Source organism: Anabas testudineus, chromosome 12 (genome assembly GCF_900324465.2).
Source record: "Anabas testudineus chromosome 12, fAnaTes1.2, whole genome shotgun sequence".
In the NCBI taxonomy this organism is placed as follows: domain Eukaryota; kingdom Metazoa; phylum Chordata; class Actinopteri; order Anabantiformes; family Anabantidae; genus Anabas; species Anabas testudineus.
This window is the reverse complement of record NC_046621.1, coordinates 13,941,655-14,013,302: the sequence shown is the minus strand read 5'-3', so window position 1 is coordinate 14,013,302 and position 71,648 is coordinate 13,941,655. Positions and strand designations below refer to the sequence as shown.

General features: G+C 40.4%; 5 protein-coding genes across 7 annotated transcripts in view; 1 reads left to right on the top strand and 4 right to left on the bottom strand.

Annotated features, from left to right (window-relative positions):
* The window catches only part of syt14a (synaptotagmin XIVa), a gene marked incomplete at its 5' end in the record, with an annotated part of 18,722 nt that extends 17,904 nt beyond the window's left edge, over positions 1-818 (bottom strand). The window contains one exon of the mRNA XM_026353909.1: positions 764-818. Within this exon, the coding sequence (XP_026209694.1) occupies positions 764-818 (55 nt within the window). The remainder of the gene's footprint in view (positions 1-763) is intronic.
* Positions 819-19,256: 18,438 nt separating this feature from the next.
* sdsl (serine dehydratase-like) lies at positions 19,257-22,185 on the bottom strand. Its single transcript, XM_026355780.1, has 9 exons — positions 22,156-22,185; positions 21,084-21,246; positions 20,886-20,922; positions 20,653-20,792; positions 20,430-20,518; positions 20,086-20,319; positions 19,851-19,981; positions 19,641-19,727; positions 19,257-19,384 (listed from the first exon to the last, which is right to left on the bottom strand). Exons 2-9 carry the CDS (start codon positions 21,228-21,230, stop codon positions 19,281-19,283), a joined length of 969 nt encoding a protein of 322 aa, XP_026211565.1. The 5' UTR covers positions 21,231-21,246; positions 22,156-22,185; the 3' UTR covers positions 19,257-19,280.
* Positions 22,186-22,505: 320 nt separating this feature from the next.
* LOC113159453 (apoptosis-stimulating of p53 protein 1-like) lies at positions 22,506-58,217 on the bottom strand. Of its 3 annotated transcripts, none has more exons than XM_026356143.1 (23): positions 57,959-58,217; positions 49,844-49,991; positions 48,327-48,434; positions 46,479-46,540; positions 36,116-36,211; positions 34,683-34,739; positions 34,273-34,393; positions 34,040-34,119; positions 33,764-33,931; positions 33,510-33,650; positions 33,205-33,415; positions 29,544-29,611; positions 29,168-29,375; positions 28,856-29,083; positions 28,532-28,744; positions 28,149-28,299; positions 28,018-28,055; positions 27,562-27,929; positions 27,214-27,351; positions 25,933-26,066; positions 25,385-25,551; positions 25,006-25,205; positions 22,506-24,345 (listed from the first exon to the last, which is right to left on the bottom strand). In XM_026356143.1, the coding sequence occupies exons 1-23, from the start codon at positions 57,965-57,967 to the stop codon at positions 24,304-24,306; spliced, it is 3,156 nt and encodes a 1,051-aa protein (XP_026211928.1). In that variant the 5' UTR covers positions 57,968-58,217; the 3' UTR covers positions 22,506-24,303. The 3 variants fall into 3 exon arrangements, with proteins under 3 accessions (XP_026211928.1, XP_026211929.1, XP_026211930.1); XM_026356144.1 differs by having other exon boundaries at positions 33,220-33,415; XM_026356145.1 differs by lacking the exons at positions 46,479-46,540; positions 48,327-48,434; positions 49,844-49,991; positions 57,959-58,217 and adding an exon at positions 41,248-41,715.
* A 2,234-nt stretch (positions 58,218-60,451) lies between these two features.
* Positions 60,452-65,629, bottom strand: LOC113159740 (protein tyrosine phosphatase type IVA 2-like). The gene is made up of 8 exons (XM_026356617.1): positions 65,512-65,629; positions 64,580-64,724; positions 64,338-64,465; positions 63,342-64,035; positions 63,159-63,251; positions 62,517-62,647; positions 62,136-62,210; positions 60,452-62,004 (listed from the first exon to the last, which is right to left on the bottom strand). The coding sequence occupies exons 4-8, from the start codon at positions 63,435-63,437 to the stop codon at positions 61,893-61,895; spliced, it is 507 nt and encodes a 168-aa protein (XP_026212402.1). The 5' UTR covers positions 63,438-64,035; positions 64,338-64,465; positions 64,580-64,724; positions 65,512-65,629; the 3' UTR covers positions 60,452-61,892.
* Positions 65,630-66,225: 596 nt separating this feature from the next.
* On the top strand, positions 66,226-71,358 carry cx28.6 (connexin 28.6). Its single transcript, XM_026356770.1, has 4 exons — positions 66,226-66,535; positions 68,473-68,685; positions 69,096-69,397; positions 69,475-71,358. Exons 2-4 carry the CDS (start codon positions 68,515-68,517, stop codon positions 69,815-69,817), a joined length of 816 nt encoding a protein of 271 aa, XP_026212555.1. The 5' UTR covers positions 66,226-66,535; positions 68,473-68,514; the 3' UTR covers positions 69,818-71,358.
* The last annotated feature ends 290 nt before the right edge of the window (positions 71,359-71,648 follow it).

Genomic DNA, 71,648 nt, shown 5'->3' with positions numbered 1-71,648 from the left:
TCATGACCTTCATGTCTACTCACACTTAAGTAAAATGTGTATATCCAAATGTAGCAAATGATTACTTTGAAATTGCCCATACATGACGTAGCAGAGAGATGATACCACTCTCACATCTGTTAAATCTGAGGCTTTGGCTACTGAAGCACTAATCTAGCTTAGTTGAGCAGAAAGACTGAATGCAGGAAAAAAAAATGGCTTAGCTCTGTCGAAATGCAACGATATCTGTTTGCCAGCACATGTAGGCTATTTTATATGTTGTCTAATACATAGTTGTTTGATCTGTACATCTGTACATTTGATAGCTGTTTCAATTTAGCTTTTTGTTTAAATATTTCCATTTTATTCTACTTTATGGAAGAAAACATTGTACTTTTTACTCTACTGCACTTCTTTAACAGCTTTTCTTACATTTCAGATCAATATTTTATAGAAAGAAACATGAAGTATGTAAATAAATACCATGTTGATGCATCCTTGACAAGCCAACAAATAATTATATTATGGGTCTTATACTTGGATTTACTGACTTATTTACATATGAGAATTGACAGTCCCAATAAAACAATGTTAAACAGAACAAACAGAAGCTGGAACAAACACCACAGCTCAACGACAGTGAAGGCAGCATAACAGTGGAACAGAAGAACAAGGACAGGTTAACGGTGACAGTTTTACAGTGATATATGGTGATCGGGAAGATGGAGTGAGATGTGCAGTGTAGGGTCAAAGGTCAAACCCCCAGAGCTCTGATCTGCCCTACCTTTTCTGACGCAGACCAATTCATGTACTCCACAGTTACGCTCGCCACCTGGAAAGACAATGCAGTTTTAATGAGCCACAGTGTGATGGAGGTACACGACAGACAAAACAAACATCATGGGAAGACATTTAAATATGCTTAGACACGTTTCCAAAAAGGACAAGGACAACATAGACAGAAGACACTGACAGAGACTGGATGGTACAAGCTGGCTGCAAACATTCCCTACTTATAAACCGTCCAAAATGAATGACTGACTTAGATTTTTCTTGTCTTATGTCCCAGTATGACACTAATGAACTGTATACATGTATCTCCCCAAATGTTTTTAGAGCAGCTGATTGCAGATGTGTGTATTCTCCAGCTTGATTTGATCACATTAAGCACAACACAAACATTCAAATTATGTGTCCCTGGAACGATAAGACAAGCTATTAAAGGAACTGTTTGGTATTTTGGGAAATATAAAACACTTTCTTGCAGTGAGCCGTCATTTAGCACAGCTCAAAATCTGAAAGCAGGAGGAGACAGACACAATAACACAGCTGTTGAAAGACAATGAAAGCTGCCTAACCATACCTTCTACTAATAAATTCATTGCTTCTCATTTGTATAATCCATATAAACAAATGTAGAGCAACAAAGGACACAGTTTTGGCTAACTTTAACTACACCACTGTCATTATGTTTACCTGACCTAAAGTGCATCCAGAAAGTATTCATAGTGCTTATCTTCCACATTTTGTTATGTTACAACCTTATTCCAGAATGGATTAAATTCATTATTTTCCTCAAAATTCTGCAAAATACCCCATAATGTGAAAGTGACATTTTTTTTTTTTACATTTGTATTTGGAAACAACAAAGAAAATCACATGTACATACATATTCACGACCTTTGCTGTGGGATCTTATAGACAGGTGTATGCTTTTCCTAATTATGACCAATGAACAAACTTTGCCACAGCTGGACTATCCTAGGATGTGGGAGCAGATCGGTGGAAACAGGAAGCACCAGAGCTCAATTTTGAGTGTCATGGCAAAGACACTTGACACTGACTATGCTTTATGTACATGTTATTTTTTATTTATTTTTTTCCACTTTCATATTATGGGGTATTTTTTGTAGAATTTAGGAAATAATAAGAAGGAAAGAAGAAGGAAAATCATGAATTGAATCAATTTTGGAATAAGGCACTGTGAATACTTTCTGGATGCACTGTAAATAATTGATCACCTATGAGACTTTGGCACACATAGGACATCAGGCCTCTGATACCACCAAGTACCATCACAAACTGTCCATTATCTCACTGACCCCCTATTAAACAGTGATATTTATCTTGGCTGAATCAAATCCAGAACATTTACAGAATGTTGTGTTAATCAGTCTGCAGCTTCTCTGGCTTTTAGAAAATCCACAGCATGAAAAAACCTTGTGTTACTGTGTGTTGATTGGCTCAATAGCGTTAGCTACAAAAGAGGTAAAGGCCAGGCATATTTTACAACATCCTCAGATGACATTTTGAAAGCTCACAACTCACTGCCTTGCTTAAATGAGGATGGGAAATGGATGTCAGTGTGTGAGTAGACTCTACAAAGCATTGTTCTAAAGCCAGTTCAGCTCAGTGATCCTTATCCACGGGCACATTCTTGATGCACAGTGCCATCTCATCTCAGCACAATTCCTAGCAACATCGATGCACTGTTGTATCACAGTTTACACATAAAAATGAATTGTCAGGTGTAACTGTTCCCTATTTTACTCAAAATCACATCGTCATCATTCTCATGGCAGGACTACAAAGTGAGGGGATCATTAAAGTCAGTAGGATTGATCCACTAAGAAACATGGATGTCGGTAGAAAATTTCATGGCAACCCATCCAAGAGTTGTTGATGTTTCAGTCTGGACTAAAGTGTTTGCCATCCAATTTACCTTAGAATACCTTCTCTTTCTTTTTGTGTCTTTACTGAGGTTTATCTGTCACTCTGAATTATGTCAGCTCAGCAGGCTGGACGCAATAGGGTGGGAGCTGCAGGGTGTGAGCGTCCACCAGGGCATTAGTTTATCACAAGAGGAATATGTAGATGATGTAATTCAGACAAGGGAACTTTACAAAGAGCTCCCTGTGGCTTTCTTCACCAGAGCATGACTGTAATTCAGAACTATTATTCACAGTTGTGAAGGGCTCTAGTCTCTGGGCTCTGCTGCAGCCACTGGGATGTGCCTACAAGTTGAGGTTTCAAATAGGTCTGACTCTTTTCAACTATGACATTTGTAACATTTGTGCAGTTCTGAACTAAAGCTGAATCTTATATTTCATTATGGACTGATTCAGTCACCTCTTTTTTAAAGGTCAGGCCCAACATTCAAATCAAGCTCAGATTTGATACTGTTTTTTTCCTGAGAGCAGGTACCGTACTTTCTCTGTTGGTTTACATTATTCTGGCTGTCTTATTAGAGGGAATAATTAAAAAAGTAGAGCCCAGATAAAGTGATAATTGAATAAGTGTTCCACATGAACTTTCAAACTAAAATTAGACATTAAGCATTCACTGGTAATAGCTTCTCAAATATCACCATTTGCTGTGTTTCATCATCTTCTGTGATAGTAAAAAATAAATAAAATATAATTTGAGATGTGGACTATTAATCCAATAAAACAAGCACTTTTAATATCTAAACTGGGGCTATGGAAAATTTGAGATGTTTTTCGGGTTTTCTTCCTGTCCAGTCATCCCATCCTTGTGAGTATGATATTATCAGGAACACCTTGAGGGAATTTCTAACAATATGCACAAGCATCTAATTAGACTCACAGATGAACTGATGCAAGTTTTACTTTTGAAAGTGTAGTTGAATATTTTTGTTCGTACTGCTTGGGTTGTGTGCAAAAAGCAAGCTGTATTCATAACATTCCTACATACTTGGCCTGTGCCATCTCAACTTTCTGTCTTTAAAGTGAATAACATAGTGAATGCAGATATGATAGAAAAACTGCCTCTGCTTATCCATCCAATCTTTATCCTAACCACTTTTCCACTTAAGGGCTGCAGTACCCAGTAGTGCTAGAGCCTTTCCCAGCTGTCAACACTTGGTAATGCTAATGCTTTCAGATAAATCTAAAAAATAATTAATAAACCGTAAATAAATGCAGTTTTATTCATTTTCACAGTAAAACTGTCAAAAGATATCAAAGGTAATGTAAACATGTCCTAACCTAGTATGTATCTTGTGCAAACACAGCCACCAAGCAAGTAGAGAATCTACATGACAGCACTGTCTGAAAATCTACCCAAACTTAGAGTTGTGAGCCGACATCTTGCTGTTGTCCAGCAGATCGATGCAGCAGCTGTGTGTGGGAGGAAGCTCCCAGTGCTCTTTCACCGCTTTTTTACTTAACACACACATCACTTGTCAAAAATAACATTTTTGTGCATTTGCTCTTGAATAAACTACATGCTGCTGGTTGCTCGCATTAAAACTACAAGCAATTTATCTTACATCTCTTTAATATTTTAGGAACAGAACATTCTCAAAACAGTGCCCAGGTTTCCATTTAATTTCTGGTGATGCCATTTCATGCCACTGAATTGTACTATCTCCTCAAAATAGCAGAATATCATTACTGTTCATGCTTTTTTATTCAATTTTCATACACCCAAAAAAACAGTATCTTGCCTTAATTACTTGAATATATCAAAACATATCTGGTAATGCAAATTAGACCATGAAATAAGCAAATTAATAGGAAAACATCTGTATCAACACACATACTCAAGAACACAGGGGAAAAACTAATGTGAACAGAATTACCCTCATTATTGGTTAACGTAGGCGGCAAGTTGTTGCAAAATATATTTAACTCTGTCTTTGCACAAATCTTCTCCAATCATAGTGGGTAACAGTCAACTGATGTCTTAAATGTGTAGAGTTGTTCTGAAAAGAGAAATATAAACAGTGTGCACTATACAGTATAGACAACCAGACCTGCCTGACACTGAGAAGTTGGGTCTTGCACCAAGGCACCACAGTGTTGTTCTTTCTGTTCTTGTTCTTGTGCTGCTTTATCCACCCAGATTTTCAGTCCTGTCTGTCCAGCAACTAGTCCCAAGGTCGCTTACAACCACTGACCCATTTTGAGCATAGGACTATTAGCATCAACAATTACCACTCAGTTGCATTTGTACTTCATATGAGCACATAAGTACAAAATCATATGTCCGTGGCATTGTTTTTCAAGTTGTCAAAATGTGTTTATTCATCCATTTCTTAACTGCTTGTCCACTTGAGGGTCGCAGCAGAGCTGTAGCCTATCCCAGCTGTCATCAGGCATGAGGCAGGGTACACCCTAGACAGGTCGACAATGTGTTTATGTGATATGTAATTCTAATAATTTGAGAATTATTGAAACAAAACGGCTTGTTTTCCTTACACAAACCCGAAAAACCAATGTGTAAATGAATGAGTCATCACATTGGAGTCGTTTAGATGTTAACAAGTGATGTTAAGTGTTGAGGCCTCTTCTGAAAAACAGTGTAAGCACAACTTTTTATTTAGCTGCAAAAATAGTCTTGCTTGATAAATTATATCTGTATTTTCAGAGGTGACTTAAGGCGAGCTCATTAGAAAAAGAAAGGATCTTGGTGACTGTGGGGGAGCTAAGTTTAAAAAAGGAAACCATCAGTCTCCTTTTAAAGTAGTCAGAATGTTTCTTTTGCCTGTTAATATCTAAGTGTTGGCAGAGATGAAAAATAATTGACTAAATGTGATGGTTCCCACAGGTTGCAAGTTTTGTTTCACACATGCAAATTAAAAAAGGCACACCACTGACATTTGCTGAGATATTAAGCCAAATAAACTCTTTCTGTCCATGTTGGCTTCTTTTTCATGCTAAGTCTAAAACTAGAACTGTGAGACTAGTGCAGGTGAGAGAGGAAGAAAATATACTAACAAAGAGGACAGGAGAACTAACTTGGTCTCCAGAGCCCTTGAGTATGAGTATTTGTAAAAGAAGAGTAATCAGCTCACTTCCTTTTAATTTATGACCATATTCAAACTTGCTCAGTGCAGCTTAAATTTATTCATACATGTCTGCAACATCAGACACAATTATCAAGAAATGTTGAAGAATATATTTTTATTTGTCTACGATGAACTTTAGAGAGTGCACTAGCTCTAAAAATCTTGCCTGTACACAAGGTTGACATGATTTCTTCTGGAGTCTGACATAAATCAGTTTGAAGCACCAGTTTTAATCAATCACTTCTTCTTTCTCTTTCCCTGGCCTTATCTGGGAGAATGTCTGACTTCTGCAAACTAAACAAGGTGGCCTCGCAGTCTTCCCTCATCCAGACATATGAGGCCAGACTTGGCTACATTTTTAGGGTTTGTTCCAGTTTCTTTAAGAAGTCTCCTCTATCTGCCCCCTCTAATCGGGCTGCTGAGGCTAACATGTCTGGGTTCAGGAAAGAGGGATAGACTTGGGCTGTGACACAGAAAGTTGAGCTGATGAAATTGACCTGACAGAGATATTTGGTTGTTTGAGGTCAGTGGAGAGAACTTGCTGTGAGAGAAAAGAAGTCAAGGAAACAAACTTGTGTTGTTGCCCCCATTGTGCTTAAATAAATAGTTGGTAAGACATGAAGATTTTTTTTTATTATATGAGCATGCACATGCAGCTGTGCAGGTTAGCCTGCAAGTGGAGGGTTAGCATTATATCATTAGAATAAAAAATCGACGAAATTGACACATTATACCAAGTTTGTTCATCATGTTAGCATAAATGTAAGATTGCATTCCGATATTGTGGGCTTATGAGAGCTTTTCTGCTAATAATTGCTGCAAGCACTGAAAATATGACTGTTAACAACAGTGATAAGGTGAGTGTGTCATGGTTCCAGCCTCGTTGCTGCCAGTGCTTCCTGCCGTGCTTTTATTTTGGCAGCCTTCTGTTTCCCTTTCCCGGTATGGTCACATGCACTCACCTGATTGGTTACACCTGCTTTCCCCTGGAGTATAAATACCGGCCTGCTCACCTGTTTCCCCTGCCAGATAGTCTGTTTTCAACGCCTGAACACTATCCAGCATTTATCTTGGACTGACTCTTTTGGATTTCTTGGACTCTGCCTGATCTGGACCCCGTCTCTTGCCTGACCCCCTGGTGCTGTGAGTTCTGTCTTTTCCCCCCTGCTCACGGTACCAAACCTGTACCTGGACCTGCCTGATTCCCTTTCCCGGACCTGTCCCCTTTCTACTCTGTCTACCCTGGATTCCCCCTTATTGGACCAGCCTGACCTGACCCTGCTTCCCCTCTGGTTCAGTGAGTTCTCCCTCTGTTCTGTTTCGCTCCCTTGTTGTCCCCTTTCCTGCTCTGTCTGTTTGGACTGCTTTTGTGTTTCGACCTGGATTGTCTTCCGTTGTGGATTTTGCCTGCCGGACTTAACTTTGAACTGCCTGCCTGTGTATGACCTGGATTACCCTCGACCTCCGAGCTAGCTCTGTAGATACTGTTTGGACTATTTTCTCGTAGATACTGTTTGGACTATTTTCTCGTTGTGCTTGTGTGACTCTGGTGTCTCTGTCCATGTGCTCTCTGTCAGTCGGCCATTTTGGTTTTGACGTTGTCTTCCATTTTGCCCATGTGCTCTCTGTTGGTCGGCCATCTTGGATTTGAATTACTTCCGGTTTCCAACCAGACCACCATACGCACCCTACCTCATCTCCTCCCCCCTGGTGACTGTTCCATCGATTTACTGTGTTCTGTCACTTCTAAATAAACATTGTTCGCTCAGTTCTGTCCTGTCTGCTCTCTAACCATGGAGTCCATCCGGCAGCTCATGACAGAGTGTTTGTGCCATCAGGGTAGAAAAAATTAATTGATGGAATAACCTTATCATTCAGTACATTCAGGTAATCAGCTGACCTCATTCTCTGAACATACAACCTTGCTGAACCTAGACCAGACAAACTGCAACAACCCCAGATCAAAGCAATGCCCCCACAGGCTTATATAGTAGACACTAGACATGATGGGAGCATTACTTCACTCTCTTCTTACCCTGATGCTTCCATCACTCTGGAACAGGGTAAATGTGGACTCATCAGACCACATGACCTTCTTCCATTGGACAGTTCTTAACCCAGTTTTGGTAGTTTCATCAGTCTCCTTAGATGTTTTCTTTACTTGATTCATGTCAATGATTTGACCCTTCTGAAACAGATGAACATCTTTTCCACGACCACAGGCTGTGTCTTCTGACAAAGTTGCTTACGAAATTAGAAGCTACTCACTGCATCAGTTAGGTTTAAATTAATAAACTTGCCAGCTGAAAGATAATCATCCATGCTGTAATTATCCAATTTGAGGTTCTTACCTATTTGTTTAGGTAAATCCAGGTGGTTACTTTTTTTGTTATGAACCCCGAAACTGGGGATGGACCTAGGGAACCTTAACTAAACATACAGCAGTCTTCATCTTCATCACTAAAACAATGACAATCACTTTGTATTATTAATTTTCTCTCAGTCCTCTCAGTAGCAGTAATTGATTTATGAGACAGATTGCTTGTCAGCAGCTGTTTGCTCAAAACTGGCAGAAAAAAGGTTCCTGCTGGATCAGGTTGCTCATGAAACATGTTGGTGTTATCATAATGAAAGGCGCAAGGGAGCCACTTAAAAATAAGCTCCAACTAAGCCAATTAGCTTGTAGAGGATACAGTACATCAAAGATTAGCCAGCTTACCCGACAGCCCCACTGTACGTTTAAAACTGCAACAGTTTCCTTCAAAATACACTGTTGCACAAGCTTTTCTTGTAGGGAAAGAAATGTGTTAAGGCTCTGATAACCATTGCTCCATATTACCAGAACTGTCCATAGCCCAGAGCAATGGAAACACACTTTTAAAGTAGTGCAGTTGATATATTATTTTTAGAACCGACAAAGCCACACATGCCCGATTAGGAATCAGAATTTCCACAAAAACTGTGAAGCTGATATTGGTGTGAGCCTGCAAGCAAATGAACAGACAAATAGTTCTTCCAGCAAATCGGTTCTTCCCAAATCATACTCAAACCTCATATGCAATGCAAAATTTGTGTGTAGCTTTCTTATACAAATTCTTTAACCGCACTATAATCACTGGATTAATGCTCTATCCTGCTCAAGCAAAGGCAAAATGATTTCAGGATGTCTCTTTGTTTCTTGCAACCCAACTCTTAACCCCCTTGGCCATGTGTCAGATGTGGATCGATAAGTAAACTGCACCAAAATCCCTCACCTTGTTTCAACCAGACAACAAGCCCCAAGATGACTGAAAAATCTAATATACAGCGAAAACATTGTTGATGATGAGTCAGTGCAATGGATGTGCAATCTGTCTTTGTGTGTCTGCTTTGCCCATAGATTAATGATACAGTATGAGTCTTTGTATATGTGCATGCAGATAAAAGGTGCAGGGTGAGATCAAAAACTACTGTACTATCAATCTGTTCACAATTCAACAGGAGTCTCTTGTTCTTAACTAATCAATTCATTTAAGGTATATTTTAGCTATTTTATAGATCCCTAAGGCAATATCAATAATACTAAGGCTCTAAAAACCCTATTTATTTTACATAAAATGCTAATCTTGCCCCACATTTTGTTGGTTGCATGTCATAAAATTAATAAATGACCTCATTATAAGACAACTTTAAGCTACAGTATGTAATTCTTTATAGCAGAAATAGGCATACATAACATCCATATATAATGACTAATACCCCGGGGATTTCACAAAAAGCTAAAAAATAACGCATTGGACATATCTCCTAATTAAGTTAATATAGCTAGTATGTTAGCAAGCAGTTGCTTCTTGAGACACTACATTGCACACCGAGCATATACTGAGCAGCATCAGCATTTGTTAAGACATGTTTAGTCTGGACAGCCTCTGGCCTCCTGGCCGTGGGAGCAGGGGGTTGCCCTGATGGCTGGGCCTCTTTTTGCTGTTCCCTGGACCTGGTACAGGATGGTTGCTATGTCCCACTTGTCTCCTTGGCGGGAGTCATAAGCAGCACTTGGGGGTATGTTCAGGCGCTCACACACATGCATCACAAAAACAAATCACCATTGTGGTGGCTGCTGTCGCGTGGCTGCCTGTGATAGTGGGATGTAGTATATTTGCTCATGCTTGAACTGGTTGGTATACACTGTATGCTTTACTGTTACTATTATCTCTCACCACGGTTGTTGCTATCATTATTAATCTTATTATTGGTTGTTTTTGTTATGATGATTGTGTATTGAATTATTACTGGCTGTAGTCTTTTTAGCTAGGTGTCTCTTTGTCTCTGTCCCCTTTGTCACCTGTCCAGTCCCGAAGCTGGCAAAGTATATGCATACTGGACCAAAACATAAACAGTTTACCAATCAAGAGGAGTAAACTACACCCTATTTACACTTGGGGGAGAGGGTGGAAACAACACTCATGCCAACAAGAAGACTAAACCAGAGTCGCTGTTGTGATAGGCTACTGTACGTGTTCAGTAAAGCCGAAGGGAACTCCAGAGCGAGGTAATAATTCTCTGTGAGTTCATACACATTCAACATTATACACTACATAGTCACTGAAATCCATTGTAATAAACATATTAATTTGAGCAGCTTTAATTATAACTATAAATAATCAAGGCTGTCATTGTAAACACTAGATGCCTCTTCACTTTCCTTTAGCTGGCTCTTGTTTATGGCACACAAGAAACAGTTTACCTTCCAGGTGATGTATTGCTCTATTCCAGCTACACTCTCTCACAGCTCACATTAGTTCAAATGATCCAAAGACATATTTTTGGCTATTATCACTTTTAACACATAATATTTCCACAACTCAACACCCGCAGGTCTGCCTACTCTGTACTTGGCTCTAGCTCAGGACTCAACAAGGCTTTACATACATACCACACAGTCAGAATGCCAAGCGCATGAGCTGGGCTGCTTTCAACGTGCTGGCCAGAAAAACAGGTTTTACGAGGATATGTGAAATGCATTTGGGTTAGTCTACAGTCTGTCATAGGAACTGATGCTTGGAGCTCTGTCCTAGTGCTGAAAATCCACATATTTTTAAATTCCTCAGCATCCAACAATTACCATCCACCCTTATAGCTTTTCTGAAAGATTTTACAGCATCACTTTGATTAGCATTTTTCCTTATTTAATATGTCCTATTTAACGAAGACACCTTCATGTAAACATGCTTAGTTACGTAACTTAGTGATCTTTTCACAGAGAGCTTGCTGAGTATATCCAATTAACAAGCTTTAACAGCTCTGATATCTTTGGTATTGAAAGCAGCATGCTTGGTAATGGTTGTTCAGAGACGATGAGTCATAAATGAAGCACAACCTAAATTAGCAAAATAAACAGACTTGATCACACATCTCTTTATACTGAAATACACATATAAGTGCTGAACACAAAAGCCAAAAATACTGTGTGTCATATTAAGGTTGTTGTTGTCGAAAGATAGACCTTATGCGAGTGCGATTACATTTAAAGATGCTATACTATTGTTTAAACTGACCTGTATTTTGATCACTGATTAACGTCTCAACTGACATTTACATACAGTACTTCATTGTATATTTTACACCCTTCCTTTTCGGACTACGATTGCTTTTTTAAGATTATGTTTTGGCATTGTAGCCTTTAGTTGAGAGCTTTACAGTGGAGAGATATATGTAATATAACAACAGAGAGAGAGAGAGAGAGGGTGTGAAATGCAACAAAGGTCCCTAAGCAAATTCAAACCAAGGGCGTTGTGTTTATGTGGTATGTGCACTAATCGTTATGCTACCGAATGCAATAGCCATTTCTCTGCATTTTACACATTAAAAGATAATCAATTATAAAATGAGGTGCCAAGTTGCACTCCAAATAACAGCATCGTCTAAATTCACAGTCAGAAAAAACAACCCAACTGTTAAATTAATTCTTTGCTCAAAAATGTCAGACAGAACTCATTCCTGTTTTTTGTGACACCTCTTAGTCCTAACCTCACATCACAAGTACAGACAGAAACACCAGCCTCCCACTGGTGCTGACAGCCCAGCCTCTGGGTGCTGCAGGTGTCAGTCTGCCCCACAGCTGCTGTAAAAATCCCAGCAGAGTCTAGCAGCTAGGGCTGGGTGATATGGCCTCAAACTTTATACCATGATATTTCATGATATTTGCGTAATAATATTTATTTATTAACATTTTATCGGTAACATTTTATCGGTAATAACTAAAATAACGTAACCTTGCAACTCTTCTGGAGCATGCACGGTATTATCACCTGATAACAATGTCCTACAAACCTAAATTACAATTGCAATATATCATATTTTTTTGAATATTTTCTACCTCAAATGATCATCAGATCATTGCTCAAACGAATGCATTGCCTCTAACATCTTGTTTAAACATAATAATGTAGTAATGTTGTAATGTAATGTAATGTATAGAACAACAAGCAGTGATTTTCTCTCCTCCGACATGCCTGTCCTCTGTGTTGCTGTAGCCTTGAAAAAGCTTCTAAAGGTCTTCTTTTGTCCCTTGAAGTCACCTTGAGTCAGTTGGGTGTCTGCTGCTGTTTCAAGAAGAGGTTCAGATGCAGCTGTGTGACTTTTGTCTGATAGAAGGAATTCCACTTTGCTTGGATGGAGTTGCTCTCACTTTCACTCATGTATTCGGTGCGGAAACGTGGGTCAAGCAGAGTTGTCACATTGATTAGTTCCTCAGGTACTGCATCTCTATATTTGCAGTTCATGTAGTCCAGCATAGACTTCTCGACTGTCTTATAAGGTTTGTGTCATTCTTCTTTGCCTGTAGGATGTTATTATTAAATACCTGCAGAACAGGCTTCACATGTGAGATGGTGACATAGTCTTCAGCAAAAAATCAAGAAGAATCAAGAACCTCTACTTGTTTGCACCAAGTGTCTGGTTGACCTGTGGGCAGCCAAGACTTGCGTGATATAGTGTGATTGCCTTTTTCTTGTTCCAACAGCCTCTGGATCATCTTTTCTTTTAATTCCCATCTTGTGGGAGATTATGTGACCAGTTTGTGCTGAGGTAGGTTCACTTTCACTTAAGCATCATGGAGTGCCCGCTGCCGTTTCTTGCCGGTGAAGCGAGTGTGTTGTATATCCACCTTTAGCTGTGACACTTCAGAGCACACAAAATATTGTGCTTTGTTGGAGGTCTGACCTCTTCTAGCCAAACCACCTCCACACCATAGAAGTAGCTCCCTTTTTAGGTACAAATTCTTCATCGGGGGCTGACATTCTGCTTTTGTTCTCAGACAGTTTTGTGTGCCTTTTAACATACTCCCGCTCAGGTATTTCTCTGTGTGCTCTTCTCTTACATGTCAAATAATATTTCAAATGTGAGCGAAAATGCGGAAAAATCCAAGATCACAATATTTGGTGAAATAGAAATAAACCGTGATAGATTTTAATATATCCCACAGTCAAATGTAAGAAACACTGCCCAATTAATAAGTCCAGATGTGACCTTCTTGTATGACAGTTTATTAACAAAGAAATCCCTTCATATACGTTAACATTTCAAAAATGATGAAGTCACTGAAGGATGTATAAAATCTGACAGTAAATAACATACTTTTTAAGTTACTCAGATATGTTTGTTATGTCATCCTTTATTAACTAGAATGAACTATGATGTTCCCCTTCAGTGGATGATATTTTCCAGACCACATCTTTTCATTCAAAAGGCTCTGACTCATACGGATAATACAGTTATATACAGTAATAATGAACTGTTTCTAACTGTATTACCTGTATCCACTTACATAAGGTAATTTATTTCAAGTAGGCACTGCAGGCAGTAAACATTGTGATATTTAAACTGATAATATAGGGGAAAAAAACCCTGCTAACAAGCTGTAAAGTTACATGAGCAGAGATGGATGAGTAAAAGAAAGAGAAAAGAGACAAACATAGGAAAGTCACTGTAACTAAAACTAACATTATACAGTGAGACTGGCTTAATTTGTTATTCCAGGGATGAACCTGTGCTTTGGTCTAATAATAATAAAACATGATCCCACTCTCTCCCTTCACCAGCACCTCTCACTAAACTGTGAGGTTTGCTCTCGTTAACGCAAACTAGCAGCATGAGGAGACGCTGCACAGCGACCAGCCAACTCTGAAGGGACAGTGTTAAAGTGTTAAATGTCAGATGGACAGGAAGATCAGAGCTGTCCTTTCAGCACCACCCGTACACACAGCGAGCAGACGCCGCTTCAACATCCCCGTCACACACACACACACACACACACAGCACAGGAAACCCGCTTTAAACACATGCTAACACTTTCTGCGGCACCGGGCGAAGCAAACCACACGTTTCTGAAGCGGTTTTCACTTTTTTCCTGCACACACTTCACCCCACGGCACCTGCTGTTCGGAGTTGTTAAGTTAATTACAAGCGGAGCACAGACGTTATTGGCCTACTTACCATCAATCGCCATGATGTTTCTGTTTCGGCTTCAACCAACGCGGGCGGTGAAGAAGGGGGAGCGGCCCACTGCCAGGCTGAGGGAGGGGGGGCCGGTCGCTGTGGTACAGTCCGGGAGACCGTCTGGAACAAGTGGTTCACAGTTTACAGTGGAGACTCAGCACACAGGCAGGTTTTTAAATGAATAAAACAGGATCTGAGAGGCAGTTAACTAAATTACAAAGTCTGATTTCCATAAACCACTAAACTCTATGAGATGCTAATACATGTTGTGCTATAGCTAGATACTAAGACAGCTGTAATCAACTCTACAGTATGTTAGTGTCAGCTAAAAGACATCATTATAATAAATTAGTAGTAATATGCCTATTGGGTGCTGAAAGGGCTCATAATAATGCAGTTCAGCCGACCATCAACTTAAATGTATTAAATACATGAAGCTAATACTTAAAAGCATGATGTAGCTTAGCCAACTTAGCTCAGCCTCAGCTTTGTAATGGTATTAATCTGATTACATTTACAATATTCTGTGCTCAACAGTTACATAACCAACCCAAACGTTAATTTATGTTAGTTAACCTGCCTTATTAATGCAGAATTACATGCTAATACAGATCTGCCATTACATTACATTACAGCATCAGGTGCCACTGTAATGCACTTTGAAGGCTATGCTAGCCAGATGCTAGCCGGCTGAAGAGGTTGGCTAAGCTCAGTGCTGTGTTAGATGTTGAAATGCTTTTTAGATGCTACAGCTTTGTATCTATTGAACGTTTGTGACATATCGCCTTTAGTGGGCTTTGTTCTGCTTTAAATAAAACCCACTGCAGAAAACTAACTTCAGACACAATGACTATAAAGTACTTGACATGACTCAGCCACTACCTTAGTTGTTAATCATCTCTTGATTGCCGATGGCTGGAAAACAAACCGGCAGCACTTTGATTTCTAAGAACATGCTGCTGTTCTGAGAATCAACAGTTAAGTGTTTGTGTCGGCCCCCGAGAACTGAAGAACAAGTTCCTCCTCCTACACACAGACAGGCAGAACCCACCATAGAAGTGTCTGCTATGCATTTCATGACTGATGATAAACTAAACAGCTTGATTTTCACTGCAGAAATTGACCATGATTTTGTGTCCAAGCGTTCACAGATTACCCTCTGGTAGTTAGGCAATCTGGGAATAATAGGGCGTCACTAAGAGAAGTAAATATGCAACAGAAACATGAGGTGCGACAGGTGATCACAATATAATAGCACATTCATAATAAGCATCACAAATGGATGGAATATAAAAATGTAAAAAAAAAAATACTGGATGAAATTTTGTTTTAATGTAACACGAATCTTAAAGGTCAAGTATGACACACAGCACAGCAATTAAATATTCATGCAGCACGTAGCAGGCTGCACGTGTCCTCATTAATGACAAAGTCTTCTCAACGCTCGCTGGGCTGTTGTCCACATCTCCTGTATATTAAGCAGAGGCGAAACCCACCTCTGCTTAAAGAAGATAGAAGAACATGTTTATTACATGTTTTTAATGCACATCCATTCCTACAAGTTGCACACATATTATTATACATAAAAATACATTATTTCCACTTGTAAAAAAAAAAGGCTGTTGTAACCTCTGTGTAATTGTTTTTATCTTTGCCCTGCCAGAACCTGATCTGAGCCTTAATGGTACCAAGCAAATACAACTTGCATGTGCTATCTTGTAATTACTTTATTGCCTTCAGGACCCTGTATTTATAGTAGTCTGATCTAAATCGCTTTCTGTGCTGCTGCACTCAACCCGTTTCCTGATGGTTCATTAAACCATTCATTTCTGTCTAATCAGATTGTAATTAAGCTCATCGTGCTACTGCGGTCTTTGGAAGTTAGTCAGAAAAAACACTACAGCTTGCTTGTGTTCATCTCTCCGCTCGCTCCCTGAAATGTAAACATTCAGTCCGTGGAGTATTTCAGTGCATTCTTCCAGCCTCTGAAAACATGCAGCTGTTCTATTGTATGGATGTCAGTGGGAACCAGTTGTTACAATAGAATTATAAAAACCCATTAAGTTTCGTTTTGAGATTCAGTTTACACCATCATGCCGTCATCGGGTTGCCATGGATACAAACAGCAGCAGCTGCTGAGCTCTACCTTGTGTCGAAAACATGAGCAAATGTTACCCAATCAAGGCATTTGTGGCACTATGTCTGTATCCTCATTCCCATCCTTCTCAAGTCAAACACAGCATGAATATTTGTGTATTTGGCATGAATTTAAGTGGGGAGATACAGGACACAGGAGTTTGCACAGTGTTTGAAATGCTGAAAGACGGACATGAAAGAGGAGACAGAGAGGTATGCACACAATTTGGCATGTAGTTTAAATACAGCAGCTTAACCTCTCAACATCTAACAGAGGTGCAGACAGAAGGATGTGATGGCTGATCAGAGATGCTCATGTGAAGCAGCAGCCTCCACCATCACAGTACATGAGTGCATGACCTTAACTTCACTGTGCCCACTGTCACATTTAATGCACTACTAAAACCTTATGAAGCATGATGAACATGTCATTTTTCATGCCCACAAATATCAATTAGAAAACAAATAACATGACTGAGAAACCCAATTATAATAATAATAATAATAACAAGATCACACTGGGTCTTTTTTCTTTAAAACAATAACTGTATATTTGTCTCAGCGGTGCCAGAAGAGAGTTGCTGTTGCTGTAAATAAAACGTTGATGAGCGTCTGGCAAATTAGTTCTACATCTGGTTTTCAGGACCTGAATGCTACCTGCAAGGAGTATTAACATGCATGTTCGTGTACCTATACTGTGCACATGCAAAAGTAAACACGTAAACACAGACGTGCGCTGTTTCCCTCTTCTCCATTCATTCTTGTTTACCTTTAGCAGCTATTTTTAGCTGCATCCCTGCACAAATGCCCTCTGCTGGGCTCATCAAAGCAGTTGCTTCCTTGTTGTCATAGAAATGAGCTGGCAAGTCCATTAGCTTCATGTCTGCCGGCTGCTCCAGTCACACTTACCAGATCACCAGAGGAGGCACCGTAGCTATCATCCGTTTAGATAGATGTATCTGTACAGATCATTTCAACTAATTCGTTAATCGTGTAAGAATAGCGCTGATAATTGCACATGATCAGATCAGTCACGCTCTGACAGGGGAGAGTCACATTTACAATGCAATCATGTCTGCTCCATGTATGACCTTGTAGTGTGAATAATCCATTTCAACCAGCCTGTTACAGCGGTGGTGCTGTCGGGAAAATGGGTAATTCAGTGCAGCACATGTATCTATACATGTGTTTACAACCACACGCTGCAAGGGGATGAGAGGTGTTTCATAATTGCAATACACTGACTAACATCACCCTATTTACATTACATTTATTGACCCTAATCTAGCAGAGATGCTTCGTAATACGCGTAATAGAATATATTGTTTTAAAATGTGCTTTTAAAAATGTCAAATAAAGACCATGACACACACTGTACAGGTATATTACTTAAATATACACTGTACAAAGAAACATATTCCCTTTGTCACAATACACAATGCAAATCTTAACCCTACATGAGTATATACAATATGGCCATCTTGTTATTTGACTTTATTATTTTCCAGGTGAACCCAAATTTTACATGTATGAATAAACCAGCATAAATTGAATGATTGCAACATCTTTGTATCAAAATGAATCTTTGCAACAAATGATTTTAAAAGTGCAAAACGTATTTGCCCATCTTATTGTTATAAGGTTCAAACCATAAGCACACTGAGTAGTCAAACTGTTTTATTTCCTAAATTAATCAAATTAAAGTAAATATAAATGTAGTTTGAGCTTCATATCCCACAACTAAAAAAAGGCAAGACTGTAAATAGTAAATAGCTCTGAATAACACCTCTTGATTTAAGTTTAGCTGATGATGGAACAGGGAACATGGCTAAGGGCTCACTAATTTGTATTGATGACATAACTCATAATTGCACCATCAAAATTAATTCAGAGGTGTACAGAAACATTTTGTTTTCCAATTTGGAGTGAAGAATTAACTGAGTAAAAGCCTGGGAAATACAGAAGAAACCAACAATGATGTCAGCAAGTGACAGGATTGATGCAGAACATCTATAGTTCACCTGGTAGCACATGAGCCAGATTTTATACATGGGTCACAGTAATAATAATAAACAGCAAAGAATGTCCATCATATTTTCTTACAGCTCAATGTGACAATAATTTGCAATGTTTGCAATATTAAATGTAGAAAAACTGAAAATCACCACACTGAAGAGGCTGGAACCGTTTAGCACACTGTGATATGTCAGCATATTTCCTGCTTGGACTTTTTGTGAATGTCTTCTGCTGCTGTCTGAGAGTTAAGAAAGCAAACATCACCAACAGGTTGTGAAACTCCTTCCACTGACACAGGCTGAACTGAGAGGAGCTGTTTCCATAGCGATAGCTACCTACACGTAACACAAATTGACTGGACTACTAAATTTAACATATTGGTAAAAATCACATGGACAAATCCAGCGTCTCACTGGGAAGAAGATCCGAGGCTGCACGTGTATCCACAGAAAGACTAAGAGAAAAATTCGAACGTGCAGATATTTGGACGTCGTATCCTCAAATGATTCCACTGTCATTAAAGTCAGAGGTTGTAGGATGTGGAAAAACAGCTTTTATGGGTGCTTTTAGCTGCTCTGTGTCTCACTCAGATTCTGTGGATGGTCCATGTCTGAACAGTGAACTGTGACGCCACCATGTGGAGGATCCTTGTAACTGAATGCTGATTTCTATATTCTCTGTTATGTAGAAATTTTAAAGAGAACTAATATGCATTTCTAATAGTATTTATTACATTTATTACTAACAGTATTTATTATATATATATATATATACATCATTCACTGAATTAATGAGCTGCTGCACCCCGAAATTATTTAAGCACACAGAAACACACAGACACACTTGCAGGAACAGTAGTTCAGATTTGCAGTTTATGTTTCAAGTTGGCCAGTTGCTCCATGTTGATGCTGCTGCCACCGCACACAACCACCAGCAGGGGGCCCAGTTGAGTGGGAAGGCGACCTGGAAAGGGAGGATTGTCATTAAAAGGTAGCTACAGCTACAAAATGATTACTAAGACCTACCCTCCTACAGAGAGATGAGATGATGAGATGGAGATGCACAGCAATCCCAAACAAAAATGAATGAAACTAAGTCACTCAACTAAAAGCACAGACACAACATTTCTAAGTGAAGCTGTACAACTCAAAGTTATTTGCCTGCTTTGATGCTTAAGCACAGTGAAAGTTCAGTAAGATATTGTCTCCAGAGCTTTTACCTTCATCCTGTAATCTGCGTATAAGTCCGCTGTAGACAGCTGCTAGTGCTGCTCCACAAGCCATCTCCACCAACACACGCTCCTCATCTATGAGACAAACACACACACACACACACACACATAGTGAATGTTAATGAGAGCAAGAAAAGGCAAAGGCCTAACTGTTTTGAGAACATTTGAAAACACACACACACACACACACACACTAACCGAGGAAGGTTTCAATGGCACGCAGAGCCTGTTGGTCAGTCACCACTTCAGAGATGATTGTCAGCTCGCTGCACTGACTGTATTCAAAAGCTTTCCTGCAAACTGTCTTTGCTCCAAGACATTTGGCTTCACTATGGAACGACACATGGAGGGAGATGAACACGACTATGCAGGATAACTTTTATCGATCCAAGGAATTGAAGAAATAAAACATAAAGAAACTTTAAGCTCCAACCTGGTGATGTCATCCAGGGTGACTATGCTTCCTGCCTTGATAGCAGCATTAAAGCAGTCGGCCCCCACCGTCTCCAAGGCAACAATGGGCACATCCATCCAGCCTACGTCCTTCATGCCCTGTATTACTCCGCAGAGGAGCCCTCCTCCACCCACAGACACTAACACAGCTCCTGGCTTCACACTGGGCCCCAGAGAGGCCGCGACTTCTGCGATCATGGTGGCATGGCCCTTCCTGTGAGCGCACACAGGCAGACACAGGAGCGGAGTGAATAAAAGTTGTAATTCATCTGTTTACACTGAAATGCAGGAACGAGCCACTTTAACTGCAACGAATGTTCCCACCATAGCAGTGGGTGATCAAATGGGGGGACATAGGTGAGTCCTTCAGTTTCTGCCAGCCTGAGAGCTTCTGCGTTGGCATCGTCCCAAACCTATGAAGAAAGAAGAAACTTTATTTTCTCCTTAAAGCCTCTTTGTTTTGTTATAAAGGCTGTGACCAAGTCTGAACCACCATCTGTACCACAGATAGATCACTGACACACCTACACTCAATACTACACTATACCTTCCCTATAATCTTGACCGTAGCTCCCTGATGCTGGAGTCTCTGACTGACCAGCTGAGGAGATGAGGAGGGAACTATGATGGTTGCGGGTACACCCATTTTTCTGGCCACATACGCTGCAGCCATACCTGCATTACCACCTAGAAAAAAAAACACATCTCATGTTAATAACTTACAGTCGACCTGACAGTCCTACTGGTGCTGTTGTATTGTGCATTGTGCAGTGTTGTCACCTGAAGAGCAGACAACTCCTTTGGACTGTCTGGCGAGCTGCACAGTAGAGCAATTAAAACGGAAAAGGTCAAGTCAGCTTCTTGTTTCCCAGCAATCTCTGGATAATTAGTTGAAATGTATACCACAGTCTGTCACTAGTGCCCTTTAATTAAAATAACACATCAGATATTCACTATGTGAGAGATCAGGGTTTGTACCTGCTGGCACAGGTGTCCGATGCCACGGACTTTGAAGGAGCCCGAGGGCTGACAGTTCTCCATCTTTAAATAAACAGGGGTTCCCACCCGTTTGGACATGCTGGCGCTTTCCAGCAGCGGTGTGCTCAGGTGGAAATGCTCAGTCATGGTGCAACTAGTTTTCCTGAAAGGCAAAAAAATGAGTTAAGACAGCTACAAAGTTCAGTGTTTCCTTCAGTGGCTGTTAGACATATCATTACCTAAGATTACCTTGGGTATAAATTCATGTTATAAATTAGTGTCAAAGTCCTCATTATCAATCTCCTCCTATAATATATATGTATGTTATATGCTGCCTTCAGGTGCAGCTGGGAACATAGTGATACATTGATGTACAGATAAAAGTGAAATGCAATTTCTATAATATTTCTTGGAACCCGAGTTAACGTGACATCTACATCTCAATCTTTATTGGCTATTGTTGTTGAATAAGGTAAATAAAGAGTACTACAAACTGCTTCCTCTGCAAAAGCACGAGGTCACACTACAAAATAAAAGGGTTTTACTAAAGCTACGCTTGCTTCAGGGAGTAGAATCTGCAAACGAATGACGATGAATAGTTATATAGGTCAACATAAAATTTAGTTGATCACAAGGAAATTTAAAAAACAATAGTGATTTACACATGTATCAGCAGAACGTAATAACGTCATTCTGCATAGTGTCAACTTTACAGCAGAGCACCCTATTTCTACCCAGTTTTAACTATATTTCCAGACATATGTAGGTGACCACTCTGAAATATGCTATCTCACTACACAAACAACATTTTGATCAGTGGTAAATTTATTTTCTCCTCTTGGCATTACTTGTTTGGCTGTCTTGGAAACATATACTAGAGATGATATCTAATAGTGCTGAGACAACAACAACAACAAAAAAAAAAAAACAGAAACATTCACACGTGTGCGAAACCTCATCTGTCAACTTGACAGATGCATGTTTGAGTTAGCAACTTCTCCACATATCCTCAACCAAAAGCAATAATTGAACAGAGCAACAACAGTGTGAATCTCGAGCTAAAGAAACGTACCTGTTATCTCCTGCTGGTGCTGAGACTTGAATGATCTGTGAACTTTAGTTCCCCTCTAAAGTCCACAGGTTTTTAATTAACCAAAGCTTGAATGCATGCATGTGTGTTGCAGAGAGTGAGATTGAGAAATATTGCCCGACAGAGAGAGAGAGAGAGAGCGAGAGAGAGTATGTTGACTTACAGTGCTTTTCTTAATTAAACTATATTCTCTGTGCAGACTTTACTGTCTTTACTCTTCACTTGTATTTGTTGAGCTGATTTCCATGCATCACTCTAGCTGTTAGCAGCGGTTCCATCTTGAGCACTTTATTTGGAAACCTGACTGAACTATGTTACAGTCACATCTTTGATTCTCTGTAGGGATTATTTTTTCTTTATTGTTATTGTACATAAGCTGTATAGTTACAGGTTGCATATACACAAAGTAATGGTACAACACTCCTCAGAACAATGTACAATTGTTGCATCACTCAACTTATTGCTTCATATCATCCACAACAGGTATTAGAGGAAATGACGCTTCATGTTAGTCGTACTCCTTCCTGTACACTAGGTGGCAGCAGTGAGTTGCTCCAGAGCTGACTCAAAAAGAAACAAGAGCAGTGTGTCCTAATAATGGTAATAACAATAGAAAAAAAGGTTTTGCTTTAAATAAAACAAAAAAACAATCAAAAAATAGAGAGAATAATACATGGTATACAGCAGGCGTGAAAGAAAAATCATACATGAGAAAAAGTCAAGCTTTTTCATTTGCTCTGGGTTCAATCTGGCTCTTTCTCACTGGTGCAGATCAGCCAGTGTTTCCCATCTTCCAGCAGCATTTAAGAATATTTATAATAATATTTCAATGCTCCACAGATGGAAACCATTTGAGTACAGTATTGTTTAAGAGTCTGGGAGCAGAAGTTCACCTAGATGAGAACCAGTGAGAACGAGTCAGTCTAGTCAGGTCCTGTGTGGAAATATGTAAAAACAAACGCACATTTTAATCCCTTCAAAGACGACTTTTCTCCAGTTAATTTTCCTCGTCCTTTAGCTTTAAAATCCCATTTCTTCACATTCTTATTTCCCTTTCTGTTTTGCAGTTGAACAGATGTTGATATTAGAGCGTGCAGCCGTGCCAAGTCAACATGAATAGAGAACGCTACGAGGTTGAGACATCCATAATGGTTCACAGATGCTTTTAATGTCAGTTTGTGAAATCAAAACCAAAAACACTCGTCTGTTATCAGTTAAATTTTTTTTTAACCATGCCGTAATATTATAATGTGAACATCTGCTGCTAGTGGGGGGTGAAGTGCATCTTGTGGCTTAGTGGCCTCAGTCCCATTGCTCCCAACATTTTTTGAATGCAGCTCATACCTGCTCCATCAACGACAGCGCTGCTGACAAAACCCGACTTGCTTTAGCAGACACTCATCACTTCTCTCTTCTCACGTTCCTCTCTCCAGCTTCACTTTCACATTTCACTTCTCACACATGCGTTCACCCGATCTAACCTGTAAATATGGTGCATTTGAAACACTATACACCACACGGCGTGAAGAAAGTGTTTTTAGACAACATACTACGTTCGTTTGCCACTGAGAATGAGCACATCCTATTGCGATGTGGTTAATGAGCTTGGCTTCATAAAGATCCCTCAGAGTGTTTCTTTTAATTAACACTGTAGAAAAATAAAGCGGCATTCAAAGTGTGGAAGTATATCTAGACAAAGGTGAGACAGATTTCAAACACATTGTTCATGTTTTGAACTAAGTGAACTAAAGCAGAACTTGAAGCTGTACTGTTTTGTTTTTTTTCTATTTCAGCTTCTTCATGCAGCTAAACTCTTTTGAAGTTGTCAAGCTCCTGCTGTTCAAAATAAGATTCAGGCAAGTTCCTTAAGCTCTGCAGCAGCGCAGGAAAATACAGTTTTCTGTATATAGTGATTCTACCGTAAAGTGGCTCTGTGTTTCCAGCATTACATCCAAACAAAATGTGTTTTCAGGTCCATATTTGTTTCTTTCTTGCGTTTCGTCTCTCAGTCACCAAACTACCTCCTTTTCTCCCCTGTTCAGCTAATGTGCCCACATGCCACATCTGCTCCTCTTCTTCTCTGTGTGCATGCACCCTCTGAGAGCATGCACGTGGCTCCCGATCTGGGCTTTATGCCAGTGAGCGTTGTCTGGGTTTGATCCTTGGATACAGCTGGAGAAAGCGAAAGAGAGAGAGACAGAGAGACAGAGAGCGAGAGGTGGTCACTACATTATGTTTGCATTGTACTCAAGGTGTTTGAACATCATGAAGTCAGACCATAAGACACTGTGTGGGAGTAAATCTGCTACTTAATATACTCTGTCCACTAGTGAATCATGTGGCTTAATTCACTGGATGTACTGGGCCCAGTATTGATGACACATCCTGTTAAGGTAAGGTTAGAGTTGATAGGTCAGTGTAGTGTAAACCTTTGCACGTACTTGCTACTGTAAGTTTGCTGAACATGTGCTACAGCTGCATGTTCAGGCACTGTGAAGGGCCACAGGATGGACACTTTTAATAAAGCTACTGTAGTTCAGCTCTATTGGAAGTCAACTGATACAAAAACATATTTCAAGGCATTAGAGAGTGTGTGCTCTCTAAGGAAAACCTTAGAAACTAGGGATGCAAGCTTCATAGCTGGGATTCAAATCCCAGTCTACCGCATGGAGGGCACATGGAGTAACAGCGATAAGTGGCAGTAAAAGACTTTTGTTAGCCTTTATAAAACCAAAAACACAATAAAGGGATAGTTTAAAATGTGATTGGATAAATTCACAAGACACATCTGACATGTTGTCAGCATGCACGTGGCTCCGGATCAGGGCTTACCCCCAACAGGTTCCTAGGTACGTAGCCTTCCCGGTCATTAAGTCGGGCCCACCACCACTCTGTCTCAGTGTCGTCACGGCGACGCAGAATCGTGAGGGCATCACCCTCGTTGAAGGACAGCTCATCAGCCTGCTGGGCCGTGTAGTCCCACAGAGCATAGACCAGGCCTTTGTTCATCACGCCCAGTTTTTCCTGTACACCTGGGAGAGATGCAGAATAAGACTTGTCACTTTCAGTGGTGAGTTTAACTGTAACATTTTAATGCTGTTTCATCTTGAAGAAAAGCTACGTATGTGTGATTTTCCTCCATAGATTTAAAAGTTCTTCTCCCCTGCAGGCTCAAGCAAGCCTCGCCATCTGCCTCTCTGTATCCACCTACCATAGAGAAACTGAGAACACTGTGTGTAGCCCTCCTCCATTTCTTCACATTTTTCTGCTGCTGTTTCGACATCACTTATTGTTGTGGCGAAAATGGCTGCCCCGGACTCCACCAGCATCTTACAGAGGTGGACGCTGTTACACGAAGCGGCACAGTGCAGAGGAGTCCTGGGGGGAACACGTTAAAATTACTTTGCTAAATTCATTCACCTCTGATAACAAAAGACGCTCCAGTAATAGTGTATGCTACAACTAATAGGCTAAACACAATTGATGTCATCATAAAACAGACTAACATTAACTACACATTCGGTCGACTGCACCAGTGATTAACTTTCGAGTGTGGAGCCTCATTAGACTTGGTAATCTCTTCCTTTAATACAGCTGAGTCAAAAATTCATTTAGAAATGCAATTATCTCTGTCATTGTTGCCTCCGAGCTGAGCTCCAGCATGTTCATTATACCTGAACTCCCTTTAGTCACCCAGCAGCCACTGCCACCGTTATTTTAATCTGGCACATAATTTAACCACTGAATAAAAGCACTGACCACCCATCGCTGTCGGCTGCGTTGACGTTCACTCCAAAGTCCAGCAGAAATTTGACGATATGGTGATGACCAGCACAGACAGCATTGTGGAGAGGAGTTATGCCTTCATCATTAGGCATACTGGGATTTTCCACCTTAAAGACAGAGATAATTAGTTGAACATTGTACTAAATGTTGGTGACTGTATCTACAGCGACAATAAAACATATCAGTATTCATATGAGTGGTGAGAAACCCTCGTGGAGACTACAAGCGCCCAGTTGCACTCATGATAGTGAACAGCTTGGAAACTGTTGAGCTCTCAAGTCTTCGGTGCCTCGGGGTCTGATGCTATCAAACCGAGCTTGTTCAGGATGTGAGGCATCTAAATGTTTCCTTGAGAGTGTCAAACAGAGTTTGCAGTTTGAAGCGTCGGTAAGCATTTTTGTCAGTGCTCCAAGTGAGAGATGTCAGGAGAAGATGGGGATTTGCATCTAAAGATGTAAGGCTTTGTTCTCAGGAGCTCTGTGCTGAAGTAGCACACTGGGATACAGAGTGAGCGTGTCGTCAGCAATAAGTCTGCACACCTGACAACTGAGACCACCTCTCTTATGACAGTGTTCCAGAGGAGTGAGGATGAAAGATACTAAACTTAATTTGTAAGGTCCCAATAATACTGAAAGCTTCAAACTCTTCTGTTTAATGGCAAATCTGTTGAGGCAATCTGTGTGTGGGTGTACACCAATTGTTGGCATGAAAAATATTTGTCTATTGCATAAGGGAATGTGCTTCTTTTATTTAACCCAAGAAAAGTGAAAAAGCAAATCTAATTTTAGAAATGGAAACTGGAAACGTTTGATGCATGAAACAGAAGTTGTTTACGTCCAAGTAATAGTCCTGCCCTCATTCTGTATAGATTGCGTGGAATTATACAGGAAGTGGGCAGTTCGTGTGAGGAAGTCAACCAACATCCTTGTCGTAAAGAGGAAATGGCTATTATCCCTTCAGGTTGGTTTTCAGGGCCGATAAACCGTTACAGGAAACGTTTAGTTTGAAGCTATTGTTGCAAAAAGGAGGCCACATTAGTTACTACAGACATATGTTCATACACATATATTTCACTATGTATAATTAAATAATTACTTCACAGAAATCAATACCATTTAAATGGATTATAGTTGTACTTATATTAACCTATTGCTGTTTACCACCCCATAGGATTCATTACACTTTCATTCATCAACAGATAATACGGTTTGCATTATGAAAATGAGAATGTAAATGCTGTAGCTGCAACTGTACCTCATATATAATTCTTTGCACCAAATCAAATTCTCCCTCTAACGATGCATCCAGCAGCAGAGCTAGAGGGTTAAACTTGACTCGCAGACCGTGGCCAGTTCGCTCAGATGAAGGTTTCTTCAGATTGGTTCGCTTAGCCTGCAGTACAAGGGGGGGGGGGGCAGGAAAGTGTTGACCACTCAGAACAGGAACTGCCAGGTAAGTACCTACTGCTCAATCTGCACAATAGCTTTTACAAAATGATTGCTGTGTTTATGCTTGCAGTAACATTTTACAAACATAAAAAAATAGAGGAAATGGCAGAGAAACAGTTGAGATGCTGATGTCAGGTGAAATACCAATATCTACCTTAGGCATGGAAGGTGGTGCAGGGGGTGATGGAGAGGGAGAGCATTGGCCTGCAGCACTTTGAGCTGGACTAGAGCCTCTCTGGTTGTTATTGTTCTGGTCTTCTGCTCTGTCAGGTGCAGGGGATGGGCTGGGTTGTGTTGATTGGGACACATTATTGGTAGATTCCTCTGTTGCTGTTGTCTCCTTGGATGTTTCGATGGCGGCGCAAGGAGGGGACAAGCGTCGGGGATCAGAGTTCAGGTTTGAACTATTGCCCTCTACAGCTGCCATACTGACGTGCTTGTCACCAGGTTCCATATTCCCATTGGCTGTATGGATGTTGTCCATGTCACTCAAAAGGCATTCAGGCTGGTAGAAAGTGCTGCCTGGAATAAAAAAGGGAATATCATTTAGACCTACTGATGCCACAAGTGTCTTGAAACAAGACCACATCATCAGATCTCACGGTCTTACCTGAGACTCCCTCCATCCCTCCTGCCAGCGTGTTGAACCTGCACAATAGAAATCACCATCAGCTTAATTGTTAGCCTTGTTTTTCTTTTCAGTTTAGAATTAGCACTCCTGAAACACAGCACGTCACAAACCTCTGATAAAGCAGTTTTTGAATGTTTGGCCCCTGTGGACCCTCAGGTTCTGTGATGGAGCTCCGTTTTTTCAGGGGTCGTGGGGCGTTGCTGAGGCGTCGACGGAGAACCTCTAGGTCAGCATCACTCTGATAACGTAGCTGTGAGTGGGCTGAATCGGGGCACACATGGGATATAAAAATATATCAGTGGGAGTCTGTAATGATTACACCTTTACATTTTTTCCTATTGTAATTGCAATAGTTGGCAATTGTTTATTGCAATATTGATATCAGTTAATGTCACAATGTCTCCACTTCTAGACTCAACAATACCACAATGTCATAAATTAGTAGACTTATGACGGTGTGTTGGTTGAGTTTGATTCATCCACTGGTACCTACCAACTGGGGTGAGCTTAGTGGGACTAAGAGGACGAGGGATGTTGTCCACACTGGGTGGAGGGACGATTTGGGCATCACTGCTTTCTCCTCCTCCTTTTACCCCTTCTTTATCTGCAACATCCTCTCCACCTGCTCTTCCTCCTCCACCTCCAGAGAGGAAAGGGACGGGGGATGGAGAAGAGGAGGAGGTGGGGAGGATGGGTTTACCATAGACTGCGGAGAGAAAAGGGACAGATATTGACAATGTATTTCCCTTTGGACATTGTAATAAGACACATCACTGGACAACTTTAATGACTATATGCCAAACTGTTGTTTAACTACCTGCTTTGACAGTGGTCCTGTTGCTAAGAGATCCATAGTTTTTGGCCTGAGGCTGATGGAGGTACATGCTATAGATGGAGCTACTGTTCATAGTGGCAGGACCCTTCCTGGGTGACTGGGGTCTGGAGGGATGGTCGGGGACATAAGGTCGTACGGCCACTGCTGGAGGGGGATCTGTTCGCTCTGTTTGTGGGGACAACGTAGAAGACTGGGAAGAGGTGGCAGAACCTAAAGAGAGAGGATGTGTTTACAATGCTAAAACCACATATGTCACTCATCCATTAAAGAACAGCACCTGTTTTTAAAAAGTACCTTGGTTTGAATTTGGAGGGACAGAGATACGCTGCTGTATTTGCTGTGAAGAGGATGAGGAGGAGGAAGAGGATGATGTGGTGTTAGCAGCACTGGATCGAGGCCAACCCAGTGTGCCAGGGGCAGAACGGGGCAGGGAGCTGGTGGCACAGTGCTGTCCTGCAGCCTGGTGGGTAGCACTGGGATAGGTACCATAACCAGAGGGAAGCTGGTGGGGGAGGGACAATTTGAAATGATAAGAGAAACAGAGAGACAAAAAGAAAGGACTTTCCTATAGCGTGACTATTTTGGTAAGAGTAATTTTATGTCTCTAATATTAAATAATGATGACTATTGGAATAACTTGCCAGATTGGATTTTTACTATTTCTCAATACCTGTTCTGTAGTGTTGGTCCTCCAATCTGACACACTCTTACTGAGGTTAGGCCATGACGCTTCATTAGCTAAATGGAGAGAGAAAGGTGAGGTGTTGAGAAAGGGATAAAGGTTACATCAGAAAAGGACATTAAAGAAAGGAAGAGGCAAAGACATACAACAAAAGGAAAATGACAAAAGACAATGAATGTTTAAGTGGGTTAAAGTGTCTAAAAGTTAAAGTTAGACTGCAGGGTGTAGTCTAGTTGACAGTAATGATGAATGAATGACGTGAAGAGGATGAAAAGGGCCTGGTTGCTCATTTGTTGCCTGAATACTGTAAATTGTCACTTACAATGCAATCACACCACTGTAGCAGTAAACATATACAAGGCAAAGCAAAGCAAATGACTAAAAGAAGAGCATACTGTGTTATTATCCACAGACGTAGATTACTTCAAAAGGTTCACAAAAAGAGTGCAGGTCACAGCTGTGTACCCAGCAACCTGCAGTGAATTACATGGTCCATTACTCAGTGCCGCAGTCCACAGCAATTATGCTATATACTGTACAGAAGACACCCTAAATCATCAAGTTATTTTTAAATTGGCAAATGAGTGTGGCTTATAATTGGCAAGCCTTGATATGGCACATGCTATAATGTAACAAGACAAGCGCTAAATTGCCTAACAACTAGTCTGCATGTTCACATTGGTGATTTCAGTGTGCTCTCCACTGCAAACATGTGGTTAGTATCATGTAAGTGGTACAAAAGGACTAAAGTATCTGATCACGAGGTTTGCTGTAGATTTATGGCTATTGTAATTGTTGTGACAGCATCTGTGTCGGGTGAGGAAACAGGCAAACTTTTATAGTAACTGACAGCTGCAATAATATAATTGACTTCTATGATTGTCATTGTAAAAATAACATGAGAAAAACACTAAAACACAATGCATTCCAAAGACTAAAATAACAAAGCCGCTAACTTCAAATTGATTGACTGGGCTAAAACGCTAAGCTCTCAAGAAGGTCCTGGCTGTATATGTAAACTGGAAGTTTAACATAGCCGCTGTCTCCACTGTGAGGTCACCACCAAGGACACAGTACTGATCAGTCAGTAAATTCTTCCAGCAATCAAAAGGTCAGTCAATGTTTTTCAGTCTACTACTACCTCTTGTTGTGCGTCCACATAAACAGCAGAGTAGTAGGTCAAATAAACCAGCATAATAAATTAATGAAACCATGGCTGTGTTCAATATCACTCCCTATTCACTGTAAAGGGTGTGGTGGTGGTGGAATTTTGAGTGTGAATTCTCACACTCTCTTTAGTGCACTGAAAGTATCCCACAATGCAATAGTAAAAGTACTGTACGTGGCATGTACACTACACACAGGATATGTCTACAGGAATGCTAAGGGCTCTGACAGTAGCCGCTTCATGGCACAGTGGTGCATTCGGCTTAAAGGTTATGCTCACACTGACATGTTACTGATGTTTAAATAGCAATAATTATTTGCCAATTTGCATTTCAAGTGCAGCTGAGGATGATGTGTAGGTCATGATGCGGAGAAGTCAAAGTCGCAACTTTAAGCTGTTACCTAACGGATTGGCCCAGCTCTCAGTCGGACAGTCACCTCACAGTTCTGGCACTTGTTACACCAATGATTCACTAATGAACTTTGATGTGCTGCAGTCAGTACAGTAAGCTGTGCTGTGCAACCTGTTGACTGCTGCTGTCACCTGCTGACTTCGTGAGGAAAACTTTCACGTCAGGAAACAAACAGCCAGTTCTGTGCGAGATGGAAACTTGGCCATGTGCCTGAGAGGTCAGATTAGACGCAGTCTCTTAGTGCTGTAGAGGAAAGACAGTACAGCTTACAGCACTAGCATCATCACAACATTGGCGCAACAGACAAAGATGGCTTAAGATCAGATTAAGGGTTTTAAGAAGACAATCAAACTACTCAAGTTCATTCTTTGATAATGTGCATTTTGACTACTCCTATAAAAAATATTTGAGAAGAGTGTTGTTCATGTTATTCATAGTGTAGCAGATATCCAGTGTTAGAGAGCCTTAATTGCTCTGACACCAGCTGCTGCTGCCGCCGTACTGTGTATAGCTACGAGTTAGAATACCTCCGACTTCCTTTCATTCATTTGTTGCGCCAGCAGACTGTTGACATGACTTACAACAGTGTATTTTCAATGTTACATAATCAGGGATAATAAATAGAGCTGTGGCATTTGGTTTGGCATTCAAGAACACAATGGGATTTGTAACACTGCTGATTCCAGGCACTTAGCTTACACACACACACACACTAGATACATGAGTAAAACAATTCTGCTAATCATTTCTGTAGTATGTATATATTTTGTCTTTCTTATTGTTAATTAAATGTCTGAATGGCTGCAGAATGAGACTGACCAGATACCACATGGTAGGAATGGTTAATGAGAGGTTACTGTATGTACCAAGAATGATGTGGATGGCTATATTCTGTCTGTCCAGAGGTAACCACCAATAAATCCAGTGACTGCATATCCAGATATTTTCTCTAACATAACTCTCTAATCAACGGGATGGCATCCATCTTGTCATCCAAGTCTTAAAATTGGATAAAAAATAAAGCGAATAAGTAACTGCATTACTTAGGAATCCAAAATGTCCAATGTCTTTAGTGTGTGTGTGTGTGTGTGTGTGTGTTTGAATAGTAAATAGTTTAAAACTGAATTGAAACTATTTAATATTAATGTATGTGGAATATCGTCAGCAGTCGTTTTTACCCTTATACTGAATAACTTTATGAGCCCAGATTGTGCTCGGCCCTTTTATTTTCTCATGCTGACCCTCCTAAACTTGAGCAGCTGCTGGCTCTCAGATGTCATGTTGTGTCCTCATGCACATGATCCTTACATTCTGAGGTCACACTCTGTAGCTCATTCAAATTATGTTATTATCTCCTAACCATCTGTTCTGTATAGTTAAACAAGTCCACTCCACAACATGCAAGGTTTGAGTGCACCGTTAAATGTTTCAGACCAAGACTCAGGAAATGTCACTTAGGAAACATGTTGTAATCATTCAAAAATACTAAGTAAGCGCACTACACCTTAGGACACAGATAAAAGCGTGAGAAACCAGTTTTCTACTGCTTATCACCAATGGAACTAGTGGTGAGTAGGTTTGTCAAGCTGCTTCCATGAACTCACTGTAGTTACGGTCGCCCCCCTGCGGGGACCGAGGTCCCTCCCACGTCTCAGTGGGCCCTGACAGGACGATGTCTAAATCTGACACTTTCCACTGGCTGGGGGGCTTCCTGACACCACTCGTGTCCTCCTCTGTGTTTGGTCACGCCCACAACGAAAGACAGCGACAACCACCGAAACAACAACGACATCATCATGATGATGACGTCATGATGATTTTACAAAACAGAAACAGTCACAACAGCAAACCACCACCACCACCACATCCACAAGTGACAAAACAATAATCACAGATTCACCAATAACATTCAACAGGTCAACATTTAAGATAACACCAACAATTACAGATAAAGGGGAAGGAGGAAAGAAAACCAAGAGACAGGAAAAAGAAATAGAAAGACATTAAGTTAGAGATCAGACAGAGATATTAGAGCGCAGTGAGTAAAAAATGAAGTGAAAATGGTAAACCTTTTATGTACCCACCCGAGAGTGAGCGAATGTGGCTCAGTGCGGTGGGTTTAGGTGGTGGATCAGATGGCAGGGGGTGCCCTGTTTCCTGTCTTCCCTCAGCGGGAACCTGGATATAGGGGCAAACGGCCGCCACACGACCAGAAACTCCACCACCGGCGTGGGAAGAGGTTTGAGGTGAGGACATGCCTCCTCCATTCATACGACTCAGCTAAACAGAAAGAAAGAACAACACACATTTTAGGCTAGTTCAGTGAATTTTAAGAATTACTTAAAAACATCTTGATAGGTGTGACGTTTTGTACTTCAGCTCTCTTCTTGTGAAGTCGTTCTCTCAGGTCTCCAATGCGTTGATCCATCACCGTCACCTGGGCATTCCTCTTGTTCAGCAGCTCCTTGTGCTGGGCCAACTTGCTGCTTTGTTCCAGGTTATGGCGATTACGAGCCTGAAACATTGCATTGCGAGTTTTACATGTTCCATTCTGTGAATAATATTTCTAAGCAAAAAGAACCGAATGTGGTGTTTTGCATGTTTTCAGCAGTCTGAAGTATAATATACCTGCAGCTCCTGGTAAAGTTTCCTCAGTTCCAGCGCTGCAGGGCCAGACAGGGGTGATCCTTTCTGGCCAATGGTAGCACCGTGGGACCCAGAAGGTGCACCTTGAGGTGGTGCAACTGAGTGTAACTGAAGGCGCCCTCTCCTCAGATCTTCCAACTGTTGAGTCAACTGGTAAAACAATTTTAAAGGACTTAACAAAATCCAGTAATGTACTTAATCTTAATTTCCTAATCTTCATTTTAATCAACTCTCACCCGAAACTAGCCTAGACATTACCTGGTCAACTCTGATCACTGCAGACTGTAGCTCTGCCTGCTTCTCCTGAAACAGGCTGCTAACATGGTCGATCTCTGCAGCTGGAGACAGAAAACAGGACAGAAATTACATCAAGTAGTGTGTCTTGTTTGGAGCACGTAAGGTAAAGATTTGTACAGTCATTTTAATAAGTGGTGATAAACTGCAGTGCATATAATCCATATTCCTCATCTCTGCAGTGTGGTTGTGCTTACAGAGGTTTCCATTGATCAGTTTACTGTAGTCCACTTGTCCTCTCATGGCTCGGATCTTCTTCAGCTTTGATTCCTGAGTCTCCACTCGCTCTTTTAGCCGTTGAAGCTTCTCAGCTTCAGACTACAAACAGAGAACACAAACAACATAGGTTAAATGTCCAATTGCATTTTCATCTGTTTTTTAGCCTTTGATTTGGTGAAAATCGCCATAAATAAGAGATTTACCACTTATTTACCAGGTTGAATAGACAGGTTTATTGTAACTTAGTAGGTGGCTCTTGGCATCATTTGTCCAGTATGTACAGGACAAGTGGTTACAGCAACTCTGTACTAACAGCAACGCGCATACTAGCTGGTGCTTATTCTATCAAGACTCAAAAATCAATAGAAGACAGACATATGGATCCCACCTGTGTCTGTCCCTGGTTAGGTCTGCCTCCCTGCTGAAGATACCTCAGTCTCTGCTCCTGAAAAAAAACAAGGCATGGACATTATGAAACCTCAGAATTTAATTTATTTCCAGTTGCACAAAAGTTTCTCCAGACATGCTCTGTGCATTTGTTGCTGTTGAAAAAGCTAAAGCCACTGCACACTCACAGTTCATCTTTACAGGTATTTTTACCTACTGTATGTTGGCTGACTGGCAGCTCAAACTTAATGATAATTTCCACCTTTATCTTTGTTATTGTATTGTATTATTTGTAATAATTTCCATAGGCCACCCAATTGATCAGTTAGCCAGTAATTGAGTAGCTATGCAATGGCACACACTGACCAGCACACCATTAAAACCTTGTGCCTAACATTGCGTGGGTCCTCTCTGCTGATGTTGCAGCTGATGAGTGTATTAGTGCCTCAATAGCCCCAGACACTATGATTTTTAATTGCTCAGTGCCAACAGAGTTACCCATCCATCATGTGACTCCATTCTCCATATCCAGTGTAATTCTGAAAATCACGTGGCTATTGATTTTCATACATGCATGTGCTCATGTATCTAACCACCACACACAGCAGAAACAAACAGCTAACAGAGAAGGAACAGACAGAGAGAGAAAGAGGCCAGCATGTGTGATGCTGACTGAGGCAGTTTACACCGCTCTCTCTCTGTCTCTATCGTGGCACAGTTGACCTGTGTGTCAATCACACACACACGTACAAAGGACGAGGGAAAAGGAATGTTGGCAAGAAACCTCCCATCATTCACTGGAAACACACAAATTCACACACATTAATAGCACATTACATAACAGTAGTTTGTTTCTTTACATGCAGAAGGCGCTAGTAGCTGCATATCTGACACATCCTCTGTGAAGAATTCATGTCGTGCAGTTACTGTACAAATTGGAAGGAAACACTTGGCTGTCTTTTCTTTGCTTAATACCAGTACACAGTGAACTTGCCAATGTTGGCTTTGAAAAACTAAAACTACTCAAATCAAAGTTGGTGGTTGAAAATATTCCAGTTTCCTGTTGAAAGCCTTAAACACTTCAAATGAATGGAGAGACTTGAACAAATTCAAAGAAGCACATTTGTTTGGCTTGGTTTGCCATGTGACTCTTTCCTGAAGTACAATTCTGAGTCAACTTCCCAGCAGCTGTGGCTGTCCCGATGACCTAATTTCCTGTCAACTCAAAGGTCACTTCCTGAACATGATGATGTGTATCTCTCTCACTCCAGCAGATTTGTGCTTTCCTGCTAGCCCTTAAATCCTAACCTGGATCGCATGTCCTGTTTCTAAGGAAGATATATGAGTTTTGAAACTCACACACATACACACATTTCTCAGAGGCCTGAGTACCTGAGGCGTGCAGACAATGTAGATGACTTTACACTAACTGACCTTGGCGACCAACATCTGCTGCTGAGCCTCTATTTGTTGCTGTTGTCTTGTAGCCATTTCCTGGAGCTCAGAGAGGGTCAGCTCCACACGGGGAACCTACACACATGAAAACGCACAAAAGTTGCATATATTAATGCAGCATGTACATAGACAAAGCCTATGTATCCCAAATGTTTTTGAGTATGAGGCTCTTACTGACAAGATGGAAACCCAGACAGTCACAGGTGATAAATGTAGGGGTACAGTGCACAGCTGTACACACATATCACTTCACACTTTAGGTCACTGAGCACCTCCAGTGTGCTACAGAAATGTTATTAGGCCAGCAGCTGGTGGCCTTGGCAGTGTGACAGAATTATAGTATTGGTTCAGGAAAAATGGCTGAAATCCTATCCTTGCTGGTCATTACTGCGCTGTGACACAGACAACATCAGCTGGAAAATCAAATCGCACTGATCACTTGTCCTGGATTTCACTACAAGAGTGTTTTATTGAACTGAACTCACGTCAGAACACTGTTAACTGTAGCTGTGTGTGTAGATACTGTACAGGACAAACATTTGAATGATGATGAAATCTGTCTGTGTGTGTGTGTGTGAGAGGGTTGGGAGGGGGGGAGAAAAATGCCTTTAGCCGAAAACAGCGGAGGGTTTCAGCCCAGCCACATCCTGCTATTGTGTGTGTTCACTCATGGACACAAACGCACACACTGCACCTGGTCTGTTACAGTCATTTCTAGTGTGCAGTCTGAGGCTACACAATGCAAAAGTTTTCATATGTTGTCCACTGGGAAATATGATCAGGCTACTTTCTATAGCTGTGACATCATCATTGCAACAACATTAATAATACTGCTGAACTGCTCTGCACTGCATAATAATAAAGCTAAAGCTGTAATGCCATTGTAGGGTAAAATAAGATTCAATAACAGAATATCAAACTCTGCTTCAGAGCAGATTTTGGAGTATCAGCAAAAATACTGTATAGAAATGACTCACAATGAAGTTCCATTATTATTGTAGCTTACAGGATTACGTATTCGTTCTCTACATAGCAGACCTGCTTAACAAACCTCAGGCTGGGCTATAGTTTTCTACATGATATGTCTGTGCAAGTTCAGTTATAATGGGGCCAAGAGCATGTAAAAAAACAAAAAAAGGAAGGGACTTATAATATTAAACTCCACAGAACCAGACGCTTGTTGCAGCCTCAAACTTTCCAGAAATTATCCAGAGGAGCTGTATATGAGAACACAAATGTCCAAAGCAGCTGGCCTGGACAGTGAACAGACTTTACAGTGCAATTTTCCTAGTAATGTCCATGTCCATGTATAAACAGAGCAGGTAACTGGAAGAAAACAGGATTTCTGCAGCTTACTTGTTGTGTCTTTCCCTGTCTCCTGCGTACTCTACCCAGCCACCACCTCTTGCCTAAACCAAACAGAGTATGAGTGTATGTTCGTGTGAGAAAACAATTTATGTCTACAAATTTAATTACTATAGTTAGAGACCTACAACCAACACTGTAGGTTGAGCTAAAGAGTGCACGACTCCAAGAAAAGGTAGGTGTTTTGAAGAGTCAATTCTCAAGTTTATAATGCTCAAAGCAATATGAAGTAACTTTTACAAATTCCCAAACCATTTTTTAATTCAGGGGTTGGGAATTATTTTGCTCCACAGGTAAAATCATAATATTCTTGATCAGTTGGTTGAACTATCTATGCTGAGCTGAATAATATATGGTATCAACCTGTTTATCAGGCGGATGCTGGACTACATTAGAAGACGTATGAGAGCACAAGTGACATCACATAACTATTTATTGAAACTTAATTTCTGTCAGACATCAAAGAGAAGTGGTTTCAAAATTGTCAAATGTTTGGGGACTGAGTCAGCCATTTTCAGTCCTCACATAGCTCAGTGGAGACTTTAGTGCCATGACTAAGGGAGGATCTGATGTAAAACTCCATTACCCTGAATAGAGCCCTTGGGTTATGGCAGCTCTTAGATATGAAATCAGTGACACAAATTAAACCCACCAGCAATTTACAGACTTGGGAAGTAAAGGCAGCACCAGCATTATTTTAAATATCACTATCAGTGATTAATGACAGAGATAGCCACACTACGCTATAGACAGCATCTCTGCCTTCAGGCTGACTTTAACAAATTCCCACTGACATTATGCAGACACAGTATGTCAACATAATGCAGACTACAATGAGCATTAGAAAATGACATTAAGCTTATTAGACTGGTTTTCCAGTCATTGGTGCCATCAATCATTAACTAACTGCTCAACTGTGTAATTCTGCAGATCCTCGCTTTGATGTGCATTATGAAGAGTCACATCTCCTGCTAACGTTCTCAGATCCACTGTGGTCACTGTACAGGATTACAGAATTTAAATGTTTTTGATAATGTCGCCAACATTGGATTGTATAGGTGTATATCAACATTTCAGTTTGTTGCTAACATTTTTTCTGTTTTTAGGCAAGCAACCTTCAATGCACTGGAAACGCCTAGATGAGTTAATGTTGCTCATATTATACAACCAGCCAGGAGTTGTTTGGAGTCACATTCCTGGCCACCTAATAATGAAAAGTCAAAGATCCACTTACCTCTTGCTCTGTTTTTGTCTTTACAAACCTAACAAATTTACAGTGTTTGGTTTTCACAAGCTAGATTCTAAGTGTGCCTGCCTAATTTATAGTGCTGAGGAGGCAGTTTGCTACCTATGGAAACAGTAAAGCTGTGGTGTAGTCAGGTAAAAATCAGCTGAAACCTGCTGTAATGTGATGCAATTTAAGGTGATGATTGTCTGTTGGTTGATCACTACAAATATTCACCATGTCAAATTGTTGTTTGATACACTGTTATTTTCAAATGTCTTGCTTAAACAACCCTGTGAAGAGGATTGAAAACTAGTCAGATGGACGTGCTACAATAAGCTCCTCTGGTGTGGTTCACTCCTGGCAATGCTAGTAAAGAAGTTAATTGGCCGGCAACCAGAGAAAAAAAATTCCAGTGCCCAAAATGTATCCCCAGATAAACCCAGCGTGGAACCTCATTCATAGCTGGTATAAGCAAAACTACAGTGGCAAGAAAAAGTATGAGAAGATTTTCGAATTTAGTGGTTTTCTGCATTAATTTGTCATAAAACGTGATCTGATCTTTATCTAAGTCAAGAGTATTAACAAATAAGATGGGCCTAAAATAATACATAATAAAAAATCCTGATCTTTCTTGGTTGAGAAGAACCATAATAACCTAATTATTTTGAGGGTGTGGACTAGAGCTACTTCAACCGACAAAAAACACTTAACCTTTTAAATTTGTTCCACACAAGAAGAATGTGCTTAAATGAGCCATGCCTGGTCAGAGGATCTACAATCAAAATTGATGATTTACATAGGAAATGGTTGGAAAGGGTTACAAAGTGATGTCAAAGACTTTAGAAATTCACCAGTCTACAGTTAAGCAACCAATCTACAAATGGAGACACTTTGGGACTGTGGCTACCAAGAAGTGGGCAGCCAGTCAAAATGACCCCAAGAGCACAACTAACATCTGTGTTCATGGGTCTACAGTTGCTAAAACATTGAACTAGCTGGGTGTCTATGATAGGACACCACAAAGGAAGCTGCTGCTTACTAAAAGAACATTGCTGCATGCCTGAAGTTTTCTAAAAATCAAATTGACGCTATACAGCAGTACTGGCATGGATGTGTTTTGAAAAGAACACCCAGTAATACGTCTGGTGTAAAAAGGTCACTGCATATCATCATGAAAACATCATCCCAGCTGTAAAGTATGGTGGAGGATCATGATTTGGGCCTGCTTTACTGCATCAGGGCCTGACCTGCTTGCAGTGACTGGGGGGAAGGTGAATTGTATAAGAAAATTCTTCAGGATAATGTCTGTATGTCAGCTGAAACTCTGTAGATGTTGGGGGATGCTAAAGGACAATGACCCAAAACACCAAAGCAAGTTGACAATAGAATGGCTTCAGAAAAACTAAATCTGCCTTTTGGACCAGAACTCAACCCAAAAAAGATGCTATGGAAAGACTTAAAGAGAGCCACATACATGAGACGTCCAGCAACAACAACGACAGAGCTAAAGCAGTTCTGCCTGGAAGAATTGGCTAAAATTACTCCTGAACGATGTGCAGGTCTGATTCACAGCTACAGCATCCTGTCACTATGCGGTTTTTATGGTTGTTCTCCATAAAGACGTGAAAATTCAGATTTTTTTGTGTTATTATTTTAGGCACATTGTATTTGTTAATATTCAGATTATATTTTATGACAAATTAACGCCATAACATTTCAAATGGTTCCCATACTTTTTTGTTGCCACTGTATCTGCTGTAGTGTGTCCTTCCTAGATACCCTGTCTGTGTGACTTGCTTTTTTACATGAAAGCTATGTAGTTTATTCAATCTATAAATTTCAGTTTGTGACACTGGATATCTCTGCATCTATCCTCCTTCTCTCTGCACTAGTATTTTAGCTCCACTTACTGTAAGTACTTTGTATTCGGCACAGCGTACAATACTTGAAATGAATACTTGAGTCTTCTAAATTCTTGACATCAATGCCTAATTAATGCCACCTATGACTACATCTTGTAAATGTGCACTGAATTCAGCATGTGAAGATAATTACAAATGGTGAGGAACTGAATTTTCTAGAATGTATCTGAGCTTCTAACCCCAACCTGCATCAAATCATCGATCATCAACCTACAATAAAATCCTGAAAAGCTGACCCTTTTAGAGATATAGTGCTTCTTAAAGCAGACAGTGACTATTTGCATTGTAAATGTGCTGTACAGTACCTCACTGACTTAATCTGCAAGGACCAAAGATTTCTTGTCATGCAGAACAGAGTGAGACACTGTCCTGGGATTGTGATGGGACTTTCTAAGTTCATACCTTCTAATGATAACATGCATCCTACAGCTACTGGAAAGTTAACAATTCATCTGACTCCAGTCACTCTTAACAGCGATCTCATGTATTCAGCTGCTCATGGTGTTAACAGGCTGCACAACATCCTGCGGACGTGCTCTGCTCTTAGCCCCCCAGCTGACATTAATATGCAGTTTCCCCCGCTGTGCTGTATTTACCTGCAGGCTGTCCCATGTGATCCTGCAGGAGCGGACTTTAATTTTGCTGCATTGTCCTTCAACAGTAAATTCCTGCACCAAATCCACCTCATTCCACTCCATCCTCACAGCCTCTAAGACACACAGCGGAGTGCTAGGGCTTCAGATAGAAAGATGTAGCCAGAGGTTGGAGGGAGAAAAGCTCTGAGTTGGGGACGGGGGTGGGAAACGAGAGCGATCCTTATCACAACTTTCCCTCTTGTCCGCCCGGTGATGTGCTGTGATTTTCGACTCTCTCTCTCTTCCTCTCTCTGGCTCTGCCCACTCTCCCTCCCTCACCCTATTTCTCTCTCTCTCCCTCGTTTAAACTCACTGGGTTATTGGTGTGTCCTCGTGTGACGTGTGAATGGAGTGTTAAGCCCACTGATGTGACGCCGCATTCAATTACTACAAACATGTAAAGCTATCAACTGGTACAGGGAGAACAGGGGACTGTCATTAGTACCATCCCTTTTTATACTTCTCCTTCTCTTCCCTTTCACCCTTTTTATCTACCTCTTCTCCATTCTTAATTCTCCTCTTCTCTCATCAGCACTGCTTTTGTATCTCTTTACTCTTCCCCCTCTTCTTCCACTCCACACATTTTACCCATCTTTCTTAACCTCCATCATTTCCCATGCCTGTGTTTCTTCATTTCTCTTTCCCTCAATCCTTGTCATTCCTCTGCAGCTGACTTTTTGCTGCAGCAACAACCCTCTCTCTCTCTCTCTCTCTCTCTCTCTCACTCTCTCCTCACACCTCCCTCTTTCTTTCTCCCACTTTCTCTCAGAAGGGAAATCACTGCACCACAGCCTGATGGGGCACTAGCTGCTCTCAATCAACCTCTGTCTCCAGATGTGTGTTATGAGGAAGATGATGACGCCGACAGATTAACGTCCAGGGAAGCGTGCGCAGCGAACTCGCAGCAAAATTTTCTGAGAGACGTAAAACAACACACGATCTGTACACAGTGGAGAAACAGCTGACTCCTGCTGCGTCACATTTTCTTCTTCTCTTTTTCTCAGTCTTGCTCCTTTGCAACAGACGCACATCGACATGTGACTTAATGTCTGCGTCACATATTTTCTCTTTCACTCTGTGAAACATAGACGCATCTGTCTCACTTAGTACACACACACACACACACACACACACACACACACACACACACACACACAGTAATGACAGCAGACTGGAATTTTTGCCAATGCTGCTGTTCTGGGTGCAGGCATCTGTGAGTGTGAGAGGCTTTGTGCGCGTTGGACATGAACATCAAATTCAGGCCTGATAAAAGTGAATCGATACATTTTTATAATCAAATATAACTTCCTGTTGACATTTCCGTATTGATATGTAATGACATTTTTCAATCAATTAATTTTTCATGTCAATTTTCATTAACATTCAGTAGTCGTAAAAGGTTTAAACTTGGGACCAGGGGACAGATGATTGATATATACTATATACTAAAGTTTCACAGTGATGATGATCTATGAAAGTTTTTATTGGGTCAAATAATTCAACTTAATGCTTTGATCCAAAACACATGGGGGATGTTTTTCTTCAGTATCATGATTTATGGTACGCCTATATCAGTGGTGGGCAAAGCTGATCCTCAATGGCCGATTCACTGTTGTCTACTATCCCTGCCCTCCCCACTGCTGCTTACCTGGTCAGGTATATTCAGTCAATCAGACTTTGGAAGATACCAATTAATGTTTCTTCCCCCACTCCACTCCATCTTCCAATATCGTATTGACACATGTTACCTAATACAGGTAATCAAGACTGGGTAGGACAGAACAGTTGGAAAACAAGCAGGGCAGTGGCCTACAAGGTTCAGAATTGCCCACTTTTGGCATAAATCATATACAGTAGCTTAATACTACACTACTGTTGTTGACAGCTCTTCCGAAATCATGATTATTACCATTGTATCATGTCAATAATGTATTACATAACAGCTTTCACCTGTCACCTATTGGCTTAAACACTAGGATACGTGTTGTTTCCTGTATAATAACACAGTTGGAGCACTTAACATGTTAACTTATATAGTAGATGAATCTGGAATTGCAGCCTTGGTTGCTTGGTTTGGTTTTGGAGGACATGTGCAGTAGGAGTATATTTTCTAAAGGTTTTATTATTTTCTTACTACATTCTCTGCCGGACAACATATCTCAGAGGCTCTGTGGGGAAAGTTTATTCTCAAAACTACAGGACAAACCCAAAAAAGACCATTACTAAGATGTATACCATATACCATATATATATATATATATATATATATATATATATATATATATATATAGGTATAGCTGCAAGTCTCTGCAGTAGTTTCACATATGTAGGGATCATGGGTGTAACCAAAAGCACATGGGGCTATTTGACTTTCTCATATGTTAAGCATTTTGCTCAGTATTATATTTCAACAGTGTATATGTTCTCAACCTTATATACACACATGCGAGGCACACACATACATGCGAACACATTGTTTTGATCATAGCTCCCTCCTACAAACCATCCCCTCCCTCGCCGTAACAGAAAATCTCCATCTACAATAACAACCTTCAGACATTCCTGTAGCTCCAGCTGAAGCAAAGGGGGGAAACTCTGTTATCAGAGCCACTCCAGTGACCAGCACTCACACAGCAGGATGGCCTACTGGTTACACAATCATCCGTACAAGTAACCACCACAGCAGCTTATCCATCACAGTTTGTCCTGTGTGCCTGTAGGCGGACACTAAAAAGGAATTAGAACAAAACGGACAGCAGCTGGACATAGGGAACACATACTCAACTCATGTTCTGGTGTAACGCAGGTTTTTTTTGCAAAACGTAGACCACAGCTTATATCTTAGCACATCTTGTCTATACTCCAAGCATCATTTATAGCAGGTAAAGCTTCAAATCATCTCCAGGTCACATCTAGCAATTCAAGTCTGCCAACGTCCTTGAACCAAGAATATCACGTAGCCCACTGAGGCATTTCTAGTGATGACATATAGTGAAAATATTCATGTTAATCTACATCAACACAACCCTTGACATGTGTGTTTTGTCATGAGCACACAAACACACACAGACACACCTGACTTCTTAATATATCCCTCGGCACTGCTGTCACACACAGCTGGATTGGGTAGAGTTACAGACTGCTGGGTCGACAGATTGAATTGTGTGTGTGTGTGTGTGTGTGTTAATTCAAAGTCCCTGTGGTCGTTCGGAGGTCAGGGGAGAGGCTTGTAGGAGGCTGTGGTGGGAAGGAGATCACTGTTTGCCAGACACCAGCACTGTATTATCTCTATTTCTTGAGAAAGTATAAAGCAACGTCCAGTTCTTCCATAATATTACAGTGAACATGTTCATGAAGTTAAAGGCATTTAAAGCAGGAAGAAAACAGGCATGCTAGATACTTTACTCAGGTCTAATTGTACTTTGAGCTAAAATCTAATGTGACTGTGCTCCCAACTACGCCTCTGTCTGGAAAAAAAAAACATGTAACGAGTGGAAAAGACAGATCAGTTACCTACAGTGTGTTACGGAGGTGATGCACAATGGTGCTGATTATTACACGGAGATTTGTCGCTTTGCTTCATTGAAGAGATTAACATTGTTATGGAATTGCTGACTCTAATATAACAGGAAATTTGAAACGAGACGCCTGTTGTGGGCTTGTTTTCACAGGACTGGTTTCTTGTTTCTCTCTACATCATGCTGTGGGAAGAGAGAGAGAGCATCTGGTGTGTGTTTGGGTGAGTAAGTGAGCATGAGCTTTTGGATGTGATTATGCGGAGCCAGGAGCCACACCCTGACTTCACATCATACATCAACACACACACACACACACACACACACACACACTAAATAACACTGTCCACTCAAGCCCAGACACACGCGATCAAAAGAGGCCCCACCCTGCCTACACGTCACGTCCACTTCTCACAAGCTGCAAACTCCACTGACATCAACGCTAACGGTGTTAAAAGTCATGTTTGCCACATGAGCAGAGTCAAAAAGTATCTTCGAGACGTTTCAGGAGACAAAAAAAACAGTCACACACGTTCACACTTCACCTCTACATTTGCTCTACATTTTCCTTATTTCAGCAAACACACTTTACTGAGCTGGACGCGTGCGTACGCCGTCACACAAACTCAGACACACACACATTGAAGAAAAATAAAAACACAACATTGCCAGAACTCACCCCCGCGCTGCTGCCTTTGCCTCAATGTCTTTTTTTTTTTTTTTTTACGCCTTAAAACCAAATTTAAGAGGTAGAGGACGAAGAAAGACCTCAAGACAACTGTGAAGGAGTGTGTGAGGTGAGAGGAAGAGGAGGAGGAGGAGGAGGAGGAGGAGGTGTTGGGCTAGCTAACAATCCTCTTAGCCTGGTTATGTCATACGACCAAGCTAATCCTACCTTCACTGACTGACCAACACACACACACACACACACACACACGCTGGGTGACTAACTGGCAGACTGACCAACACAAATACACACGAACAAACATGGCCGGTGACTGGCAAACCAGGGCCTAACCAAAACATACAAAGCAAATGTCCAGTCTGGAGTTAAATACAATGGTAACGTGGCCGAAAATAGATGTTGCTAAAGGATAAAGAGCAGCTAGCATGAAGTCAGCTGCTGTTTGTACCATATGACTCATTATTTTGTAGGGAAGGAAGCTAGCAAAACAAAACCGTTAACTAACAGTAATTACTCAAGCTGCTGCCAAGGAGCTAATTACTATTTTCTATAAATTTCTATAAATAAGCTAATTATGCTGTATGTGTGTAGTGTTTGTGCTGAATATTACATTGCAAAGCGCAGTGCAGTGCTGCAGGGTGCGTGGACACAATAACTTCTACATTGAATACATTTTATCGTTTGCTTGCTAAAGAAAAACATACATACATCCAGAAAATACTGCACTGCTCAAAGAGCATATTGTTGCGTGGTTTCAAAACGTTGCACTAGGATGAATCATGTATTTTACTCAAGATAAGAGAAATATCTTGTGGGTGTTGTGACAAATTGCACATCTCAACAACAGCAATATACTTAAAAGGTAAAAGGTTTTTACGTGCACACTGGACAATAGGTCCTGGATGTTCACACTGGGCTAATGAGAGATGCATGGCGTGCAGCTACAGCCCAGCACATCCCTTCAGTGTGCACGTGTGTGTCCATGCACCTACCCTGTCATCAGCGAGCTCTGTTGATTCTGACGTCCAGCTCTGCTCCAAAGGCTGCTGACTGCCTGCATGTAAATGAACAGTGAAAAGACACCTGAGCAGAGATGTTACAATGATGCACGGATCATGTAATACATTTGGAAACGCGTAATACACTTTATTTTTTTTGCTTTTTTTTTCCTCGAGAAAGATTAAAAAAATAGAGGCACAAATGTGGAATTTTCTCTTTCTCGGTTATCCGTCGAGTAAGTAGCTCTATCTTTCTCTGAGCGTGTGTAATCTATAAATAGCGTCTTTCATTTAATTCCACTAAGACCAGACAGGTTCAGTCTGGGCTAATCCCAGGCAGCTCCAAGTTTCACCTCCAGTCAATAGTGCACTTACAGCAGTACTTTACATTCACTGGAGCAGTTTCGACTGTATCATACAATCGACACAGGACTGAGAACAGTATTTACAGAAAAACATCATTATTACATCCCAATGAGAACAGATGATGCCTGAGAAGAGGTTATATTATGACGGGACTCATCTTCAAGTTACAATAACAAATAAGCACAATATATTGTAACTAACACACTAATTGTTGTTTTGTCTGTGTCCATATTGATTACATTACTCAAACATAATTCATAATTATCATCCCTAGGCTAATGACACCAACAAAAGCTAATTGCCATAAGGAGTCACCAAACATGAAGTCCACTCTGTGAAACAAGACTAGAGGTGTGGGTTTGAGCTACTTTGAGCTACTTTTTGCTATTCGCAAAAAACATCTGCTAATGCAAACCATGTGTTGCAATAGATCTCAGAAGACTCAGCGAGTCCAAATGGAAACACAGAGAACACTCAGTGAAGTAAAAAGGGAGCCCAGAGTGACAACTAAAGGCTTAAAGGAATCACTGGAGCTGCTTAACATGTCTGTTCCTGAATCATACATGTAATTATTGTCCATAGTTGCACTGTACATAACTGCCCATCTGATGTTTTCTGATGTTCACCCAGCCACTCCTCAAAGCTACTGAAATAATGTTTTGTGGACTGATGAAGGTTGGCTCGCCTGGAAGGACACGCAGGACTATGTCTGGGGTATGAAAGGCACTGGAAAACATGAATAAACAGCTACTCTCTTACACATAAGATAAGGTCATTTCAAAAATTGGATGTATTATATGTTGTATGGCAGTCATTCACATCATGACACCCGTCTGCACTGCATTCTGGGTGCTGGTCAAAGTGACCTGTTGGTCTTTTCTATCTCTCTTGATCCCTGACCCTGATGCTCTTAAACCTTTGAAAGATATGACAAACTAAAGTGAAAGTTAAAAACCTGACTAGTCAGTATTACAATGAACTCATTATTATGACACTTCACCCACGTCATAATAATGAGATTCTAACGAACGATGTGTTTTGAATGACCGAGGGGTGAAATAGGGAACTACACGGCACCATAGCAGGTGGTGAGGTCATCACTATGGGGAGCAGTGCTACACCACAGTGACAATATTGCAGCGACAGACCGGCTGTTGTATGCATCATGATTATAATAACTGACTTCACAAACCCTGTTAGGTGTTTTCTGTCCCAGTCTCCGTCCCGCTCCCCTTCTCATTATGTAACTCTAATCATCTTATCTGGCTAATTACTGGCTGAGCCTGTGACCTCACCTCTAAACCTCCCACACACCACTGGCTCTGTGTTTGTGTGTTTTCCACATGTTACTAAATGTTGCTGAGTCCTGAAATCTATGTGAAAGTGTTTTTTATATCAGCATTTTGGGCTCTTTAAAGATGTTTGGCTTAAATAAACATGTATGTATGTATGTGCGTTTGTCTGGTTATTAATTACCTTGTGCCCATGAGGGGCAGTGTCTGAGGTAGAAGCTGACCTCTGGCCTCCTGGCCCCCCACTGCTGAAGGAGATCCAACAATAACAACTCCTGAGGGAGAACTCGCTCTGAGAGGACACAGAGGCAGAGAAGACATTAGGATGAGGCCTTAATGAGATCATTTATGAATGACACAACTACATACAATTACATTACATCATCATCACTGGCTTTGTCTTTATGTAACGTAAACCCCTACATCTACAATCTGAAATATACCTTTTTTGGTTTATTAATCTCTTCAGTTCTACTTACCTGCCGATCGCAGAGTCATTATAACAGCAAGACTACATTCAAATCAAAAGAAATCTATTTATAATTCTAGTAGAGATCATCATCTAGAAATCATCTTTAGCATATAATGGTAGTATCGGAAAGTGAAGAATAAGGAGATCCTTACCACCTTAAACTAATTAAATGGAATTTAATTGGACATGAAGTGTGTTGGCAAACACTGAAAAACCTTCTCTTTCTAATAGGACTGGAAACTATCATCACTACTATCATTATCAAAAGGTTGATATTATGTCCAGTACTTACATTAACTTACATTAAAAACAGTGACACACGTGTCATTAAAATTGATGAAATAAATAGAAGCCAACACACCAGTATTCTTACAGCAATCCATCCACCAATGCTAGTAATACACACACACACAGCGACAGCAGTTCAGCAGCCTTACACACCTGCCGAGAGGCCAGTTGTGGCCTTGAGGCAAGGCCTCTCACAACAAAGTGACACGCCATTTATTATGTGCTGCTTTACACTGTCACCCTCTGGAAAACAGTATAGCATTAGAACCATTTATAGCCTGTCTGACCGCTTAGTCACACACCAGTGCTACACACACTGTGTTGTTATGACTGAATGAATGTAGGCCATGCATTAATGGACACAGTAGCTCTCCGTGTCTGCATGTGATGAACTGGTCTATTCAGTTGCACAAAGGGATATACTATACAGGAAGCACTTAGCACTCTATTGATTTCACGGGTTGTAGCTACAATCTAGGTTTGACTTTGTTTGCCCAGAATAGTGTTCAATCAGTCTAGTTTTTTCTAATGTGTCATGTCTGACGTGTCTAATGTGATAACGCTCTGTTGGTCATTGGCTGTGTCGACAAACCGTCGACAAACCGCTTGCAAAACGCTGATGTAACAATGATGATAGGAAATTGATTAATATAATTTAGTGCATCATCTGCATTAACAGACACTTGTATTAGCCCCTTATGATGTGACCACAGGTTTTCTCAGAGGAACTGAACTGCAGAGGTTTTTTCAAATGAAAGGTGAAACATCTTCAAGAACCTGAAGGTAGTCCAGCTGCCACCAAATAGCATTTTTGGGAAAGACACAAGCTGAATAGCTTTTTTATTATCTTGGCTTTCCTTATGTCTAACTTTTTCTGTTTCTGTTAATGTTTTATTAAAGCGACCACCATTGATTTTAGATACATGGATGGATGTACTCACCATGCCCGTTCCATACTTCAGCTAGGTGACACTCCCCCTCACCGGCCTCTTTGCAGTATTCAACCACGTCAACCACTCTGGTTGCAGGAGTAACTGGGACCTCAGTTAGCATCTGCTGGGTGTCACTGAGGTAAACTGTCAGGATCACCTGTTGACATAGATACAAGCAGGTTAAATATTATAAAATATAAAAATGTTTTATGCAATTTTAGGATTACCAACACACAGATTCAGTAGGATTAATAGTTTCACACTGATCCAAAACAAATTTCCCTTTTGACCTTGATCACTAACTGGGATCAGATCACACAGTTTCCAATGCTGACTGACTACTTACTGTAATTAACTGTTAACTACTCGGTTAAATGTTTTTCAATGACAACAATTGATGAAATACTCAAAGATCTTTTCTACTGTATCTTGTATTAAGGAGCATGGTGCCTCATGAGTGTTATTATATTCAAATGAAACTGTGAAGTCCACAGACACAGTCAAGATTAGACAATCTGAAAGAAGTGAGAATGAACTGTAAACATCTATCTAAAGAAATAATATAAAATCCAATCAGGAAGCAAATCCAGCATCTTTCACCAATCAATAAGACAAACACAATTCAGCATAATGATTTAAAGAACACCTACATTTCTTTTTATATTTTTATATTCTATCCTGAAAGTATTCTTTTTATCAAATCCTCCAAATTTTGGAGCCAAAAGATTAAAACAGCAATCAGAAAGAGGACATCCTGTGTTATCACCAGTGATGTCACGGGCAATGCCACTGGTGATGTCATGTGAGATAGTCAGTGAGCAGTCGAAAGATAAATTTAGGGTAATCTGGGATAGGAGCACACACACAGATACAGATACACTTTTAATCTCAATGTTGCTTTCTCTCTCTCTCTCACGCACACAAAAACACAAACACACACACCGACATTGTACTATGTCCACATACTCCACACACACACCAACTCAAATACCCTGTACACTAATCCACAGTATTCTATACACCTGTCCCAGATCATGGGAAGTAATCTCTGGTTGCATGCAGACAGACTGAGTAAGGACACATTCTCTAAATGCTTGGATTAGACACACAAACACGCACGCAAACGTACACAAACACTCGCCCTTTAAACCCTGCGAACACAGTGGGGTTTTACTACTCCACAGAACATTTAAAGTTACGGTAATCGTGGCCTCGCAGGGGCTGTAATATTTTGGTTTTACACAATCAATATCATCATTTGATGTTTTATGTAATCAAATGATTCAGAGTGCTTTTTTTATTTGAGGCAAATACCTATTAAATACTCATAATCCCCTAAAACATTATCCAAAATATTAATGGTAAATGCAACACAGACACACAGTGTCACTTGGCATGCCTGGGGACTGAATAAAGCATTCAGATGCTTTCAGTCATACTGCAAATGTTCTAATGTCTGACACCCAGTGTGCAAACTACAGGGTTCTCCAATCTCCTAAATAACACCAAGGAGCCCCTGAAGACATCTAAATCTGATTTTTAGCAGGCTCCAAATAAAGTTAATATTTGTTTAAATCTATTTTGTGAAAGTAATGTTCCAGTTGTGAAAGGCCAGGAGCAACACAGAAAGCAGAACTGACAGTGAACGAGCAGCTGGTGCTGCAGCTGCTGGCATGGATACCTACATATCTGTTCAGTTAACTCCACGGCCTTACTCCATCTTCCTGAATTGTCACGAGCACAGAATACAAAGATAAAATCTATGTCCACCAGAGACACTTATTTTTCACACATCAAACACAAATGTGATAAAGGATTTGACCTTTGCAGATTTTATTATTGCCAAGCTAAGAACAGACTGTGCTGAGAAACTGCAGGACCTGATACTGTTTATCCAACTGTCAGCTAACAGTCATGGATGAGTTACCAAACAGGTAACAGACCCCTGGGCCTGTCATCTATTTGGGGCCCAAGAGGTCAGCTGTGCTGCAGTCTGATGTAATGCTAAATATTAATATTTGTTATTGAAAAAAGGAATTTTAACACAAAATGACTGCTAAATATGAGAACGCCACGTCATTTGGTGTGTCTTTCAGTTGGGGGGTTCCTGTATACTGTAGGATGGGTGTGAGCCCACTTTCTCATGATCCGGTAAACAGTATACTGCACTCCTCTTAAGGCCTAACATTATCTACCGATAGTTCATCACATTGAAACAGTGTGAAACTAGTTTCCCGTCAGCAACAGCAAATTAATCACATGTACTGTACTGTATATTCAGTTCTCTTGTACTTGGCATGAAGAAAACATGTTTTTAAAAATCCAATCTGCTGTTTACACTCACGCCTCTTGGAGGTTATGTTACTTACCCCTCTATAGATAGGGCAGACAACAGTATATACAACTTGTTCATGTCTATAGTGATTCTTAAAATGTCAGAGCAATATTGGTGCACACACACACACACACACACACACACACACACACACACACACACACACACACACACACACACACACACACACACAGAGGCAGATTGAGTTGTGGCTCCTAAAATGCCTCTGGTGCTGAATGGAGTGACTCTGGCTATTTTAGGCATTAAAGAGAGAGAAAGAGATGGTCTGAGAGTGACAGGGTGAGATTGGAAGCAGGCCAGAGTGACAACAGTGTCGACTGGCTGCTGCAGAAAACACATTAATGCTTAATTTACTATTTCAGCACAGTGTCCTTGTTTCACAAAGGGTGGTGGCCACACTGTGGCGGGTCCACATGTTCAGTACTGAACCACATCTTCTGTCTGATACTAACATACTAGTAAACTGACCAACAACCCTCCAAAAAGTGTCTACATGAGAAATTAAACCTACACTAATACATAAAAATCTTTTAGAACAAGACATGTCATGCTCTCTCACTTGTTCTTTGGTTTTGTCTGTATTACACTGACTATCTTCAAAATAAACTAAAGCTTTTCTGTCTCTCACTCACCGAAGGTTTGGTTTTCCTTGTTTTGAGCTTCTTCTTCGGTTTCCTGCATTTAGCCACTTTGAGGTTTTTAGTCAGAAACACCAGTCGCTCCAACACCCGCCCAAAGAAACGCCTCATTGGAAAACCATTGAGCACAAAACACACACACAGCAGCGGCGGCTGTGCTTGCGCGCATGCACATGACAGAAAGCAACATATACAGTAGACAGATAATTAGAGAAAGTGGTGTCTTTGCAGCTGAGAGTGTGTTGTGAATGTCAATGTGTGTGTGTGTGTGTGTGTGTGTGTCTGGACAGGAAGTACAAATATAAGAGTATGTCTCAGTCAGGGAGGTGGGGAGGGAGTCGGCTTTCAGTAAATATGAGGAGAGGGAGAGGGAGTGAGGAGGAGAGGATGGCAGGAGATAAGAAAAGGAATCTGGACACTTTTAATGTGCTGATACTGTTTTTTTATATGGTCCAGTCACCACCTCCACCTTTTTTACGCCTACCCCAGTTGTCACATGCTGAATAATGAACATGTAAATATTTCATAGACTAGTCTCACATCATGAGATATAAGGACTGTTGCTTGAATAACTTCCTTATTGATTCCAAGGTGAGAACTAAATTGTCACGAAGTGTAATCCAAATGAGATTTGCCATTGAATAATGTATAAAAATTCTTCATTTCATCAGTCGCTTGATTAGTTTCAGCATGTGACGACATTTTTAAGTCTTTAAAAAAAGTCTCAGACACTCCGATGGCAACTTTTTTTTTAGCATTGGAGCCGGACCGGTCACTTAAGGTCAAGGGTGACACCTTCGCTTACAACGTCATTGATTCTAAAACACTGGAACCCACTCTGGTACTTTGTTCTACAGTAATTTGGGTGCTGCAAACAAATACTTTATGAGTCTTTAAGATAGTAAAAGATTCACGGACAATTACAAAAACATGAAGAAGCCTTAACATGACAGCCCGTGTCAGAGAGTCTAGACGTGAGGAATGTACCTAAAAATAATCCTGAAATGCTTCGTTACATGCTAGTCTACAGCACAAGTATGTTAGCATTAATATCGGTATAAATATAAATATATCTGTACTGGTGGACCAGTGGTGTGGAGAGAGGCTGTCCAGAAGCAGCAGTGGTGATGCTGGAGGGCAGAGATTAGAGAGGCTACACTGATATACAGCAGAACACACACACACACACACACACACACACACACACACACACACACAATCTCACAAACCAGTACACCTTTATTCATTCTGAGAGCTCGGATAATATGTGTGTATGAAAATGTGTGTGTCATCTGTTGTGTTTCTATTTTTAATGTCCAGTATTTATTGCTCAGAACTCACCACTTGAATTCAAATATTGCTGAAGCATAAATCTGATGATCAATGATGTGCCACAAGTACAGGGTCATGATAGTTTAGGTAGCAGCAGCAAGGGATTGTGGGACATAAATATCAGTCAGATCCGCACAATAGCTGAAGATTTATTGTTTGTCTTGTTGCTGTGATGTGTAAATATTATTGTAATATAACTGGATTGTAATCTATTCCTGTTGTGGAAGTTATGTGCTTCGCGTGCAGCTCTTTTCCTTCCTCTGTGCTGCCTAGTGATTTTCTGTCAATTTCAATGGATGCAAAAGAGGCTGTGTGTGTTATGAGCACATGCCACATGTGACCTTGTGTGTGTGTAACAGACATATAGAGGGAGGCAGCTCCTCTGCTGTGTATTTTCTGTGTGTGTGTGTGCAGACCTGCAATTCTTATAAACAAAAGGTTTTTCCAAGTTCTTCAAACTAGAGACAGTACAGTCACAAACCAAACAGTCAAGCCGGTGCTGAACTTAAATAAAGACAAAACAAAGTCTGGTTTGCTCATCGATAGACCATAATTTTGAACAGTAACACAGTCAGACAGACAAACCCGCTGACCACAGCATGTGTGTGTCTGCCACTGTCGGAGTGGTGAAAAAGTCACATGGCACGAAGCTGTGCTCATCAGCTGTCACCAGCTGCCCACCGAAAGGACAAGTGTATTCAAAATGATGTTTGAACGTCAGAGGACCGTGCTGTCTGTTTCCAATGACTGAAGACATCTCAGGAAAATGAGGACATTTTGGCCAATCCTCACGTTCTGACACACCTTCAAAGCTGTGTGTGTGTGTGTGTGTGTGTGTGTAAAATTGGACATGACTTGACTAATACTCACTGTGTTTGTCCCTCTGGCAGTTCTTGTGGGTATCTTTCACTGCAGGTGTATGTTGGTGTGTTTGTAAATGTGAGTTATGTTACAAATGTGATCAGATGCTGTTTGGGTTGCTTTAGCTTTGTTACATGTCATATTGAATTATGATGGGGTGTAGTTTGCTCATACCTGCTCTACCAACCATTCAAGGAGAACTGTCCTCCTGGGGATGAAGTGGCCTGACTAGTCCTGCGCCTTTTGTTCAGGTTTTTAAAGTAAATCTCTGATTTCACCTTTTCTAACAAGAACTTGGGTTGTGAACTCTTCTAAGACTTAAAGAGTAAATGAAATCAGCAAGATGAATTGGTGAACCCCCCCACACATCACTTGCATTTAATTTAATTTCACATTGCCAACAATCATCTGTTATCGAGTTATTGAACAATAAGGGGAAGCCAGATTGGCCACTGTGGATGTAGAAGAAACTGCTGCTGTTTAAACCACACGCATGAACACGTCCTTTTTTAGTCAGTGCATCAAGTAAAATTAGGAAAGTATTACACACTGAGGAGAAAATAGCTCTGCCATCTGGGAGCTCCAGTGAGACACTGGACTCAAGTAACGCCTGCTAATAAACTGGAGAGATTTACCAGCTTAAATATGGAGTCAGACATATAGTAGCACTCCCTGAATACAGACTGATGTATGGCTGAGTTCACACTGGCCTAAATACACACATCAGGAACAGGTCTGATCCTCCTGTAGTAAAGTAAAGTAAATGAACAAACAGTATACCACTGTGTCAAGCGGTTCTTCGCTTAGCAGAGCTTTGTGTGGTTTCATGTGTTTGTGCCGGTGCGACATGGTGACAGCTGAAGGTGATTTGCGTTCCAGAAACCCCTGCTACCACTGCCCACACCCAAACACACACTCTTACACACACACACACGAAGTCAGTCAGTACCGTCTCTATAGGAACTGCATGTGACCACTCAAACATGAGCTTCGGCTCATTGAGAAAGAAACAATACCTCAAAGCCTGCTTGTGAACCAGTGCATTGTACTGTGGACGGCTCTGAACCTCCTAAAAAAAACTGACTTAACAGTTTTTTTTTATGTTTTCAGTAAACGTTAAGTCTTCTTTTTTTTCTACATGTATGATCCTGTGGAAATATATAGTAAGAGCCATATTTTAGCAAACGATCTGTTGACAGCTTACTCTAAAATTAAGAAACATGGCCGTAGTACGAGTAGTGACTCAAGTCCATTTTTCTCTTATCCAGCATTTTTTTTTTCTACCCTGAAATTAACTACTTCCTTACTTCGTCACACCAAACCTCGAGTGAACTTCAGGTTATCAGATTTTGAAAATTACAAACAAGTGAGTTATAGTGGCTATTTATTATAGTCATTCTACTAGCATGGCAAAAAATGACATATTAACATTTGGGGTGACTAATTTCTGTATTTATGAGCAAAGAAAGTGACGACAGTAATGCCAGCAGTTCTATACCAAATAAAATACATGTTGACATTTCAGGTGAAGCTGAAGTCAGATGATATCCTGTTTTGCATTTGCTCTATCAATCATGCAGACTGCCCTCCGTTTGCAGAAGTGAAGGCAAAGTTGTGAGAAGAGTTGGAGAGCAATATGGAAAGTACTTTAAGAGTCAATATATTTCTGTCATAATCAAAGATTTGAATGAAATTCAGGACTAAAATTCACTATAAAGTTGTGAATACTGAGGGAACAATGGCACTCTGTACGCTGGGATACTGTGATAAACAAATAAAACGGTGGGGTGTAAGGTCAGGGTGGTGATCTCTGTGTTTCCGTCTCTCTCTGTAGTAAACACAACTCTATATCTTCGGTGTATTGTCCAGAGCTGACTGCAGCCCAGCCACAAAGAGGAGCAGTGTTTTCAGAGTGTGTGTAGGAGAGAGAGAACTAGAGAGACAGCGAAAAGGATAAGAACAAGAATACTAATGATTTCAGAGTAAAAACCTTATTGTGACTGTAAGTGGCTGAGAGATGATTTCACTTCCAATACGTAAGCAAACAGTTGAATATTTTTATTTTTGTTATGGGTGATGAACAACTGCACAACACACACACACACACATACACACACACACACACACACACACACACACACACACACACACCTTTACTAAGACAGAACACAAGTTTCTGACCATAACTTTCAAAATAAAAGCCTTTGTGATTAATGCATTTTCAGATCTTATCTTGTTATTCTGTCCACTTTCAATGTCTTATTCTCTTTGTCTTTACTGTATTTAATAATATTTACCATTTATTAGCAGTACAACAAACAGACTATAGCGTAGTTGATCATGTGTAGAGATATTTGAATGAGTTAAAATGAACCCTATCTGTGACCAAAGTTTTTCCTAAGAAGATGATTTAGCATTTTGACTACTGTGTTTTATTTGTAGTAAATTATGTTGATGCAGCATGGCCTCCACAGAGGGAGTTATAGTTGACACTTGTATCTGCAGTCAAGTTATTGCATGTTGACGTAGAGATGAAAACCAGACCATAACCAAGTTATTTACGGTCCAATTAAACCCCTCTGATCCATTACACACGTTTTCCTTTTGAAAGCACAGAGACCAACTTCCGGTTTAACCTTCTTGATTTGTGGCAGCCTGCTGCAGCTCAGAGCTCGGTGTTAATAGTAGATCAGTGTCTGTTCCTGCAAATGCACACACACTGTGGGGTTTTTTTTTTAAAACTCTTTTCTCTATTCTTCTACTCAATGTGTGAATCCAGAGTTGCTTTTCATTCTATCTTTTTTAGCTTTTCAGTTCAACACCTCTCAGAGTAACCAAGTGTCCTTGCTGGTGATGGATTAAAGACTCACTGCTCAGTTTCGACTCCCACATGTTTGAAGCTTCAAACAAAGTGGGAGCTCATCAATGAAAACTCACCGGCAACATTCCTGCTGCTCCTCCAGTCCCGTTACACACACAACTTTCTCCTCCACCCTCTTTCAACGTGTCCTCCGGATATTTCCTTATTTCTTTTGTTTTGTTTTGTTTTTAAAAAGAGATTTTACAAACATCCAAACTCTTCTTCTTCTTCTTCTTCTTCTTCTTCCTCTCTTTCTGTAAGTTCCTCAGTCTGATTTCCAGACGCCCAAAAAACCCTCCAAGTCCAGCTCTCCACTTTCCTCTTCCAATCCCTCCCTCTTCCTTCCTCTCTCACTCCCACACACACACACACACACACACACACACACACACAGATTCTCTCTGCGCTCTTACACGCAGGGAGGAAATGCAACTGGATGCGGGAAACATGGAAACAGCAGCTGTAGTTTCATCATCATTCAAGTCTCGGTCCTCCGGACGCTTTGGTCTGCAGGGTGAACTGGGTCACCGTCCCGATCATCCCTCCCATCTGCCCCCGGTCCTCCTCCTCTTCCTCCTTCCTCCTCCTCCTCTCCCTCACGATTAATAGCCTGCAGGTTTAGTGGAATATGGAGTGAAATAGGCGGTGGAACAATCTCCAATATAAAGATCAATAACCTACTGTTTCCCGGACCGTGCGTGGTGTTTTTGTGGGTAAGAGCGCCCTCTTTCGGTTTGATTAACATTTCACAACTAGAGAGAACATCTGTAAGTAAACTGGTATAGAGGGTTAAAGTTTGAAGATTAGATTTATTTGAATCGCATTGCATCTCATCTGTTCCTTTGTTTAAAGCTTGTTTGTGTAAGGCACCTCCAGATGACATCATCCGGAGGAGTTCTGGAGTGACACGTCACTCAAGATCAGCAGATGACACGATGTGATCTGTCTCCATCTACCTGTGTCTAGAAGAAGGTAGAAGGGAGTTCAAACTTTGTGACGTTTACTTTGTAATGTAGTATTTTTTTAATACAGTCCCATGAATTAGAGTTTTATAATACCCCGTATTTCATTTGTATAATCTCACATAATCTTATAAAAAGCATTCTCGGAATTGCTATAAGGCTTTTTCATAACTGTAGAGTCGTCTGACAAGTGTTTCATGTTTCTTTCCTTGTGCATTTTTAACCAGATCCCCCTGTCCTTTCCTAATGTCCGTCCATCCATACATCAAAAATGTAGTGAATAAAAATGATGGCAGTAAGATTGACTCCATAGGATATTTAACACACACACACACACACACACACACACACGCACACACACACACACACACACACACACACACGCACACACACACACACGACAGGCAGCTTAGAGATGTTGAGCTGTCATAAATTCAGCAGATTATCACAAAGCTGTCCTCTGCAGCCAAGGACGCACATCTCTCTCTCTCTCTCTCTGTGTCCTCAGCGTTCTGATTACTTTTTTTAATGTCAAACTGAAACATCACAGTGGTCGTTTTGTTGACATTTGTTTGGCGTTCTTCTGCTGCTCCGTACTGGAGGTTTTTGTCAGCCTTGTAACACAACAAAACGATGTTAGTTAATTGTAAGTGACTTGTGACACTGACTGTTTAACTGACTCATTAATTGTAAGTCCAGAGTTACAGCTAGTGATGTGATTACCTAAAGTTCATAGATAATGTTATGTTAGTCACTGTTCGCCTTAGAAAACAGGTGAACCAGTGATTGTTCCTATCTTGTGTTAACAGTTTCTCCACCACTGTGTATATTTCTGCCATAAATTAATCACTACATTTAAATCATTGTTTTGATTGATGAGTCTTATTTTGAGGCCAGCAGTCCCAAAAATACTCAGTTTACAATGATATAAGACACAGAGAAGTATAACAACAGTTTGTCAGTTATTAAATAGATTATTTTTCTGCTGATCAACTCAAATAACAGTTAAACAGCTGAAACCACTTCCTCAGATGCGTTTTTTAAAATTGGGTCTAAAACCACCATTCGTGTCTTTTTTCTGTGTTCGTCCACTGTGTCTCTTTTATTCGAGGTTAGTTCCTGTGCTGTGGGGTCAGTCAATAAAACCAGTCGATCACGAATCATTCATCGGCTCTGTGCGATGCTGCGATTCTGCCCCGACAGTCGCATTCACACAGCATCACCACAGCCAGGGGCAATCTCTCGCTGTCACATGCAGAGTTCAGTGAGTTCAGGTCAGGCTCAGCCTCACGTTGGGCAGCTGCCAGGTTACAGCTACAGCCCTACATACTGTCCAATCAGTATGTTCCCTCCAATCACAGTGGAGCTAAATTACAAATATTTACACACTGTGCAACATGGTTTCTACTGATATAATATCTCTGAATTTAATTAAAGGAGCGTTATTGCACTTTTAATAAGGCTCAAAAAAAGTCCTCTCTGAACATTTTTAATGTTTCCATGTATTTAAATGTTGTCAAATGAATGAATTTACTTTAATAGTAAATCATCTTCTTATTTTTCCTTTAAACACCATGTAAGCCCTTAAATGACAAAACAAACAAAAAGTAACAGTTACATTACTAAACACTTTAATTTTACAAGAAGCCTAGTAGATTTTTTTTAATTCCCTCAGCAGACAGACATATCACAAAGAAACACAGTGGAATAAATAAATAAATAAATAAATAAATATGTACAAATACATAAAAAGGTACAAGGGAAAGAAGTTGAAAGCTAAAGATAAATAATAACATCACAAAGACCAACAGGATCTCACAAACACAGCAGCTTGACCACACAGCTAGGTGCAGAGCTGGACATAAGACAATGGCTGCTAAGGTGTCAGTGGCAGCTGTGTTGGCTCCACAGGCCTGTTCAAAGTTGTTATAAGAGGAATAACACAAAGTATTCAGGGAATTGTCCTGTTAGTTATCTATTCAGTAATGATGACTGTAGCTTACTGGTAAATACTATATCACTTAATTACTATCTTTAAATGTTCGTGTGTTTGTACGGAGCCCGCTGTGATCACACACATACCACCAATTCAATCTATGCTTTTCCTACTGGATTACTCAATCAAACTCCATCGACAGCTAACAGGACAATCTAGTATAACCTTTGAGTGTTCCTTTATGAATACATTCACCAACTGATCTCAACATGGTGGCCCTGTTGCCTTAGTGACATTATGAAAGCCTGTCAAACCTTTATAGAAGACATGAGTTTGTGTTATAGAAGCAGACTGTGCGCCTATGAGTCTGATTTGGGACATAAAGACATGAGGTATGTTGTAGCGCTTTCAATTTTGTGTGGCACATTTTTCTGTGCGTTTTCTAACTTGCTGCAGCCAGTCTCAGTCAGCTGCACCCCATTCTGGCTGCAGGACGCTGAGTTGGTCAGTGAAGGCAGACTGAAATACACAAATGACTGTGGCGATTGTTGTGCAATAAACCAGTGAGCCTCCAAAAGCACACACTGCCAGCTATTTATTCAGCATTTTTAGTGTTGTAGCTAAGAACAAATATGCAGCTGCAGACCAAACATCACAAGAATTAATCAACTGTTAAATATATTTTTTTCTACAGACACAGAAATGTTTGTATATTTGTAATTTATTGCATCTGCAAGTGACCATTTCAATGTTCAAAGCCAAAGAAGCAATCTTATTTCCGAGTGATGTTGACAGGTAAAATTAATTTAATAGCTGATTTACTTGTGTATTTTTACTACGTATTAAAAGATAAGGTTCCAAATGAAGGAGGAGAAATAAAAAAACAACAACAACAACAAATAACAAAAAAACAAAAAACACTATTTTGTGTTTATTTCTTAAATTTAAAGTTGGCTGTCTGTGTTTCTACAAGAAATTCTGACCTTTGTAGTGAGATCCATCAGAAATAACATCACGTCTTTTGAATATATTTAATAAGCTTTAATTTTATCAAGCTAATTAATCTATCAACTTTGCATTTAACAAGTCTCCTATAGCATGCTGTGAAGATTCCTACTGTATACAGCAGCTCTGTCCGTTGGCGTCTTTGGAGCGCAGACACAGTTTCGGTTTGTAGTTTTCCAGGTAGAGCAGCTGCTTGGAGTTGAACGCTCCACGGCGCTTTCTGACGACATTAAAGAGACAAAAATTAACTAAAGACAGGTGTGCCAGCAAGGATGGTGGCACATTACATGCAAAGACAGAGTAGGTGTTTGAAAAACGAAGTGGACTGGACAACGACAGATTTGTACTCACAGTCTTATGAAATGCACTGCATCTTCATACTCCATCCCACACTCAATTAGAGCCAGGGCCACCAACACAGGCGCTCTGAGGACAAACAACAAAGAGATAAAAACATACAACCATCTGTGAAACCAACAGTCCTGTGTCTATGTAGCACCTCATGACACAGCCCGTTTTCTGTTTTTGGCTGCAACTTTCTTTCTTATCAAGTTAATACATAATTGTACTTTGTATAGTCACTGTTATTGCAGAGTTTATTACTGTGCAACTAAATATGTATTATATGGGTCAATAAAATGGCAGGTTTAAAAACAGATTATGTGCTAAAAACACGTGAAAGAAACTAGAGCAAAACATGGTGCTAAATTCTGTTTTGTTGTGTATACTGACCGTCCTAGTCCAGCAACACAGTGCACAGCCACACAGCTGCCAGGCTCATCTCTAAACTTTGTCTGCAGGAGGTTCAACCAATCATCAACCACCTGGTCTGGAGGGGCTGAACCATCATCAAATGGCCAATCCTGGAAGGGGGAGGGGGGTGCCTATATTTAATCTCATCTTTTTATTTATTTATTCTTGCCTTTTTAATGCAAACATCAACCTTCATTGTTTTCTAGCTGTCGTCTAAACGGACTTAAAGTCCCAGAGTACCTTTGCAAGAAGTTTTTATACTTAAAACAATTAGTGGTAAAAGCACTTTGTGGACTAAGAATGGTTTAGAGCAGTCTGTAGTATTTCCACTTTCAGGTTTAAACCTGTGCCAGTAACCTTGACAAATAAGCTGATAACCTGCTGTACCTCCCACTGCTAGTTTTTATGAGAAATGCAATGAACAATGGATTTTTTCCATTTATCTGATGTTATTCAAGATATTCTTACTACAATGACTATATACATATATATCAGTACCTAATAACAGATGCTGTCAGTTAAAATGTTGTTTGAGTGTTTCACAGATTGGACTTTTCATTACTTTCTCCTAAAAAAAAAAAACATGTCAGTGACAGACTGGTATGGATGTGCATTACTTACCAGAACTTGTATGCCTTCTTGTTCTACTGGTGTCTTGTCATATGTAGCAGCACACACTCGCACCAGTGTGTTAACTCCATATGCTTTCAGCTCCTACACATCAAAAGACAACAATTCAATCTAAATGTGTTGCTCTTGCTCTGTCTATAAAATAAATTAAATAGATGAAAAAAAAAACTGTACCTCTATAAACTTTCCCAGTTGTGCATTGGTGGGATTGTGTGTTATGAGGAATCTCAGACAGTCATAAGAGATCTCTACTGGAGCCGGTCGGTTCATTTTTAGCCCACAAAGGTTTGTTAATATAAAAAAAAAGAGATCAGGAAAGAACTGTGCCAGAAAAAAACAGACTAACAAGAAGACCTCCAAAAGAATTAAGGTAAAAGGTTCCTGACTGTTTAACCAAAAAGTGAAAAATATTACTATATGAAAAAAAATACACTAGCTCATCTGCATAACTTATGGGCAAATGCTATAAATATTCTTTCTTTGTTACTCTGGTGACAGGAAGTCGTCTCACCAAAGAACAGAAAATAAAGAAAGAAACTGTAGAGGAACAAAAATCTTTGCAATGAGGGAAAAAACTAAATTGGTTTTGTTAATATCAAAAAATGTAATCTAGCAGATTGGGATAGAGGATACCCAAAGTCCAGCCGACGAAAAGCAGAAACCTTCCTTTCTGTCCAATCTGTTAGCCCATTCAGAGAAAACTTGTACAAATCAGAGTAGAAGAAGAAAGGAAAAGCAGGAAAGGGGAAGAGAAAAGAAGAGAGGACACTCCCAGGCTAAAACCAAAGCCTCTCCTACTCCACAGGACAAGTGAGAGACTGAAGGTTGACTTGTCTTCATATGGGTTGAACAGGATGGCAGTAAGAACCTGCAGACAGACAGTCATTCACATTTACACTATTTTAAGTACCTCTCCATACTGGTTTGTGCTTACTTACTGGTGACTTTAATCTAAATATGATGTTTTTCCCCACTGATCTTAGAATAATGGGGAATAAAATGTTTGCTCTCATAAACAACATGGGCAGCTATTAGTTATCTTCATGCATTTGCTTGTATATGTTTATAGACCAGCACTGGCTGACATAAATACCACTACAGACTTTCTACAGACTGTAAGAAGGAAAATACAGACTCTTAGGACACCATCATCTTTTCTGAAATACACACCTGTGTGTGTGGAAATGGCAGTGTTTGCTTTTAGTCAGTGTCTCCTGTTCACTTGTCCACAATAAGCAGCAGGTGCTGGGCTTGGCAAAACTCCCCTCCAAGCCTCGCAAACGCCATACATGTGCAGCCTGCAGGGGGGGAGACGGAGGAATCAGCTCCAAGAGAAACGTGTAACTCAGCTGCAAATTAGAAAGCTATTAACTGGTAGCTGGTAAATGGACACAGTGTGGTGAACTACTCACTGCGATGAGAGCTGAGGAGATAGTTCATTGAGCGGACACAGGAAAATGTGACGGCTCCGGGATGTAGACACACCATTGATGATGCTGCTGCTGCTGCTTTTCTGGGTCCTGGCTGACAACGGCCCGCTAGCTTGCTGCTAACTCCCTGCGTAAAGAGAAACGTGTTAATGTCGCTCAGCTGCTGGACTTAGTCAACTAGTCGGTGTCTTCCTGCGTCATCAACACAACAATCAACGCAGGTTGAACCTCTGTCCAAACGTGACCTCCAGCTACACCCTTCAACTAACTAACGGTGCATAACGGCAGCATTAAACCACGGACTGTGTGAATTACTAGTGAATAACGAGACAACATCACATATAAAACCGTATTTTACCCGAAGTTTGTTGTGACATTTAGAAAATAACGCTTCACCGCACCGGGTTCAGTTAACGTTATCTAAACGGTGTCACCGACCAGACACTTTGCAGCTTAATTAATTAAAGCTAACAACACAGCACAGAGTATAATCTGTTAACAACTTCATTTAAGTTGGGTTAGTTCACAATTTCTTCCCTGTGTTGAGAACCAGCTTTGCCGTTAACCAGGGCGATGTTCTGCCGTTAGACTGCCCAACAGCCAGCTAGCTTAACGGACATAGACAAATGCAGTCTAGCTATATTATAACAAGCCGATTGAAAGGCTAAATATTGAGACATGATAAGGAACTAACTGACGTTAAATCAAGAGATTAGCATTAATCAACACCTTCTGTCTGTAGCGGCTCCGACGGTCAGGTCATGAAAACCAGGTCAACAACCATATTACCAGAATAAACAGCAGGCTAACGCGTCCAAGCTAAAATGCCAGCGAGAAACTTCGAGCGAGCTTCTAAATACATGTAGCCGAGTTACAACATCGATGTAAATCACATCAGCGACAAAGCTACTTACAAAACGCAGTAGTTTCACGGAAAGCCCAGACGCTTCTATGCTAATAACAGAGAAGAGTCTGCGAGGGAGACATGTTGAAGTGAAATGTCAAGCTAGGAACAACAACTTCCGGTGGAGAAACTGCCAAAATAAATCACAAAACAAGCCACGTTGCGTTGTTTTGAAAAAAACTATTATCGTTTTATTTTGTAGTAAAAAAGCGCTTTTCCGGCCTGTCTTCTGCTAGCTTAACGAAAAATAATAACAACAACAATGCAAATTTGGCTCTAAAGTCATAAGCAGTCATAAATGTGTTTAAATGTGTGACATCTGAATATTACTTTGCTTGTACCACCAGACATTTTGAACCAGAAAGTTACTGTTATTCAAATGTTCCAATTTGTTAGACATTTAGTCATACAACTAGTCATGTATAGTCCCAGCTTGTAGATCTGTGTAACTCATGTTGCTGTTTCTCTTTTCCATGTTTCATTTACATATTAGAGCCTTAGTTTATGCTTTTATTCTTTTTCAAATAAAGGTCTAAACTGGTCAATACAGGGAATACTGTATATTAAGATTGGGTTTTATTATGACCATTTGTTAGTCTTTGTGCCACATAGCACACTCAAAAATGTAAATTACATAGAGTAGAGGGAGTGGCATTTCTCCCTCTTACTCTCTTTTTCCTACTCCCACCCACCCACAGGAATGTCTGTTGACTAGGATGGATGTCCTATCCACATGCTCAGCAAAGCACATGTATGTTTCCTTACCTTTGTAGTGTAAGGTTACATGGATTGTGAGGGCGTGTCTCCCGGTTTCCTGCAAGCTGATGATACAGGGTCTATGTGTTCATGTGTGTGTGTGCGTGTGATGACGCAGCTGCTGCTGAAAGCTGGTTTGGCAGGGTTTCTGAAGGAAAGGGCGAGACAGCAGAAACAGTCACCGAGAGACTTTACTTTAAAGTAGATTTAGCTTTACTGCTCTTTTCCCCCCTGCTGGCGTGCTTTGTTTTAGTGCTTGAGGAAGATCCCAGCACAAGGTAAGGTTTCTTTATTTTGATTGTCATGAATTTTACTGTATCATATGACTAAAGTCAGAACTGAAAGGTAAACACTGTACAAAGTGGTGTGCTTACATGTTACACAGGTTGAGTTATAGCAATATTTCTCCTTTTTGTGCCCGTAAAAACCAGATGCAAGTTTTAAGTTATGGCAATAAAGGGGGGAACCAAAAACAGCAGCCGTAATTATTCCTTTTGCTATGACTAATACACAAAACATTTTTGTATGGAAGAACATCGAGTACAGTTGTTTAAAGAAACAATTAAAAAAAGGAAAACGGCTTAACAGATTGTACATTTAGCAAAAAGACACACACATGGTGGAGTGTATAGCATAATTAAAGCATTCTATTTTTTTATAAATAATGTGTTGCAAAATAGACTATTTGAATTGTCCATGCATTTAATTTTCACTAATGTTTGATAGTTTTAAACATACTGACTGGTGGATTAAAAACATAAAAAACACATGTATAAATAAAATAGTAAACATATATGAGTGGTATTAGAGCCAGATGACAAATCCTGACCTAGCTGCAAACACAAAGTTGTCAAACAACTAACATCCTCACTAGTGCTAAATTAAAAGAAAAACATATATAAAAGACATGGAAATGACATTTAAAGCGTTAACAGTGGGAAGTACTCAGTGAGGAGCCACTCCTGTTTTGTGAAATCTAAATATTTTACTCTTTTCCAAACATTGAGTGATCCTCATTTTTTCCAGAAAGCCCACAGGCCTGATGATGGTGTTACAGCTCCCATATGGATTTCATTTGTCTTTTTTCCAGTAGTTTAGTGGGGGGGAAAAACGTGGGCAGTTATGGTTTCTGTTGCATACTTCTATATGTCTTTCAAATTCCCCCCTTTTTTTTTAAAGCCACTTTCACTTTCTTTCCGATTACTGGTTTTTACTGTATAACTTGCAAGGATAGTGGATAAGTTGTTCTGCAAGTTTGACATGTGCCAAAAAAAGAAAGGAATGTACAGTACAAATGCTGCAGGCTATTAGATACAGCTTTGTAATGTGTTAGTGTGTTATACACTATTAATTATCAATTGTACAATACTGCCATCAAAACATTAGTGTTCAGGGGAGAGGTCTGTACAGTCTACGCTGGATTTTGTTTGCAATAAAGACATATTTGTTAAACACAGGCGAACACACGCAAAACCTAGTATCCAGGAAACAACTCTGAATGCATACGTGTGTGCCAAGAGGTTTTCTGTATATCATATAATGGTATTTATACTGGACTGACAACATTAGGCTGTTTCTTTCATGAAACACCTTATCTTTAAACCCACAGTATTGTTTCCACCATGCTCATTTGGCAGCAGCAGCAGCAGCACACAAGCTCAGGAACAAACAGCAGCGATGTTTACTAAGAAGCTGTGTGTTAACACGTTCTAGGATGGAGAATAGGCATAAAGTGGACACACTAGACACTAACTAAACAGTATCATAATCATGTTTTTGGCAGAATCTGTCTGCTGCGCTTGTCATGTGATGCCATTATTATGCCTATACCTGGGGCAAGAGTTGCTTTATTCGAAGAATTTTGCACCGTCAGTGTTATTACATTACATAAAACAACAAGATTTTCAACTGTTAGGAGCCAATAAAAGGCTCTTTAAGTACAGTCTTTTGGCTTGTAATGGTCTGAAAAGTAGAGGTGTGACTAATGATTTAATAATGGCTCTGTATTATTCATAAAGCCAGCAGCTGTCACTACTACTACTACTAAATGTTCACCCTGTTTCCAGTCTCTGTGTTAAATTCAGATGCTGGCAGTAGCTATATATTTAACTAGAGCAAACTATATTGTCCAAACTATTACACTATTACAATAACACTATAATTTATCTTGTGATGCTTAACATAACCTTGTTTCTCTTTTGTCTTCTCTCTTAAGGGTGCACTTGTTTCTATCGCCGAGACCACTGCAGCAGCAGGGATGAACTGGTCTGGGCTGGAGAGTCTGTTGAGTGGAGTCAATAAATACTCCACTGCATTCGGGAGGATCTGGCTGTCCATGGTGTTTATTTTCCGCGTGCTGGTGTTCGTGGTTGCAGCACAGAGGGTTTGGGGTGATGAGAGCAAAGACTTTGTGTGCAATACCCGACAGGTAAGATCTGCACTAGTGGCGTGGCACGTTGGTTTGGTTTTTGGTTTGATAGCTGAGTTTTCCACTAGAGGGCACCATGATAACATCATGTATGCTGTTGTTAGGCTCTCTTGTATTTCCAGGTTACAGACACAGTCCACCAATTTCACTCATGAACAGTAGTTGATCACTAGAGTGCCCTTGTAACATTTTAATAGTTTGGTATGTTGGTTAATATTTAAGGCATCATCGTTGACCTAACAACTCAGTACTTATCCTTTCATGACAGGTCCATTAGCTGAAGTATAAAACAGACATATTGCCTCCTATATCTTTGACATCAGCCTATTACTATTACTTATTTTATCCATATGAGAGTTTACAGTTACAGAAAAAGTAATTTCATTATTTCTGGTCTTATTTGTCTGCAGCCTGGCTGTACCAATGTCTGCTACGACCACTTGTTCCCCATTTCCCACATTCGCCTGTGGGCGCTGCAGCTGATCTTTGTCACCTGCCCATCTCTAATGGTGATGGCTCATGTTAAATACCGTGAAGGGAAGGACAAGAAATACATGGAACTCCACCACGGCTCTCACCTGTACGCCGAGCCTGGCAAGAAGAGAGGGGGGCTATGGTGGACCTATCTGCTTAGTTTGATCTTCAAAGCTGGATTCGACACATCGTTTCTCTATATTCTGTATCACATATACCACGGATACGACCTGCCCAGGTAATTGTAGTAAATCATTACTGTTCACATGAAAACAGTGGTGTCCTGTCTCTGCTATAATCCGTTCTCTGTTCTAGGTTATCCAAGTGTTCACTGGACCCATGCCCCAACACCGTCGACTGCTTCATCAGTCGTCCAACAGAGAAAAAGATTTTCATGTTGTTCATGGTGGTGTCCAGCGCACTCTGCATCTTCATGTGTATCTGTGAGATGTTTTATTTAATCGGCAAGCGAATCGCCAAATTCTTAAGGGCCCCACATGAAAACGGGAGGCAAGTGTTTGCTGAGCAGCATGAGCTCACCAACATGGCCCCATCTAGGTCCCAGTATCACAGGGCTGATCCAACACTGGCGGAGAGCCAACCGAGTTTAAACAGAAGGGACAAGGTCAAACAAGGTGGTGTAACCACTACACTATAGGACTCAGGTCGATGGTCACGCAAAAGACACACGTTACATCACTGATGATGACATTGAACATTTATATTTGTCCATTAGCGGATGGAAGACATTGGAAACACAGAACATTGTGCCTTCAACTTTCTTCGACTGAAGGGATCAAAATGCTGCTTGAAATTTGATGAGTGACGCCCCACATGGAAATGTTGAGTTCTCCACTAATAAACATTTGTCTAAATCTGGATATATCAAAGCAAGGGACTCCATTCAGCACAGCTACATGCATTACTGACTCTCATGTCTGGTATATTTGACAACTAGATGATTCCTTCATGAGTCTCAGTGCTGTGAGGGTCCTTCAATTATCAGAATTTAAAACTTCCTTTACATTAAAATGATTACATTTGTATTATTTCATATGGTTGGACAAACTTGAACTTGAACCTTTAGTCTTGCTGTTCAGGACAGGATCCCTTTATCCATAGAATACTTAGAACATATTTTGTTTAAAGAAAGACTGACTTTTTTTTTGATTACTCTTGCACAGATGTAATGCTGTATGTATTTTGTGTATGTTGTTTTTTTTTGTTGTTGTTGTTTTCAGCTGATACTAATATCAACAATGACAGGGAATCAGCATGCACAATACAAATGACACTGAAACATAGGCAGTTAAATGTATTCATTTTATTTTACTTTATTTAACTTTATTATTTGCACATTTCCTGTGTTAATAAGGTAGTGGGCAATAAGCCAGCTGCCCTGTAAGCTTGTTAATAGGCTTCCACTAGATGGAAGCATTTTTCAAGTTAGACCTATCCTTCTGTTTAGGGAGATGAATTACCTACAGCAGACTGAATTTTTAATGTAGAGTACCTGAAGGTTCCTCTGTGGATGATGAAGTGTCCATGAGTTTTTCAATTTTCAAAACGATTTTCAATTTTCTTCTCATCAAACCAGTTTTCCAGTTTGTCTGCGTCCATCTTAAAGGGACGCAGGTCCTGAGGAGGTGGGAGAGTTGCTTATATATGTGTTTATATATGTGTTTGTCTTTGCATGGTAGAATTTTAACTTGTATTTATGGATGAAGGGATGAAGCATTTCAGTGACATTGGATTTTGAAAGTGTTTCACAGCCCTTGTAATAACCCACAGCCAGTCAGTGTCCCTGGCATACACAGATTTCTCTTTATTGTCTAATATTATGTACTGTAGAGGCACCAGCACACTGAATTTGGATTTCTACCCATGTGGCCTAGCATCATGGAAAACAAATACAACACTAAATTTACTTTAGTATTATCTTGTGTCATTAGCCTGAGTGTGACCTTTTGTTTGTCACGGGACGTGTGTGTGTGTGTGTGCGTGTGTGTGTGTGTGTGTGTGTGTGTGTGTGTGTGTGTGTGTGTGTGTGCGTGTGTGTCATGTGTGTGAGACAGGAACTGTGCTCACAATAAAAGTAAGAAAGAAACTGAAAAAAGGCAAAGTTGCTTCTGCTTGAAAGTTTACTATTCTGCTCCTATTGGTTTCATTTGCAAGCATTTGAATAAAAGCAGAAAGACATTTCTCTAGTTTGTGAATGTTTATTTAATACTAACTGACACCACAGCTAGTGGCTTTCTGTAGCATTAGCAGAGGAGTTCAGTGGAGCCCCTAGCAAGATTGGTAATGAACTGTGGTGTCAGTATCCTAATATGTTACTTAATGTTACACATTACACACATTACATGACATTACACACATTACACACATTACATGACATTACACACATTACACATATTACATACATTACATGACATTACACACATCAGCACCATGGGCATTTGTTTATTACATTACTGGATTCTATGAAA

Bases quoted from the DNA above. Each gene is read 5' to 3' on its own strand.
- sdsl (XM_026355780.1), bottom strand. From the start codon at position 21,230: ATGACTGAGCATTTCCACCTGAGCACACCGCTGCTGGAAAGCGCCAGC. The intron at 20,519-20,652 runs GTATAGTGTAGT...CTTTCTTCATAG, and splicing joins CGGTCAAGATTATAGGGAAG to GTTTGGGACGATGCCAACGC. The intron at 20,320-20,429 runs GTGGGAACATTC...GTGCGCTCACAG, and splicing joins TTTGATCACCCACTGCTATG to GAAGGGCCATGCCACCATGA.
- LOC113159453 (XM_026356143.1), bottom strand. The intron at 46,541-48,326 runs GTAATTAATAAC...ATTTACATGCAG, and splicing joins CTGCCCCTCATGGGCACAAG to GCAGTCAGCAGCCTTTGGAG. The intron at 28,056-28,148 runs GTTTGTGACGTG...TCTATTGTGCAG, and splicing joins CAAAAACTGCTTTATCAGAG to GTTCAACACGCTGGCAGGAG.
- LOC113159740 (XM_026356617.1), bottom strand. From the start codon at position 63,437: ATGAACCGACCGGCTCCAGTAGAGATCTCTTATGACTGTCTGAGATTC. The intron at 62,648-63,158 runs GTAAGTAATGCA...TCCCCCTTCCAG, and splicing joins AAGAAGGCATACAAGTTCTG to GATTGGCCATTTGATGATGG. The intron at 62,005-62,135 runs GTGAGTACAAAT...TAATGTCGTCAG, and splicing joins GCAGTGCATTTCATAAGACT to AAAGCGCCGTGGAGCGTTCA.
- cx28.6 (XM_026356770.1), top strand. From the start codon at position 68,515: ATGAACTGGTCTGGGCTGGAGAGTCTGTTGAGTGGAGTCAATAAATAC. The intron at 68,686-69,095 runs GTAAGATCTGCA...ATTTGTCTGCAG, and splicing joins TTGTGTGCAATACCCGACAG to CCTGGCTGTACCAATGTCTG. The intron at 69,398-69,474 runs GTAATTGTAGTA...TCTCTGTTCTAG, and splicing joins CACGGATACGACCTGCCCAG to GTTATCCAAGTGTTCACTGG.